Below are 72,089 nucleotides of genomic sequence, written 5' to 3'. Positions count from 1 at the left end.
GAAGGGTTCATCACCGAGATGTGGGATTCTTTGCTCACCACACTCAAGCGACAATGTCAACCCAAAGAAGACGATCGCTTGACACTATCCATACAACACGACAGCTTGAAATCCCCTGTTTGAATCGAGTTTAGCAGACCCGCAGAACTGACCCCTTCCAAAGTCATGGACAAGATACAACAGGTGCAACAATCCAATGACAAGTTTGACATCACCGATGGTAAAGCCACACTGAAAATGGCTCACGTCTCTCTTCCTCAAGGGACAGGACGCAAAAAGGTCTTATTGGTGGACGACCTTCGCAACACCAAAACAAGTCTCGTCCGAATTAACAACCCTCATGACCAGATGTGTTTAGTCCGTGCCATCGTGGTGGGACGAACCTATGCCAACAAGAACGACACGGTAGAATGGAAAAGAACCTGGAAAACTATTCAACAATCCGACCGAGCCAAACAACGAAATGAAGCAGAACTCCTGTTACAACAAGCCGGACTGTCCAAAGACACACCCTGTGGCATTCCTGAGATGCAAAAATTGCAAGATGCCCTAGCTCCACGCTACACCTTGAAAGTGCACCCTCAAGAAATGCGCGGGCCTCTGTTGTTTCGAGGCCAACATTTTAAGGACGGAAAATACATTCACCTTTATCATCACGATGAACATTTCGATACCATTACCAGTATCACTGGATTCCTGGGATATGTTTATTATTGTGAGAAATGTGACTATGGTTATAATAATCGAGAGCAACACAAACATTGTGGATGGAAATGCTCAGGATGTTTGGCCTCTCAACCCTGTCTGAGCGAAGAACCAGTGACTTGTTCAACTTGTCTGCGCACGTTTGTCAGCCCTACCTGTTACCAACAACATTTGAAGACGCAAGGTTCACAGAAGAAATGCGCTTGTCAACTGCTGAGATTGTGCCCCGCGTGTGGACAAGGCATACGTACCAATAGTGTCAAGGCACACGTATGTTCAGGAAAGAAAAAATGTCACATTTGTCACCACATCGTGGACTTGGAACACCAATGTTACGTGCAAAAATACCAACCCCCACCAGAGAAAGAGGACGGTCACAAGAAGAAAGGCAGTTTCATCTTTTTCGATTTCGAATGCATGCAAGAGACTGGCATTCACATTCCTAATTTCTGCGTGGCTCATCGAGCGTGCGAGAAGTGTATTCAAGAACCTATCTTCAGTTATTGCCCTCACTGCAGCAAAATTCCTGGAGGGCGTGAAAAAATCTTTCGAGGACCAAAGACGCTAGACGATTTTGCCAAATGGGTCTTAGACCCCATCGACAAGACATGGAGCAAAGAGGACATCGAACGTTACCGAGATTGTCATCGCCATGCCACAGTGATGGCTCACAATTTCTCCGGATACGATGGACAGTTTCTTTTGAGGTACTATACGGAACATGGCACCGAACGTCCTAAAGTCACTTTGAACGGAGCCAAAATCATTTTCATGCAAGTGGGACAAGTGCAGTTTAAAGATTCGATGAGTTACTTGGCCATGCCTTTGAGTCGAATGCCTAAAACGTTTGGAATGACAGAAATGGCTAAAGGGTACTTTCCACACTTTTTCAATACGGAAGCCAATCAACATGCCGTTCTACCCCATTTGCCTGAGGCTCACTATTACGACCCCGACAACATGCGTACCGAACAACGAGAAGATTTCTACGCTTGGTACCAGGCTCATGCCTCTGACCCCTTCGACTTTCAGGAAGAAATGTTAAAGTATTGTCGTTCCGACGTGGACATTTTACGACGTTGCTGTGGAAAATTTCGAGAACTGTTCATGGAACACGGAGGGGTCGATCCTTTGAAAGAAGCTTGCACCATTGCCAAAGCGTGTTCCTTAGTGTACCGCCAACGATTCATGCCTCAAAAGACCGTGGCTGTCATCAGTCCTCAAACGACCCACTATGTCAAACGTCAATACTCGGTCAAAGCCCTACGCTGGTTACATTACTTGTGCGACAAGGAAGGCAAATGGATTCAGCATGCCCGCAACGGAGGAGGCGAAAGGACCATCGGAACGTATTCGGTCGATGGCTGGGACTTAAAAAACCCCAAGATCGTGTATGAGTTTAACGGTTGCTTATTTCACGGATGTCCCGTCTGCTACCCTGACCGTGACACTAAAAATCAGTTTTTACAACGGACCATGGAAGACCTGTACCAGGACACTTGTCAGCGACGCTTGAAGTTAGAACAGCAAGGATACCAAGTAGTGGAAATGTGGGAACACAAATACGATCACCGTTTGAAAATCGATCCCGAGTTTAAACGTGTCGTGGAAAGTTACAAGCTGATGGACCCCCTGAACCCGAGGGATAGTTTGTACGGAGGAAGGACCAATGCCACCTGTTTGCTGTACCAAGCCGACGAAGAGAAAGGAGAAGAAATCAAATACTTGGATGTGTGTTCGCTGTATCCCTACGTGTGCAAATATTGTCACTTTCCTACAGGGCACCCGCGATTGCTGACGCAACACATCGACCCGGTCAACATTCGACAATACGAAGGCTTGATCAAGTGCAAAGTTTTGCCTCCCACGAACCTATACCATCCCGTCTTACCTCACCATTGTCAAGGCAAACTGATGTTTCCCTTGTGCCGTACTTGTGCCGAAACGTGCAACCAAGATCAGCCTTGTCAGCACACCCAGGAAGAACGGGCCTTGACGGGAACCTGGGTCAGCGTAGAATTGTTCAAAGCTATGGACATGGGATACCAACTGTTAGAAGTGTACGAAATTTGCCACTTTCCCAAGACACAACAATACCACAAGGGTGACCCTACTCAGAAAGGCATTTTCGCAGACTACGTGGATGCCTTTTTGAAACTGAAGCAAGAAGCCAGCGGCTATCCTTCCTGGTGTCACACTCCCGAAGACCAAATAAAATTCAAAGAGAAATACCGGGAACAAGAAGGCATCACTTTAGATTACATCGAGAAAAACGAAGGCAGGCGATCGTTTGCCAAAGTGATGTTAAATTGCTTGTGGGGTAAAATGGCACAACGACCGTGTTTACCCAAGACGGAATATTTGACAGAACCTTCCCGCTACTTCCAGATGATTCACGACAAAACCAAATACATGAAACACGTGGACGTCGTTCGAGAGGATTTAATCTTGGTCAATTACGAAGAAGATCTGGACTTTGTACAAGACGACCCTTTTGGAAATGTCATCATTGCGGCTTACGTGACAGCTCATGCTCGCTTAAAATTGTACGAAGCTTTAGAACTGTTAGGGGATCGCGTCCTGTACTTTGACACGGACAGTTGCATCTACATCGATCGACCGGGTCAGCAACACCCTAACATCGAAGGAGACCGTTTAGGAGCCTGGACAGACGAACATCCTGACGACAAGATTCTAAGTTTCGCGAGTGGCGGTCCTAAAAATTACGGCTACGAATACCGGGACCCACAAGGAGAAGTGCACACAGAGTGTAAAGTGAAAGGATTGACTCTGAATTATCGTACCAGTCGTGTGGTCAACTTTGGCGTATTGAAAGAAGCATTGCAGTCTGGAAAGGATGCAAACTTTAAAGTGACCACCTACCAGCCGAACAAGATTGTACGTTTACCCACTCACCACATCGTCAGTCGACCCTTGGAAAAAGTCTATCAAATCGTGTACCAGAAGCGAGTGCGACTTCCCAACCACTTTACTTTGCCGTACGGTCACATCAATATTGGTCAGCATATAAAAAAGGACAACGTCCAAGACCAACAGTTCATTGTCACTACTAAGACCAATTGAGAAAAAATGAATCCCTTCAAACAGCAAGTATAGAGCGTAAGACTCAAGTCCAACGAGAAACTCGGGTGTGATTCTTTGCCTCACTATCACATCACCAATGCAGTAACACATCTTAGTTATTTATGTACTAACGCCATGACAAACTACGTGCAGCTAGTGAAACTTCCAGACCACAAAACTTTACCTTATGGACATACTGATATCACCCAGTATAAAAAGGGACGACTTCCAAGAACGACACTTCATTGCGAGGACAAGCAACGAGAAAGATGAATCACTCTACGCAGATGAAAAAAGAGAAGGAACAAACATCACTGACCTCTTTCACTACCATACCGTCACAGCAAAGTGCGTCCAAGAAGGGAAAGGATTCAGTAGACCTACAGGAGTATTTTAGCATCCAAATGACTCAGACAGTGACCTCAAGAAAATTTAGAACGACAACTTACACCTACACGGTGAAATTTAGAGACTTCGCGTCTGACATTTCAGCCGAGGAAGTAGCAGGTTTCATTACGGACCTACTTGATTCACTGTTAGAGGAACTCAAATGTCATTGCCAAGTCAAAGATCGATGTCGTTTGAGCCTATCTATGTATGGCGACAGTTTGAACTCACCTGTATGTCTCGGATTTAGCACACCTGCAGAAATAACTTCGTCCAAACTTTTTAGGGCTATTGAAGACGTGCAGTCGATGAGAGGAAAATTTGACATCAACGAAGGAAAAGTAACCATTCATATGGTATACATTGTACCTCCATGGGAAGAAGACGATGACTGCACTTGATCTGCTTACTGATAAGTGTACCTAGCACGATGGATATAACAGCCGATTTATGAATGAAACGGATTAAGTGATGGGAAATATCTACGCTGGGACACAAGTGCTAGCTGACCAGATTTTTAACAACGTGTGAGACGAATAGAGAGAGAGAAACATGAACTTTGTCCTATTTGATTGCATGTTACTTGTTTTGTGTTAGCTTTTTCTTATAAATGAACATTAAATGTAAACAGGTTTACTAGAGCCAAGAACTAAATAACTAGTAAATAGGTTTGTTTGATGTAGAAATGTTTATGTATTAAATGGATAGTGCTTAGACCAAAGCACAGGCCAGAGAGCCCATGTATATACTTGAATAAATGTTTTGAACCCATACAATAGACTTTTCTTTTTTGAGCCATTATTCTCTCTGTGAGGTTTGTTTTAGAACATTTCTGTCGTCTTTTCTGTGTGTTTAAATGTGTATTTGTATGTTTGTCCCTATCTACCCTTTGTCCTTACAAATACATTAAAATCCCTATAAAATGTTTTGACCCTATAAACCTCATGACGTCACCCAAAGTTCAATTCCCATTGACATCCAGGTGACATTCCCATGTTCAATTTCCATTTACGACAAAGTGCAAACCCCATATTTTAACGTTAAAGTCCCATTGACGTTAAAGTACCGGTCCTGTTCAATTTCCATGTTCAATTCCCCTTGACGCTCTACAGTTCCATCCATGTTAAAATTTCCCATGTTAAATTCCCCTTGACGCCAGAGTGAATCGACTGTTTTTGCATGGTAAGTCCACTTGACGCTAGGGTGACCCCATATACTACTAATAACTGTTAGGGGTCGTGATAGTCACCTATGGCATTTCAGTCAAAGGTCTTCCACGCGCTCTGGACATGCTCATATACCTTTTTCCGTTATGAATGCGTAGCTGGATTGGCTGTAGAACGTATCTATTAGTGGAAGCTATGTTTCATCTACTGCTTGTTGTGCAAAAACAAGATATGTTGCCAGTCAGCTTTTTGAGGTTACTGTTCATAAACCAGAGGGTGTCAAACAAGCTGTAGTTGCCCAAGCGAGAACGTCATGCATTTTTCATGTTGCTTGAAATGGCGTTGATGTTCCCTGACGATGCTGTTGTCGTTGCCTCCATAATAAGTTTAATATCATAGCCGCTGAGGTTACAAATGACAACAAGGACCTTTTGTTTCTTTTGGGTAGATGCAGAGCGTAAGATTACAGACTTCGAGATGATGTGGCATGATATTTCTGGTAATATGGCAGTGGTCGCGCATGCAGATCATGTTAAAGTTTCTTGTTGGAGACGTGACAGTCTACCGCTTCCTGAAAATTTCTGAAATTCATACATTTTTCTTCAATCCTCACAATCCTCACCGGTTTTGAAAGCACCTATTTGATCTCTTCTAGCTCACGATGAAAGTGGTAATAGCCTCACTCTCCCAATATACTACTGTCCCCTTGAAAACTCCATCACTGCAAACGACCATATATCAAAAGTTACAGAACCATACAGCAGAAGCTAAAACGAAACCTGTCCAGCGAATTTTTTTTTGTGTGCTGTTATATACCACATCAGTCTTTAGCGTGACATTCCAATAGGTCGTTCAGACTGAAGACGTAGAGTCATCGGTTGTAGATGTGCTTGGAACTGTGGGTCTTGGTGTGCTTACATGACGGTCTATTTAGGTTCTTTATCCAAATGCAGTGACATTTATCTTCTGTCCCAGCGGCCACTTCATCTTTAACCTGCCGTCTCAATAGATCGATAACGTGTGTTCCGATCGTGCTTTCGATGCTAATACTCTGCGGGTAGAGGCCATTTTACAAACCAACGACATTAACCATGATAATTTAGTTAACCTTAATAGGAAATTCGATGACAGTATAGTCAAGCTGTCTGGAATTTTCCAGTAAGTAATGTACGAATTAGGAATCAAGCAATTCAAATCTTCTGTATTTCACCCTGAGAGCCAAGCAGCTTTAGAAAGGTTTCATCAGACTTTGAAAAATATGATTCGGTCTTATTGTTTTTTGCGGGTAGAGACTGGGATGAAGGCATTCATTTACTATTGACTGCTGTTAGGGAATCGGTTCAATAATCTTTAGGATTCAGTCACTTTGAATTGGTTTTTGGACGCACTGTGCGTGGACCATTAAAGTTGTTGAAAGAGAAACTTCTTTCTAATGAAGATACAAAAATTAATCTTCTCGATTATGTTTCCAATTTGATGTATACATAATCAAAGTCTTGTGACGTTGCAAGAGCGAATCTTCACTCTACTCAGTCAAAGATTAAATTAAGGTATGATAAAAACTCAAAAGGAAATTAGTTTTCAGCCTGGTGATAGAGTTCTGGCTCTCTTGCATATACCACAAAATCCTCTTCAGGCCAAGTATGATGGTCCTTGCATAGTTCAAGAGAAAGTAAATGATTTAAATTACATCATAAATACTCATGGGATGCGAAAACAAAAACAACTTTGCGACATAAGCACGTTAAAGGAGTATATTGAGAGAGATAGCCAGGTTAATCATACAATTAATTTAGTTGTACCTATCCCACTTAGTGAGGATTTAAGTGAGGAAATATCATCGGACTTTACTGATTTCGGAGCGACAAATCTTCGAAATTAAAAAATCATGAAAGATCTGAACAATAAACTTTCACAATTGCAACAAGAAAGGAATGAAGTTAAAAATGTATTAATTGAATATGAGCAATCATTTGCAGACGTTCCTACAAAAACAAACAACATTTTCCATGACGTTGAAATTGTAAATTCCACACCTGTGAAACAACATCCATATTGGATAAATCCTTTCCAACAGGAATACTTGAAAATAAATTCATTAATTGCTGGAGAATGATTTCATAGAGTCTAGTAAAAATGACTGGAGTTCACCATGTATGTTTGTTCCGAAACCAGTAAAACCTTTCCGCATGTACACTGATTATAGGAAGGTGAACAGTGTAACTAAACCAGATTCATTTCCTTTACCAAGAATCGATGACTGCATTGATATGATCGGAAATGACAAGTATGTCACCAAATTTGACCTGAAATGATTTTGGCAAATTCCACTGACAGAAAGAGCAAAGGAAAATTCGGCATTCGTGACTTCAGATGGACTTTATCAATATAAAGTGATGCCGTTTGGGATGAATGGTTTACCAAGTACTTTTCAACGTCTAATGAATATGATCACCTCTGGTCTAGACAATTATGATGCTTACATCAATGATGTCATCATCTACAACGACACCTGGAAAGAACATTTAGCTACAATTCGGAAATTCTTTCATAGACTCACTGATGCAAGTTTGACAATTCATTTTTCCAAAAGTGAGTTCTGCCGTGCTAGTGTAACATTTCTAGGACAAATCGTGGGACATGGACAAGTTAAACCAATAGATGCTAAGGTCAAGGCTATCTTTGAATTCCCTGTGCCTGTTAGCAAAAAGCAACTGATACCATTTTTAGATCTGGCTGAATACTATCGGAAATTTTTTAAAATTTTTTTTCCAAAATTACTGAACCTCTGACAAATTTATTAATTTATTGAGTAAGAAAAAAATAACAAGTTTCTCTAGACTGAAAAATGTCAGGAGGCTTGAAAGCCATACTTAAAGGCGCGCCAGTTCTTACATCTCCAAATTTCAGTAAATTATTTAAACTGTTTGCTGATACAAGTGATGTTCGGGTTGGAGTAGTATTGATTCAAGAAGACTAAAATGGTGTCAATCATCCAGTGTGCTATTTTTCTAAGAAATTAAATAAGCACCAAGGAAATTATTCAACGATTGGGAAGGAATGTTTGGCTTTGACATTGGCATAAGAACATGTTGAGGTTTACATTAGTTCAGCTCCTTCTTCGATTATTGTATTTAGTGGTCACAACCCCCTTACTTTCATCGCCAAGATGAAATATAAAAATCAAATACTGAGTAGAGTTAGTTGTTACAGGCCAATCAAGGGAAGAGATAATTTAATAGCAGATGAACTTTCCCGTGTATAAAATTGTATTATTTTATGTACAATTTGTATAATTCATAAGAGTTCTTCTTATGTTTGTTTTTTTAAAAACCTCATATATAATTAATTTATGGTAAAAAGATAGCTTTGTTATATCAATCTTTCTTTTCTTTATGGGGAGAGTGTTATGTATATTTGATTTAATTTATTTGTTTGTTAGTTTAAACATTTTTATTCCATTACATGATATTGTAATGCAACTTTACTGGATTTGAGATTGTACAGAAATTCAGTTCAGTTTTGTTTGACCTGACTGTTTTTCGTAAACAACTAATATAGAAACTTTGTATCTAATGCTGACCTAGCTTCTGACTTTGATCCAGAACAGTAAGAGTTGAAGTAAACAACTTTTTAAAATTGTTTTTATTCTTTCTCAGAGTTAGATTCATAAAGTGATATCGAGTCCATACTTGGAGTACATGACAAATAACATGTATCAATTAGGGTTTTCCAGTGGAGTGACACACATCCGGTCATATGTTTTGCGTCGTGGCTAGATTTATTATTGATGTATTGAAAAAGAATCGTCTTTACTCGCCTTAACCCTGGAGACGGCCAGGTGTTGTATTTGTGACCAGTTTTAGGGCTAATTATTTTATTTTTCTTTAAATTATTTGGATCCCAAGAGATTATTTTCCCCTGGAAATACTTGTGCTCTAAAAATAATTATTGGACAAGGACAGTTATCGAAATTTACACACTAAAGTAGGGTTTTTCTGCTAATGTTTTCTTGATTTCAGTCTTCCCATTATCAATCGGCCGCCAGATAAATTACGGTCTACTTGTCCAGCTATATTACATTCTAACTCATCCAGCTACATGACGGCCTACTCGTCTAGCTAACATAAGAGTCTACCTATACAGCTAAATTGCGGTCTACTCGTCCAGCTACATCAGGTCTAATCATCCAGCTACATCAAGGTCTAGTCGTTCAGCTAAATTAGTCCACTCGTCCAGCTATATGAAGGTCTACTCGTCTAACTAACATAAGGGTCTACCTATACAGCTAAATTGCGGTCTACTCGTCCAGCTACATCAGGTCTAATAATCCAGCATCATCAAGGTCTAGTAGTTCAGCTAAATTACAGTCTACTCGTCCAGTTTAAGTACGATCTACTCGTTCAGCTATATTACGGTCTATTCGTCCAGCCCAATTACGATCTGCTCGTCTTGTTAAATTACGGTCTACTCATTCAGCTAAATCACGGTCTACTCGTCCAGCTAAGTTAGGGTCTACTCGTCCAGCTATATTACGGTCTATTCGTCCAGCCTAATTACGATCTGCTCGTCTTGTTAAATTACGGTCTACTCGTCCAGCTAAATCACGGTCTACTCGTCCAGCTAAGTTAGGGTCTACTCGTCCAGCTATATTACGATCTACTCTTCTACCAAAGCTAACTATTTGTTCTGTTATTTCAAATATTGTTTCTGCAGTTGTATATTATTTAATCTTCTACTTTGCAGTTGTACGGTATTTAGTACTCTACGTTGCAGTTGTACGGTATTTAGTACTCTACGTTGCAGTTGTACGGTATTTAGTATTCTACTTTGCAGCTGCATGAGGCGGAAGGCTGTGAGTTCACACTGAATGTAGAGTTCTAAAAAAAAAGCAGAGGATGCCCAGAATTCGGTGTACCGAACATTACAGATCAGGTTGATTCACCGATAAAGCTGATTTCTTTAAACTACATTAACCAATAACTTTGATTAGTGTAATTTATTAAAAAGAAATACGATTTAGAGTATGTAAGCCACTGCGGGGTTCCCTATTTATTGTACTACTTCTCTATACCATTTTCGCTACGTAAGCGTCTCTGCTATCTAATGATTCACTATACAGTTTTGTATAGTATGGATCCAGATCACGATTAGTTTACCTATGGAGTCTCTATATTTGTTTCTTAGTATTTGAGTCCTAATCCTAATAAAGCATATGATAATCTAAAATACCTTCAAAGATCACTTCTAGGTGCAGTTCTTGTCATATGTTCACCTGTATTCCTTTGAGAGGCTACACTGTAAACAAAGCACCATACAATGGGTCACTTATTTCACTTCCGGATAATCACCAAGTCCTTATTACCCACTGTGCACTGTAGCAGAAATAGACACAAACAACCACACCACCATGCTCATATTTTAAAAAATAAAGAATTATCTTTAAATCAATGCCAAAAATTGTCTAAATCTAATCTTGTATCACAGCCGTGATGGGAGAGGAAAATATGCTCTAAAATAGACTGGGACTACATTCATGGGAGTAGTGAATGGGGGCTGTTACGCGTCAATGGAAATCTCAGTCAAAAAGGTCGTGGGCACGTTTAGCGTCAAGATTTTTACTGACCCCCTCGGCACGTTTAGCATCAAGGGAAATTGAACATGGGGAATATCGGGCCTGCATAGCGACAAGGGAAAGCTGGGTTATTGTATAAATGAAATACACTCCAGACCAGTTGATCTATGTTGTGGTGTTCCACAGAGGTCTGTTCTTGGACCTGTTCGTTATCATTTTATACACTCATTCGCTCTCAAGTGTCATAGATCATCATCCAGTGTCTCACCAATTGTACGCTGATGACACCCAAATATACAAATCTAGCCACCCAACTGAAGTTGATGCTACCATCCAAGGTGTAGAGAGGTGCATTTCTGATGTGAAATCATGGATGACATGTAACAAGCTGCAGATGAATGATGATAAACGTGAGGCCATTCTGATCACAACACAAAGACTTTCTCATTCACATCCTTTACCTCAAACAATAAATATCAGCAACACAAACATTAAATTCATAGAATCAGTACGAAACCTAGATGTTACTCTGGACAGTACTCTCACATTGCACCAATATGTCATGAACATCTGCAAGGCTGCATATCTTGAGCTGAGACGCATCAGCTCCATTCGCAAATATCTTTCAGTTGATGCCACTAAAACACTTGTGTGTTCATTAGTACTTTCAAGACTGGACTACTGTAACTCAATTCTGTCTGGTTCATCTCAAAATCAGCTCAGAAAATTCAAAAAGTTCAAGACACAGCTGCTCGGATCATACTTAGAGTACAACGATTAGAACACACCTCCCCGCTGCTCTGTACCCTACACTGGTTATCCATTCGATCCAGAATCAAACACAAAATTTGTTCTCCCTGCTACGTTTCACTGTCGGACTCTAGTCCAACATACATATCCGACCTCACCTATGTGTATACACCAGCAAGATACTTCGCTCCACTTCTGACAATCGTATTCTCATTATTCCCACTATGAAAACAAAGTCATATGGACAACGTTCTTTTGTATACCAGGGCCCAGCAACGTGGAATGAATTGCCCGTTGAACTTAGACACAAAGACACAGTGATCCAATTCAAGAGTGCTCTCAAAACTCATTTATTTCGACTGCAAGAACAAACTTAAAGACGTTTGTTTTTGTAATCATATCATTATATGTTTTTTATCTTATAGGTGTTGGGTAATGTTGTGAACGCTTAGAGCTTCTAAAGATTAGGCGCTATACAAAGTCCTCATTATTATTATTAGTATAAGGACAATAGGAATGGAACAGGTGAGGTGACGACACGGTACTGGAGATTGGTAACAATGCAACAAGGGGCTGACCTCAATTGGGCGGAATAATGGCAACAATGTTGCAAGTGGCTGACCTGAATACGCGCTACCCTAGGTATTTACAAATACAATAGAGGCATAGATATATATAACACATAGACATAGATTGATGAACATCAATCTATCACACAAACAACTATACAACCTACTTAAAAAATTAGGCAAAAAAGCAAATCTTTTCGAGGCAATGGAGTGGTCCTTAAAAAAGGGGCCTTCGGGTTTCTTCTAATTTCATACAAACCCCAAATATACTATTCACACACGGGAAGGAGAAAATGACAAACACAAAATCTACTATCCACACAACGTACACGAACGCATACAATCCCCAAATATACTATCCACACACGGGAGGAAGAAAAAACACACACACACACACACACACACACACACACACATACACACACACACACATACACAACCAAACATCACAGAGGGAAGAACAGAAAACAAACCCAAATTATACTATCCACACAGCAGGAAGGGAAAAAACAGAGACAATATCTACTATCTACACAACGTTCGCGAACGCATACACACTCTACTATCCACATAGAAGGGAAGGTGGAAAAATCCCAAAATATCTACTATCCACACAAACGTACGCGAACGCATACAAATACACAAATACACTCACACAAACAAACATACACACATATATCAGTAAAGGAGTGAGTGTTTATAGTCACACTATTCCACACTCATACCAACTGGCAATTTGAATAGTTTCTTTTCTAGAGTATTGGGGTAGCTCTGAAAAGGGCTGTTTTTGTGGACGGGGAGTTATGGCAATCTTTTACTGTCTGAGATTGCGTCCCCGTCTGGCGTCAGGCTTTCCCACAGGATAGGGTCTGCTTCTTCAGAAAGAGAAAGAGAACTCTTTCGTGTTTACGCGGCAGTCGACAAAAACTTTGTATGGTTCCTGCTGTTGTTGCTGCTGCTCTCTTCGCTTCTGAAATCTGTACTTCTCCGTCCATTTTTCTTTCTCCTTCTTGGTTTCCTCTCTGAAGACCTCTTCTATCAGGTCTTCGGCCACTTTCAGCATCCTGACATTCTCCACCTCTTCAGGTTTTGGTATCAGGCTTTGCCTGAGACGATGCAAATGCACGCAGGCTTCATTTAGTTTAGTTAAATTAGAAGGCATCTTAATAGGTGAACGTGTCAACAATGGGTGGCCAGATTGGAGACTGCCTTCCTTCATACGGTTCAAACGCGGACGTGATAGAAAACATCCCTACGATTTGTTGTTGGGTCTGAATATTATAGAGTTGATTTTAGGGTGAGGGATAGAGAGAAGTCAAAGAGCATATATAATGATAAAAATTGAAAACAAACGACAGACACGTGTTTTCAAAACACAACATTTTTTCATCAAACAACAAACAAACATCAGGTAACCATAAAACATTTTTTTTCTTCTTCAAACAAACAAACAAACAATTTTTCAAACAAATAAACTATTTCTGGCAAGGTTGACAACGTTGTGAATTGAAGTGAGATTTCCATTGATGGAAGTCATTGGGCAATTGATGTTCTCTAAGTTTCCTAGCTAAAATCAAAAGATAGCCATAATGGTCACAAAACCATCGATCTACTTTGTCATCGTTACTAGAAGAATGACGATTAAAATAAGTCATTAAATGTTCTGAAGAATATGCAAGAATGTGTTGAAAATACACACAATATTGTCCACACACCAAGGAATTTGTGCCTTGTAATTTCACATTATTTAATCGTGTCGTCTGGGCATTTCGTCTCATAAAGTCGATGATGTCGTCTTCCTAAGGTGGCAATCCATACGAATCAAAATACTCCACACAACCCTCTGTAGGAAAGTAGACGGCTACCCAGTGGATTCCTGGGAGATGACTGTCGTCCGTGTTGATGACATAAGCTTGATGGTCTTTAGCACACACCACTGGATTCCAAGAAGCAGTGTATGAACTGTGGTTCAAAGGCTAATACAGGTCCCAGGTATGCTTTGTTTTGTTTTGTTTTTCTTGATGCTTGTTTACACAGAAAGTAAGTCGTAAGTCATCAGTTCAATCCTGACTCTTTGCTCGAAAATCTCTGACAAGTAACCGTTTCTTCGCTTAGCTTCCGCACTCTGAGCCAAGAGAGCTTCGATGTGATGGATCTCAAGAGCCATCAATGGAGGAGATGAATGACCACGCAAGTCTTTATACGACTGATGCAACACGGCTTCTTACAAGATAAGACTCCTAGCGTCCTCCAGATACTCGTCCAATTTTTGTTCTTGGCTCATCATCAGACATTTATCGTGTTGAATTTGACTGGGATGATCGTTTTGACATCCATAGCAATTATTCTTGATTAATTTTTTCTGCCAGGTGTTTCGCAAAACAGGCGACTAAACTTTGTTCTTGTTCTAGCCATCTGGACCTCATAAACACGTCCTCTTCGTCTGTCTTGGGCTTCGGCTTCCACGGTATCCTCCCATTCCATGTCCAAGGATTCTTCACCATTCAAAGATGAATAAGTGTTTTCGATAATTTCTAATAATTTAGAAGGACTTTTCTCAAACTGTTGATTTCTGTCGTATTGTTCATTCGGCATAGGAGATGACGTTCACTGTGTTGTTTATGGATATAGGCTTTGCAAAAGTTCCACACGAATTGGGCCGGATTTTATCGGGTAGAAATATCCCTCGTCGCTGCCTTGGTCTGGAACGAAAACAAAGGCCACAAAGTGTAACCGTCTGCATCATCCTCGTACGTAATGCCGTGACTGCTGTTGGTTCTTAACTGTCCCGTGGCTTCCTACAGCTACAAGTACGATCTCAAGTAATTCTTCTTCTCGTCACTAAGGTCAGGTTCGAAAGGAGGCCTCGTACACAAGGTTTTGCCATCTCGACTGACTTAGATCTTGGACGCATTGTAGTGCTGAAACTCAAAAGGATTTTCCTTGAAGGCTCCATTGAAGGCTGTATTTTTGACGATACCAATGATCAAACGTCCTTGGAACAGATGATCTTTGATCATCCATTGATGTCCAGCAGGAATGGTAAAAAAATTCACTTCCACGCGTCATATCGGGTACTTGGCGGTCGTTCTGCTCAAAGCATGACTGATGTCGTTTCCCACTTTAGGTAACGCTTCCACACGTCTGGCTTCAGGAACGTCTGGTTTGTAATAGGCAGGCTCGGCTCAGCTATAAAATGCTAAACGGCACTGCTACGATTCAGTCTCAGGCGGACATCCATTTCGTTCAGTAAATACGTCTCTTGCAACCACATATCTAAATGCAAACGATCCCTCAGTTCTAAATTTGTGTTGGGTCCTTTGATTTTGTTTCGATACCTGTTGAATCTGTTTATCTGTAACAAAATCTGTATCGTTGAATTTGCCTGCTGTGTCAGGTTTCCATACCACACAAGCATCCATATGAGTGTTCCTGGCTTCTTTTCCGTGCGTCAAGAGATTTTCCAGGTACGCTCAGTAAGGGTAAGTGTCCATGCTATTACTGACCAGTTTCTTATTCAAGTACAAACACACTCCACTGAACAAGCAATGCATGGAATTCTTGACGGGGGCTACTTTATCTTTGTCCTTTATATCGGAAACCCTCGTGTCGATCACTTTCACTTTCAAGTACAAGTAACTGCTATTCAGGTCAATGTAATCTTCGGGCTGTCCTTTGATTTCAAACTCGATGGAAGCTGATCCTGAGTCCTTGACAGAGGAGACGGGATGAAATTCGACCCATTGATATTCTTGCAAAGTCATCATGGTGGGTGGTAGGACAAACATATCCAGTTCCGACTTGGACCAGGCGCAAGACTCTCGGTGCATCATTTTTTCTTTCTTTAGAGAATCGTTTTCGAAAATGGAGTTTCACCGTGACTTTCCCTTTGGAGAATGGAATATTTTGTCCCAGATCTCCTTTTATAGTAATGTTGACAGTGTCAAAATACGAGTACCTGACGGGTAAATAGTGATGATGCACAAATTCTCGGTGAACGTGATAGGTGTTTCCACCTTCATGGTCACTGGTCGTGGTTGAATCCACTTTGAAAGTAATGACACGTAGTAACGGTACGGAGGTGTTTCCCACTACGTTCTACTTCACGACATCGGAATACACAAAGATCAAATTGAGTCTTTGGTTCAGTTCTACAGGTGAATCAAAAGCCTTGTAAAAAAAATCCATGTTGCTGTTGATTTTCGGGCTTATATTCTGTGCTACCATCTGTGGATGTCCACCCAAAATGTCAAACAAACTACCATTAAACATGATGGACAACGTATCGGTATCCTGAAATTTCATTAGTACGCGACGAGTCACTTTATGGTACTTAATCTTAATACTTTTTTGACTCTGTTCAGGGCTTTGCCATACGCTACCTCGAACCCGTCAGCAATTGTGTCCACCGAATGTTTACCGCTAAAATAATAGCCTGACGAAATTTTCAATGTGTAGATACTGAATAATGAATTGCTTGCTTACTTTGTGTCACCGGGAAACCCAATTTTATTCATCTCTTCTTGCAATTGGGCGTTCAGGATTTCGACCTGGAGAGTGTTTTGAGTTTCAGTGATGCTTTTGATTTGTGTAGGGTAAATCGTTTCCACCAAAGCCACTTCCCAATGGGCTTCGTGATCTAATTAGATGGCCTGAGGTAATTTGGCCGTGTAACAACACAAAGTATTGTTGGGAAACACCTCCATGGAATTGTCACCTGGTAACGTTAAGTAAAATTGGTTGTTGTTGTTGTTCCTAATTCCACAGTTCTGCTGCTTTGCGAGGTGTCACACGAAGTCAGAGGAGTGTCTAAAAGAGGATTGCTGTTGTGGTTATTGTTGGAGTGGTGACTGACGTTGGGCACAAGACTCTCGCTGTTCCCGTTTGAGGAGAATTTCAGGGAAGGATTGGGGAGAAGGTAACCGATGCAACTGCTCAGTAAAATGGTCCACAATTGTTTGTCTCCATATTGCAAACTCAAACTGGCAAATGCGGCACCGATGACCCAATACACCACAAAGATTTGGCAGAAAAAGACGATATGCGTTTTAGGCACACGTTCTCCCCACCACACCACGAAGGGTTGCTTTTGTAGATCTTGCAAAGAAGAACTTCGTGAACGACTGGTCACTGCGGTATTAGCGGTTAAGGCTGTGTGGAAGGCATGATGGTCACTTCTTTTTATAGTCGATAACTTGCAAAGCGTCGATCCAAGAATCAAAACTGGGAAGATATCCTTTCCAACGCATTATGACTTCTTTGACATGGTGTTTTCCCACTTTACGGTTCTTCGTTCGAGAATGCTTTCGATGTCGTACACTTCGTCTTCTTTTTTTGGTCATGCGTTATAACTCGGGCAAGTAAAACGTTTCTTTTAACACATGCCCGTTCATGTCTTCCAATTTATAGACGGTAGGATGACGGCCATGCACTCGTCCGGTGACAGGAAACAATTCCGTGGTACAGTTGGGTAAGTAATTTCTTTGGAAAAGCTTGGTTAAAATATTCGGTGCCTTTGTCGGTTTGCCATCGAAGAGGATGACGATCACTTTGTTTCAACACTAGTTTGAGGGCTCGCACTACCACTAGGCCGCCCGAGCGGTCGTATTATCACTGGACAACAAATTTTTACAAAAGTCATGTTACTGAAATAAAATTAGTCAATTCTTATCAATTTTTATGTGCTGAACACGAATATGACAGTCAAATTGCAAAATTGGCTCTAGTTTTTTTGTAATCTGCAAGAAATTAATGTTTACATAACGAAATGCATTCCAATAGTAAAAGGTTAGCTGTAATAGCCTACCTATAAAAAATCAAGTCATTGACTACATCTTAGATTTCTTCGCCTGTCTCTTGTACAGCTGTTCGGGAGCATCTCTGAGGAGTGTCCAGCAGTAGTCAGCCAGCATTGTAGTGGACCATTTTCCCTGGTATCTTTGTTCCATTGTTGCGATATCTTGATGAAAACGTTCGCCGTGTTCATCACTAACAATACCACAGTTGCTAGGAAAGAAATCCAAATGGGAATGAAGGAAGTGAATCTTTAGAGACATATTGCAGCCAAGTTTCTTATACTTCATCAACATGTCTTCTACTAGTTCCTTATAGTTTTCTGCCCTAACATTTCCGAGGAAGTTTGTAGAAACTAGGCGAAAAGCATTCCATGCTTGTTTCGCGTCACCTTACAGCAAGTTGTTGAACCGGTCATCTTTGAAAAGCTCTCGAATCTGAGGACCCACAAAAACTCCCTCTTTAATCTTTGCTTCGCTGAGTCGAGGGAATGTTTCATGCAGGTATCGGAATGCTGGCAAAGTCCGGTCAATGGCTTTCACGAAGTTCTTCATCAAACCTAGTTTGATGTGAAGGGGTGGTAGCAAGATTTTCTGAGCCTCAACCAGAGCTGGGTGTTGGATATTCTTCTCTCCAATGGCTACATTCTGCCTGTGAGTCCATTCCTTCCTCATGTAGTGCATTTCCCTTGCTCGGCTATCCCACTCGCATAAGAAACACATGTATTTTGTATATCCTTGCTGCAGTCCCATTAAAAGGGCAACTACCTTCAAATCACCACAGAGGTGCCAGCTGTACTTGTTATACTCAATGGAATTCAGTAGCTGCCTTAAGTTATCGTATGTCTCTTTCATGTGGACAGCATACGCTACTGGAATAGATGGAAGAATGTTTCCATTGTGCAAAAGCACAGCCTTGAGACTCAGTTTCGAAGAGTCCACAAATAGTCTCCATTCTTGTGGGTCATGAGTGATTTTTAAAGCATTCATGAGGCCCTCAATATCGGAACAGAATATCAGATTACTTTCCTTTCTGAAGAAAGGCTCCAATTGCTGGTGGCGCTTTTGATATGCAGTAATTGTGACATCTTCTTCTAGAAGATTCCATTGTTGGAGTCTTGATCCTAGCAATTCTGCCTTGTTCTTTGATAAGTCCAAATCACGAATCAGGTCATTTAGTTCTTCCTGTGTTATTCTGTGTGGGGTTGATGATGCACCACAGTGAAAATCTGGATCACTGCATGCTGATGGACCAGGAGAAGAACAGGTCGACTCACCTTTGTCTTCGTCAGATGAATCAAGAGAATATTCTGCTGGAGGTTCTGGAATAGGAAGTCCCTCACCATGTGGAACTGGTCTCAATGCAGACGGAATGTTTGGGTAGACTATTCTCGACTTCTTTCGCTTCGTTATTCCGCCGGAAAGAGGAGGAACCAAGCAGAAGTAACAGTCATTTAGGTGGTTGCTTGGCTCTCTCCACACCATTGGGACTGCAAACGGCATTGATGACCTTTTGCAATTCAACCACTGTGAAAGCTGTGTTGTACATGTAGCACAGCATATATGCGGAGCCCAAGGCTTGTCTTGGTCACCAACCTTGCATCCGAAGTAAAGATGATATGCCTTCTTCACTTGAGAATTGATACTTTTCTTCTGGTTGGCAAATGTCACTTCCCCACAAATATAGCAAAAATTGTCCGCGGTATTAACACACTTTCGAGGCATTACTGTTCTTTATTGTACGTAAATGGATAAAATAATAAGTTTTATGTAACAGTAGCTTGAACTGTCTCGCACAACGTCTAAAATATTTTAAATGCTGAACCTATCTGATTGGGCTTTATATAGTACACTGCTTACGTCAGCTTCAGCAGCCGCCTGGCATTAGTATAATAGGCCTACACATGTATAGTACACTGCTGACGTCAACTTACTTCAGCAGCCGCATGGCATTAGTATTGCATTACATCAGAAAATGATGCAATCAACTGTGGATGATGTGAGCATGATGGTATTATGCAATGTTACATCATTATTCCGGATGTTGCTGCAGTCCTACTGGAGAAATTTACACAGTGAAACATAGAAAATGAGGTATATGAATATCTTCAAAACGAGAGCCAATACAAATTTTTCACGGTTATATTCGTGTTCGGCACACCAAAATACTACAGATTAGGGCCTTTTCAAGTCAGTAATGATTTCACTGTTGACCAGTGTTATAAGAGTTTCGGTCAACTATTCTTAAGCTGAATGGTTCATTAGAATGTGATATCAGCTTCCTACAATACCGGACTCTGTCAAATTACCTAATTACAAATATTGCCATACATAAGCATATTCAAGATGAATATAACATTTGAGATATTTTAAGTGCAAAAAGCTAAATATGTGCATAACAGATCAACTACATGTACAATGAGATCCTGCATGATGTGAGCTTCTGTAACCAAACATTCGAACATATATGGACATTTGCTCATGTGTGTTATGTAACCATGTTAAGATCAGTAGTACTAAGTTAATTCGAATGATATGTAACCATGTTAAGATCAGTTGTACCATGTTAATTCGAATGATATATATCCATGTTAAGATCAGTTGTACCAAGTTAATTTGAATGACAGGTTTACCATATTAAGATCAGTTGTACCAAGTTAATTCGAATGATATGTAACCATGTTAAGATCAGTTGTACCAAGTTCATTTGAATGATATCTAACCATGCTAAGATCAGTTGTAATAAGTTAATTCGAATGATATGCAACCATGATAAGATCAGTTGTACCAAGTTAATTCGAATGATAGTTAAGATCAGTAGTGCTTTGAAAGATATTTCTCTGAAAGAATTACGAAAATTTCCACCATGGCAACTTGTACAAGGTGTAGGAATAATTACATGCTATTAATAATGAGTCTCTACTGAACAGAATCTATAATATGCATAAAATGTAATGACATTTTTAAAATAATTTTAAAAAATATTCACTTTTTGAATATTAAATTTTGTAACTATTTTCATAGTTCTATTTTTAAGGAAAATATACACAACACATTCAAAATTTCTTGTATCTAGCTTTAATAATAAACTTGGGATACCGGTTTGAATCTTTATGGATAAGACACTGACATGACTCCGATCACAATTATATTTCCTTTATAGTCTCTATATTTGTTTCTTAGTGATGAAATTTTTACTGTGTCCAAATCCGAATAAATCAAGTTTTACTGTAAAATAACTTCATGGATGAACTCACGTTAAAATTTTTGTCTTGGTTGTCAGACATTTTTTGAAAGGTTAAACTGTAAACAATGTACCGTACAATGTGTCACATATTTCACTTCCGGATCAGCATCAACATCTCATAACTCACGGTGCATTGTTGCATAAATGCCCATAGAAAACCATGCCACAATGCTCATATTCGAAAAAATTAAATAATTACGTTTAAATCAGTACCAAGAACGCCAAGATCTAGCTCTTATATCACCACCAAAATGAGAGAAGAAATAAAATGCTCTAAAATTAGACTGGGACTGCATTCGTGGGTTCTTAACAGGAAGTACTAATTGTGATCTGAATCCGTGACCTACCTCGAACAGCTTGGCGGATACATAATTATGTATGTTGAGAGTCAAACAAATATAGTTCTACACACTTGACCCATATACTTGAATGTACAGATGACCTGATAAAGTAATCTTTCTCTTGAATGTAATTTGACTCACGTAAAATTGACTAAGCTCACTGTAACATTTTCATAATGAAACTCTTCAGTTTTTGGAGGTAAGTAGTTCTTATATGTAGTTCGCAAACCCAAGTCTTGGTTTTGAAAAGGACCGCAACGCTTCGAAGTTAGGTCATTTCCACGTGTCCACTCAGTAAGTCGGATTGCAGTAAAGATTTCACATATTAGTATGCACACTCTAACACACACACACACACACGAATTAATATATATATATATATATATATATATACACGTTTTAGGTGCGTTGTGGGCAGTCATCCCGAAAGTGGGTTTACGGGAAGGACATGATATAGTTTACATTTCAAATCAAAATACATATACATAGGTTGTATTTCTTACATAGTAATTATGTATATGTTGAAAATAAGTATATACACTTATGTTATAGTCCTATTCATGTTTTCGGTTCGTGGGCAGATATATATATTTCATGGGCAGTTTTGACCTTTAGGTTGAAGATGACAAAGTAACTGCCCAAAAATACGTTCACGAAGAACAAACATATAGCATTCTGCCCGTGAATACGGTCACGGGAACAATATATAGCGTACTGCCCACGAATACGTTCACAAGTAACAAATATATAGCATGACTTTCCGGTGTGCGCGCGCAAAATGGTTGTCAAGACACGACGATAAACATTAATCTGTTAAAGCATCCTTTGCAATGGCCAGCGTACATATAGCGGACGTGAGGTTCGTTTTTCACAGCTTGTTTGAAATAAATGGATGATTATATATCCAGTGTAACAACTTGTCTTGACAGCTTATGGATGCTAATGTTTGACATTTATTGTGAAGATGATTGTTCACTGCTTGTTGATGAATTCGTAGCTTCTGTTAATCGATGCTATAGCTCAATTTAACTGTCATACACTGATATGTTTAAGTCTGCTTGCACAGTTAACTATGCAGAGTTATGGAAATATAACAAATTGGTTTTAATAACTTTCAGAGTTTGTTTTACTATTACTCAATATTTGTTTCAAGTACTATAAAGGCTGTGATAGGTTGGGTGGCTTAGATTACAAATCAGGCCCTTCTCACTTGGGGGGTGGGGGGTGGGGGTGGGTACTGCCCATTATGAATATTACTGGTCCTAGATGTCCAACCTGATATTTATGACATATAGGTTCAACATCTTACTGCCAGCAGAAATGGTGTTCTGTAGTATTTTTCCCAGTCAATAGTTTATGGATATATTATGTCATGTACTATGCTTGTTTAATTCTCTCATCTCAGTTCTGACGTTACCATTGAATGCTATAATGTTCCCAGACATCCGGTATTCTTGGTTATTAAAATTATATATATACACAGATAACTGAAGGTGAGTTCTCATTATTCCCTAACAATTGTAATTAGTGGGGCTGTAGCAATTGATGGTCTGAGAATTCAAGTTAACTGGTTCAAAACTTGGGTAAACAACAAACTGTTTTCTTCCTTTGACAGGCATCATAAAGTTTTGCATCTTTGTCTCTCTGATGACTGTGGTACACAAGTTACAGACTTTGCCTTAGAATGAGCCTGATTTTTGATACTTGTTACTGAATGGGGTGGGGTAGGGAAGTAACAAAATTATTAAAGGTGGAATGTATGCAAACCATGCTGGAAATAGATATGTGCCAGCAACTGCAACATGTAAGCTTCAATCAATTTGGAAACTATAAGCTTTATCCTGTAAATATTAACAGTTCGCACCCTGTATAAAAGGTGATTTTGTGTTTGATTAACTGGAACTGTTAATTTATTATGTTAAGGAATTTATTGTTTTAACCCTAGTAAATGTAATATAATTAGGTCAAAAGTTCCAGTTTGTTTATTGTTTCCAGAGTTGATTATTGTAACTGGAAGAACCTGTTTCTAAGTGTTAAATGAAACGAAAGAGATATTGTTTACTCAAGTGATATAAAATAAAAGTTTAAAATGAACTGAAAGAAATATTGTTTATTCAAGTGATACAAAATAGATGCAAAAGTGTATATTCATTAAGAAGTGTATTGTCAATTGCAAATAAATGAAGATTTATCTTATTTTGTTCTTTACTTGTGTACAAAATTATACCTGGATTGGGCAATAATTACTTGGACTCCATTTGGAAAAGAAAAATCTATATGTCCTAAATACCTAATGTTCATATCATAATGCTCTTTTAATGGATGATTATGCTTTTCAGCTGACGTTACCATATTGCCAAGTGAACTAATAGTATGGCCTTCGGTGTGGCCCACTAATCACATTTGTAAATGAATTATGCATACAATAGAGAAATAGCTCTTAAAATATCTTATGAGTTGAACAATGTGTGTACAGAAATAAACATGAAGCAAATCTTTGAACTTGTATGCCACACATGCAAGTGAATTGGTGGTTTTCATATGTAACTTGTGTACTCTTATGGCTTTTGTCTATATTACTTTTAGCCATTTCTATTCACACACCAGAACACAACCTTTTTTGTCTGATTCAGGTACTAATGCAAAACTTATTTCAGCTGTAACTGAAGTATACAGAATTTTTCCTGACGTTGAGGCCTACTGTGTAGACAGTATAGCTGTAAGTCATCAAATCAAATGGAAGACAACAGTGTGCAGTTGAAGAAAATGATATATACCCAGTACCATTTAGAGTTATCTTAAAGAAAAGTCACAATGCACACTGATACAAGTAGTTTTAGAAAATGCATTTGTTCCACATACATTTTAACTTAACCCAAAAGTTCAGTCTCTTGCCTAAAATTCAATCAGATGTATGCATTTATTCCATAAAACACAAAGATATAATGAACCAAATCATTTTCATTATTGAGTTAGGTAGTAGGCTATGTTAAAGAGTGCAATCACTTTATCGATTTTTTTTTCCATTACATTTTTATTTATTATAAAATGACATTTCTTAGTGGAGTGCTAGCAACTGTAACTTGAGGAATATTTTGTACATGCTGGCCTAAGTGTCATGAATATACTGTGCTACATTTTGCTTTATTAGGTATAATACTATCATGAGACTTGCTTGATTAAATCCTGAATTTGTCAGTTACACTTACAAGTCCACTGGTAGAATTTAAAATCTGTGACAGTTTGGGAACTTTTTTTGCAGTAACTGCAAATCACTTTGCCTTCACAGTCAATGAATTCAAGCCATTGATAATTGTCAAACCATTGTGACTGAAAATGTGATTGTCTCTTAGTTGTGTCCTATTTGATAATTTTGCTGCCACAGAGTCTGGATTGTGTCTCTGAAGAAATAGTTCATCTAGACTCTGTTGCAGTATTACATTTTATATGTTCAATTTAATGAATTTTCTTTCTTTGAATCATTCTTATGTCATAACTTGCGAAAATAGTTTAGTTAACAATATTTATTCAAACAGAAAAGATAACCTCACTTGACAAATCATCCTACTAAAGTGATCATGGCATACACTTTTATCTTTGAAATTCAAATATTGCCCACTCGTTAATTAACATAACTAATATTGCACATTGAAGGTGATCATATGTATCATCAGTTTTAAAAAAATAAAGACATAATACTATCATTTAATCACTGCATACAGGAAACAGACACTTGTGTCTGTAAAATGCCTTTCATTGGATTACTTTGGTTTATTAAAACCAAACAGCAATCCACTCAGGATTTTCTAGGATAGATACAGAGAATATATTATGGTCATTCAGAACGCTATCAATACATCAGACCAGATTGTTTTTATTATTTTTTAGGCAAAATAACTTAGTAAGTCAGATGGCAAACATGAGGATGGTGATAGGTTATGTGGAATTTGCATTGAATCATCTGATCCCAGAAGATTTGATACAATGTCACTGGCTGTGGTAATCATCAAGTGCAGTTGCACGGCACCATAAGACTTATCAAGATACCATAAGCTAGAAAGATGAAGAAAAAGAAAAACGATGACCCAAAGACAAATCCTGCAAACTGTGTGCAAAAATGATTCCACAGATTATAGATGAAAACTTTACTATATTTAGCTTCAAGATATTAATAAATTCGGATTACTTCCTCCAGTCTGCTACAGTAATTCATGCCCATTGCACTCATAAATTGATTATAGTCCTTGCAGTATTTTGTGTGGGCCACAATATTTTAATTGATGCAGCTGATGCTCCATTCTTCAGTTCAGTGTTGATTCAAACATAGCAATGTCCCTTTGGGATGTGTGCATAAATAAAGAATGCCTGTCCCTTCATTACCACACTTGTTGAATTTATCGTGTCTCTCTGAAAACTGTACCATGTGAGAAAGAATTTTATAAACAAACTGGACATAAGTATTGCTAGACATATACTCAGACCTGAGACTTCATAAAAGACTGCTTACTTGTGAGGCATTATTAGTGCTAGGGCTTGAGGTAATAACTTGCTATATGTTTGGTAAGGCAAAATAAGGGGCCTTATGACTTAAATTGAAACTGTGAAAAAACAAAAGGTTCAAATGCAATAAACTTTTGTTTTACCTCATTTGTTATATTACAGTGCCATGAAAGGTCATTTCTTTTATCTTTTTAATCCCTTGCCAATTTTAAGTCATCATCACTAACCACCATTTTTCAGGACATCATAGACTTTACATGGCAGCCAACATATTTATTGGAAGAAATCAACACACATAACGCTACTGGCAAGCTTTCTCATATACACACATTGGTTGGACTAGAGAGAGTTGATTAGTGATGTGTATGCCTAGACCATTCTATAATCCAGGGCCCCATGATTGAATACAGCTTAAAGAAATTAACCCTAATTCAATTTCCTTGTTGCATTTAAATCATAACACCCACCATGCAAAGTGACACATGTCTCAAGATTTTCAAATTTGTATATGTTTTGCAACTTTTAATTCTGAGTTGATGCATGTGGATGTGGAAATTCAGTTACTGAATACTTAGCTACTTATATAAGGAGCTCTCACACTGGTAAAAGCATGCAATTGGGATTGTATTTGCAAGAGGGCAATTAATTGTTCAAAATACTGTTTTAGCTAACTACATATGCGAAGGGTTGATGTATAAAAAAGAGGATCAAGAAATCCTAGCTGGTAAAGATAATTGTATCCAACTTGACAGAAAGTGAGAAGACCTTTTAATTTTGTACAGCAGTTTCATTAAGGAACCAACTATAATACCATTAGAAGTTTATGAGCAGCAAAAACCACATTTAGGACCAACTAGACATCAAAACCATATGCATAGTTCCATTTACGGCCAACCAGACATCAAATAGGTCATCTAGTGAAAGCACAATGTCAAAATGACCAGCCATCTAGGAGAAGTAGCAAGGAAGGGGTTTTCCAGATGCCCATTAAAACAGCCATATTGGAGGTTAGATTGGCACTATTTTCATTTACGTCCAACTAGACATAAGAAGTCTTTCACTGATATGACGATTCATTCAGGAGAAGTAGTTATACCAAGATTTTCAGGATGGCCACATTGGTGGCCTTATAGGATGTCTGTACAGCACCATAATTCTCATTCAGGACCTGCTAGACATCAACATAAGTATTTTGTACACATGTTGACACGCTGACACAATTATCCATTCAGAAGTAGCGATAAAAAGTTTCTTAATATGGCTACTGTGGCAACCACATTGTATGTGTGAGTGGCACCATCTTGTTTTTTCTTCCAGATATTTTCACACAAATATCATATTTAAAGATAACATGAATTCATACAAGATCTTGTCAGTTTATTTCATAACAGATTTTTCCCTCATATTAATATAATCTTTTGAAAACATTTATACATTATAGTTCTAGAAATTTTTCATGCTCTCAGAAACTATTAAAATCACAGCAGAAAGTGTTATGTTATATCTTTATTCAGCACTGAAAAATATTTATGAACTCTTAAAGTTTTTTCCCCTATATTAACTTAACTTAATTTAATGAAGATTTTCAGACTATAACCTTTCCATTGGATTTATTTTTTCAAACATGGCGTAAAAAGTATGTTATAGTAACCAATTTTTACATTGCCTTCACCATTGCAGAAATCTCTATAATCAATTTCCTAGTAAAGAAAAGCCAAGAAAATAAATGGACAGTTAATATTCACTTCAGGATCACAGACCTGAGGCAAATATGTCATTGTTAAATCAAACATTTTTATTGTGTTTCCTTAGACCTAAATATATATATATACTTGCTGTTACTCTAAACGAAGGCTGGTGATCCAGTTGATAACCTTTTGGGGGTTTTAAGGATGTCTTTAAAATTAAGGCCTTAAAAATGTTGAGATCTTATATTAAAAATGACAATTTGAGCCTTGCAGATTCATGTCCACAGGTGCCCAAATAAAAAAAAAAGGGGGGGGGTGCAAGGGGCAAGCTTGTTGGTGTGTTATAAAATAACTGACTTATCATCGGTGTGCTGACAGGTGATGTGTAATTAAATCACTGTTGTAATATTAATAATGAGTGAGTCTGCACAAAGGAATTTCATACAGCTAAACTAGCTCAACAACTAGAGGCAATTAAGAAATATATCCACATTCGTGATTCTGTCAAATGGCAGATACAACAGCATCAGGAAGCTCAAGTGGCATTTACAGAAGGTAAAGAGCCGCTATACTTGTTATCTTTTTAGGGATGTGCTTGGATTTTGCCCTCAAGCTGGAGCAGTCATAGGATATATAATAAATCGCCACGGTCGGAATTTATCCCCAAGCTGGGGTAATCGATGGGTAAAGTCTTATCCACAGTCAGGGTTTTATTCAAGCTTCAGGTGCAAGTTTTTGTGCATCTCCATGCCCTTGCATAAAACACAGTTACACGTTTTTTTATATAGATATTTTTCAGTTGTAGACAGGAATAATAAGTATTTGCGAGTGTTTGAAATGAATGGGTTCATTATGAATTGAGTGGCACTACATTTCAAAAGCAAAATTGGATTGAAATGCAAGAACTGTAGTACGGAATTAGTGTTGGTTCTGGATCGTAGAATGGAATTGTGTGTGTGTGATTGGATTTTTAACGTAGCTTGAATAATTTTTCAGTCATATTGCTATGATGTCTGCAGTGTGGCAGTTTATAGTGATGTATAGCACTGGGGCATCATGCTGCAAACGTGTAGTATGATGTTGCACCCAGTCACATTATTCTGACACCAGGCCGATCAGTCCTAACACTAACCTCTTAATGCTGAGCGTCTAGCGAGGTAGCTGTTAATACCATTTTTGTAAGTCTTTGGTATGACTTGGCTGGGGTTTGAACCCATGACCTCCCGCTTCTGAGGCGGACGCTCTAACCACTAGGACACCGGAGTGGTCAGAATGGAATTGTAACAATTACAATGGAAGCAATTTGTATTATGCTTGTTGGGGCATTCCTCACTGATGGCTGTCAGTGACATCATCATGGGAATGTGTAACAGCCACATTTTGTAAGAACAAGGTGTAGTTGGTGAACAATACAGACACTTTTCTGCCATTTCCACTGGCATCATCTCATATGATGTTATTTAAAAAAACTTCCTACAACATACTCACAACATATAAAACCTATATGCAAATCTGATGAAAGCTGCTTGTGTTTCTGAAACACATATTCCATACTGGTGGCAAGAATGTCCAAATCTACATTACAAAAATGAAAACATTACCATCCATCTAGGAGTTGCAAATGTATGAAATCCTCTTGTTGGGTAGTTTTACTAACAGGCTTTACAGCAGGGCCTTCCATTAGATTTAAATGTGGCAGGTAAGTTGACAAAGTAGGGTGGGGGGTTGGGGGGACCTACCCCAATGGGGATAATTCATTTTTTTTTAAAGTAGCATGGTGTAAAGTAAAAGTAGATGGGCTGATAAGGAATCCACTGAATTTACAGACTAAAGGTTCAGACATTTGTTTTTAAGAGAAAAATGAAAGAAGGAAACAATACAACAGATATTTTAATATGACTTTAATGTTTATTTTCTAGATTTAATTAAGATTATGAATCAGAATCAGTCTCCAACTCCACTGTAAAGTTTATCTATTACTTCTTCTGCTCAGGCACCTGCAAATTAAAACAAAATTGTAATGCTTAAATAAAGTCATATCATCTCAGCACTAGTTACATATGCAGAAGTCATGTTAATCAGCATTATAAAAATGTATGAAATTTTCTTCACTGCACTTGTGCTTCCCTTACTATCGTTAAGCCATGATACAAGATAACTTTGCACTTACTTGTCATTTCTGGCAAGTGGATGGTGCAATCAATTTGCACAAAGATGAATTTATTTCATCCAAATATTTCATGTGAATAAAAATTCCAAATGGAGGCACTTGTCCGATCAGACAAGATATATGCATATTGTAGTTAGCTGGACTCTAGCTCTGATAGTCCTGGGCAATAGGATAAGCTGATTTTGTTATCAGTTTAGAAATGCATCCGCTTTGCAAATACTATGCTTTAAAAGACGAAACTGAATCCAATATTGATGAAATAAGAGTCATTTGGATTACCTTGTTTTTTATCATTCTGCGTTGGTTGGGTGCATATTTGAGGGTCTCTGATATGGTCTCTTCCATTCCATTTGCCTTTGCTTTGCCATTAGTTTTCAAGCAGGCTTCTGCATGAGTAATACAATGTTTTAAAATAAGTTTCACAACAAAGGATGCATTGCATTTTTCTAAATGCCAGCAATAATCAATGGAATATTTTTAAAACATGTACTTTGAAATGTGTCTCAAGTTACTTTATCAATTCATTTAAAAATCTCTGGCAAGTCACATGAAAAACACAATTTAAATCAAGCCATACTTACTTATCAAAGACTTTCTCATTCACATCCTTTACCTCACACAATAAATATCAGCAACACCAACATTAAATTCACACAATCAGTACAAAACCTAGGTGTTACTCTGGACAGTACTCTCACATTGCACCAACATGTCATGAACATATGCAAGGCTGCGTATCTTGAGCTGAGACGCATCAGCTCCATTCTCAGATATCTTTCAGTTGATGCCACTAAAACACTTGTGTGTTCATTACTGCTTTCAAGACTGGACTATGGTAACTCAATTCTGTCTGGTTCATCTTAATATCTACTGCAGAGACTTCAAAAAGTTCAAAACATAGCTGCTTGGATCATACTTAGAGTACCACAATCAGAGCACACCTCCCCGCTGCTCTGTACCCAACACTGGCTATCCATTCGATCCAGAATCAAACACAACATTAGTTCTCTGTGCTACGTTTCACTGACAGACTCTAGTCCAACATACCTATCCGACCTCACCTATGTGTACACACAAGCAAGATACTTACACTCCTCTTCCGACAATCATATACTCATTATTCTCACCATGAAAACAAAGTCACATGGACAGCATTCTTTTGCATACCAGGGCCCAGCAACATGGAATGAATTGCCCACTGAACTTAGACACAAAGACGCAGTGATCCCATTCAAGAGTGCTCTCAAAACTACTTATTCTGACTACAAAAACAAACTTAATGACTTAATAATGTTAACTACCTTAAATATTGTCAGCATGTTTTTTATGTTTTCTAATTTCATGGTGTTTGTATTTGTAATCATATCATTGTGTATGTTTTTATGTTGTCTAATGTTGCAAAGCGCTTAGAGCTTCTAAAGATTAGGCGCTATACAAAGTCCTCATTATTATTATTATTATATTTAGCTTGGATGAATATTTTTTAAATCAGTGGCCATAACTAAAAAATGGGATTTTGTTTTATGATCATAAAAGTATGTTGGACACCATCCATGATGTACAATGCTGTCTGACATTTCTATGCACCTAAGGTTTCCATCTCAAATATTAAAGCAAAATGCATACCGAATTTGACAGATTGATGAAAATAAAAAAAAGCAATGCTTACCATTTGAAAAGAGGCAATTGTCACTAGAATATTCTATTCAAAATGATATTAATTTTGGACACAGGGGATACCACCCCCATGTTTTCCTGACTCGTGATATGTCGGCCTATTCTGTGCACAGCTTTAAAAGATGTAATGTTTATCCATCGAGCTATAGAAATGAAATACATTTACTGTAGACTGTTTCTGTCAGCAGTTAAGTTGAGTAATTAGGTCAGGTTTATAGCTAGTTTACAAAATTCAATGTAGAATGCCAATAAATGACAAGATGTATTTTTGCAAACTAAAGTGATCTTGAAAAAAGATTAGTAAAGTTTAACATTTTATAAAAAATAAGCTATTATGTGGAAAAGAAACAACAATGAAATAGGATGCAATGTGTTTACGTCTAGTTTTGGAAGGTACCGTCTCTAAGGTACCGTCATAATTGTACCGTAGTTTAATGGGTGGAAAGGCCATTGAAAGGTAAGGGCAGTGCGGAGACCATCGAGTATGTTCCAGAATAGCTGAATCTTTGTAGATACATAGATCCATTCGTAACTTCAGTCCGCAAGCGAAACACTGTACTTCGTATCCCAATCCTGACTCGGGTCCAAAGTAGACAAATCCTGTTCTAGCTAAAACATACGAAGAAGGTAATCCTTCCCTATCCATAGGCTATTTTTGAAACATGTCCAATCGACGGGCACAATCACAATAGTCAGGTAAGAAGACTGGAAAATGGTAGGTTTTGAACTTGGAGTTCTCACTGGATTTCTCACTCCATTCTTGCTGCGGCGAAGTCATCCTTCTGGTGGGTGGCTATCCTCTTACAACCAATGTTTTATACCGACATGTCCATACGGCAAAGTAAAGTGGGTGGGAAGCCGCACTCGCTTCTGCTACACGATTTGATAGACTTTTTCCAAGGGTCGACTGACGATGTGGTGTGTGGGTAAACGTACAATCTTGTTGGGTTGATAGGTGGTCACTATCTCTAGACTGCAAGGCTTCTTTCAATATGCCAAAGTTGACCACTCGACTGGTACGATAATTCAGAGTAAGTCCTTTCACTTTACACTTCGTGTGCACTTCTCCTTGTTTGGCTCAGTATTCGTAGCCGTAATTTTTGGGACCACCACTAACGAAACTTAGAATCTTGTCATCGGGGTGCTTGTCTGTCCAGGCTCCTAAACGGTCTCCTTCGATGTCAGGGTGCTGTTGACTCGGGTGATCGATATAAATGCAACTGTCCATGTCAAAGTACAAGACACGTTCCCCTAACAGTTCTAAAGCTTCGTACAATTTTAAGCGAGCATGAGCTGTCATGTAAGCTGCAATGATGACATTTCCAAAGGGGTCATCTTCTACAAAGTTCAGATCTTCTTCGTAATTCACCAAGATCAAATCCTCACGAACGACGTCCACGTGTTTCATGAATTTGGCTTTGTCGTGAATCATCTGAAAGTAGCGGGAAGGTTCGGTCAAATACTCCGTCTTGGGTAAACACGGTCATTGTGCCATTTTACCCCACAAGCAATTTAACATCACTTTGGCAAACGATCGCCTGCCTTTGTTTTTCTCAATGTGATCTGAAGTAATGCCTTCTTGTGCCCAGAATTTCTCTCTGAATGTCTTTTGGTCTTCGGGAGTGTGACACCAGGACAGATAGCCACTGGCTTCTTGCTCAGTTTCAAAAAGGCATCCACGTAGTCTGCGAAAATGCCTTTCTGCGTGGGGTCACCCTTGTGGAATTATTGTGTCTTGGGAAAGTGGCAAATTTCGTACACTTCTAACAGTTGGTATCCCATGTTCAGAGCTTTGAACAATTCTACGCTGACCCATGTCCCAGTCAAGGCCCGTTCTTCCTGGGTGTGATGACAAGGTTGATCTTGGTTGCACGTTTCAGCACAAGTACGGCACAAAGGAAACATAAGTTTGCTTTGGCAATGGCGAGGTAAGACGGGATGGTATAGGTTCATGGGAGGCAAAACTTTGCACTTGATCAAGCCTTCGTATTGTCGAATGTTTTTTAGGTCGATGTGTTCGGTGAACAATTGTGGGTGCCCTGCAGGAAAGCAACAATATTTGCACACGTAGGGATACAGTGAACACACGTCCAAGTATATGATTTCTTCTCCTTTCTCTTCGTCAGCTTGGTACAGCAAACAGGTGGCATTGGTCCTTCCTCCGTACAAACTATTACTTGGGTTCAGGGGGTCCATGAACTGGTAACTTTCCATGAGGCGTTTAAACTCGGGATCGGTGTTCAAACGGTGATTGTATTTGTGTTCCCACATTTCCACCACTTGGTATCCTTCCTGTTCTAACTTTAGGCGTGGCTGACAAATGGCCTGGTACAAGTCTTCCATGGTTCGTTGTAAGAACTGATTTTTAGTGCCGCGGTCAGGGTAACAGACGGGACATCCGTGAAATAAGCAACCGTTAAACTCGTACATGATCTTGGGGTTTTCTAAGTCCCAGCCATTGACCGAATGCATTCCGATGATCTTTCGCCCTGTCCGTTGCGGGCATGCTGAATCCATTTGTCTTCCTTGTCGCACAAGTAATGCAACCAGCATGGGGCTTTGACCGAGTATTGACGTTTGACATAGTTGGTCGTTTGAGGACTGATGACAGCCACAGTGTTTTCAAGCATGAATCGTTGTCGGTAGACTAAGGAACACGCTTTGGCAATGGTGCAAGCCTCTTTTAAATGATCAACCCCTCCGTGTTCCATGAACAGTTCTCGAAATTTTCCACAGCATCGCCGTAAAATGTCCATGTCGGAACGACGATACTTTAGCATTTCTTCCTGAAAGTCGAAAGGGTCGGAGGCGTGAGCCTGGTACCAAGCGTAGAAAGTTTCTCGTTCGGTACGCATGTTGTCAGGGTTGTAATAGTGAGCCTGAGGCAAATGGGGTAGAACGGCGTGTTGATTGGCTTCTGTATTGAAAAAGTGTGGAAAGTACCCTTTAGCCATTTCTGTCATTCCAAACATTTTAGGCATTCGACTCAAAGGCATGGCTAAGTAGCTCATCGAATCTTTAAACTGCACTTGTCCCACTTGCATGAAAATGATTTTGGCTCCGTTCAAAGTGATTTTAGGACGCTCGATGCCACGTTCCGTATAACATCTCAAAAGAAACTGTCCATCATATCCGGAGAAATTGTGAGCCATCACCGTGGCATGACAATGACAATCTCCATAATAATGTTCGATGTCCTCTTGGCTCCATGTCTTGTCGATGGGGTCTAAGACCCATTGTGTGAAATCGGCTAGTGTGTTCGGTCCTTGAAAGATTTTTTCACGCCCTCCAGGAATCTTACTGCAGTGAGGGCAATAACTCAAGATAGGTTCTTGAATCACTTCTCGCACGCTCGATGAGCCACGCAGAAATTAGGAATGTGAATACTGATCTCTTGCATGCATTCGAAATCGAAAAAGATGAAATTGCTTTTCTTCTTCTTGTGACCATCCTCTTTCTCTGGTTGGGATTGGTATTTTTGTATGTAGCATTGGTGTTCCAAGTCCACAATGCAGTGACAAATGTGACATTTTTTCTTTCCTGAACATACGTGTGCCTTGGTACTGTTGATACATAGACCTTGTCCACACATTGGGCACAATCTCAGGAGTTGACAAGCACATTTCTTCTGTGAACCTTGCATCTTCAGATGTTGTTGGTAACAGGCAGGGCTGACAAATGTGCGCAGACAAGCAGGACAATGCACTGGTTCTTGCCCTTCGCTCAGACAGGGTTGAGAGGCCAAACATCCTGAGCATTTCGATCCACAATGTTTGTGTTGCTCTCGATTATTATAACCATCATAAGTCACATTTCTCACAGTAATATTTGTATCCCAGGAATCCAGTGATAGTGGTAATGGTATCGAAATGGTCATCGTGATGATAGAGGTGAATGTATTTTCCATCCTTAAAGTCTTTCCCTCGAAACAACAGAGACCCGCGCACTTCTTGAGGGTGCACTTTCAAGGTGTATCGTGGAGCTAGGGCATCTTGCAATTTTTGCATCTCAGGAATGCCACAGGATGTGTCTTTGGACAGGCATGCTTGTTGTAACAGAAGTTCTGCTTCATTTCGTTGTTTGGCTCGGTTCGATTTTCGAATGTTCTCCCAGGCTCTTTTTCATTCTACCGTGTCGTTCTTGTCGGCATAGGTTCATCCCACCACGATGGCTCGGGCTAAACACATGTGGTCTTGAAAATTGTTAATTTGGACAAGACTTGTTTTGGTAATGCGAAGGTTGTTGACCAATAAGGTCTTTCTGCATTGTCCGGTCCCTTGAGGAGGAGAGACGTGGGTCATGTCCAGTGTGGCTTTTCCATCGGTGATGTCAAACTGGTCATTAGATTGTTGCACGTGTTGAATCTTGTCCATGACTTTGGAAGTGGTCAATTCTGCAGGGCTGCTAAACTCGATCCAAACAGGGGATTTCAAGCCGTCATGTTGTATGGAAAGTCTCAAGCGATCATCTTCTTTGGGTTGACATTGTCGCTTGAGTGTGGTGAGCAAAGAATCCCACATGTCGGTGATGAACCCTTTTGCTTTCTCTAACAGTACTTCAGACTTGAAATCTTTAAACTTCACTGTGTATTTGTAAGCCGTAGTTCTAAATTTTCTAGAGGGACGCTTTTCCGTCTCTCGAATGTCATAGTACTTTTCAGGGTTGACTAAGGGTGGTAAACTTTGTTTAGAGGGTTTGGATTCTGGTTCACTCATGTCCTCTTCAAAATCACTGGCATGAATTTGTGCCAAGACTTCAGCCCTAGTACGAGGCGATAGATCACGTTTCTGCCTCTTACTTTCTTCTTCTTTCTTCTCAAATGAATTGGATCATTTCATCTCGATAGCAAAAAGTCAAATGACTAAAGTTTAAACACCATGGATTAATTTATAGTCATAGCAGACCAGCGTATATAAAGGGTATGTGTCTTGTCCTTTCACTATTCATTTCACTCTCAAACTGAGCACAACAATGGAAGAGACTACCAAGATTGAACGTTTCATCAGAGCTTTGCGAGGGGTCATTAGAAAATTCTCTTCAGACCAGCCGAGGGACTACTCTCCTTCCTTTCAAGATAAAAGTCAAGATACTTGCTATATCTGTCAGAAGAAAGGGCATTGGTCTTCAGAGTGTCCAGACCGTCAAAAAAGAAAAAAAAGGGGTTAGAAGAGACAAAAGTCAAGATACCTGTTATTATTGTCAAGAAAAAGGACATTGGTCACCAGACTGCCCAAAAAAGAAACAAGAGGAGTCAGAAGAAGAGAGGGATTCTTCAGAGGAAGAGGAAGAAGAAGAGGAAGAAAACAGACAGGTGAAGAAAAAGAAACAGGAGAAGAAAAGAAGGGAAGAAAGTGAGGAGGAAGAGGAGGAAAAGACTATGACGGTGAAGAAATTAAAAAAACAGAGAGTGAACAATGAGACAGAATAAGTCTATGAACTTTTTAAAGTGCTCTGTTGTGAATTGTGAATTGTAAATATTTATAAAAGAATAAATTAATTATAAAAGGTAAGTGTCTTTGGGTTTTGATTTTAAAATAAGAACCTACACTCACGCACACTCATACACAGACAGGTACTATTGGGTAAAATGTTTTTTTTTAGTTATTGGCAATTGAAAGCCTATCTCTTTTCGAGAGACGTGGATGGCCCTGAAAAGGGCCTTTTTTGGTGTAAGGGGTGAGTTTAAACAATCAACTTTAACTGTCTTAAGCCTTTGCCATGGCCAAGGCCTACTTCTGGACTGCGTACTGTTGATGATGATTTCGTTGAAATCACTAAGGATGGTGCAGTAGGCGTAGTCACAGGGTTGGAGTGTTTAGCTTGGGAAGGTCGTATTCTCTTCGGCCGTAATAAAGAAGTCTGATACATCTGTTTCAGACTTCTTAACTAAAATGTCTAACAGTACCGTGACCGTTTGATTTTGACACCCTTGTTTCTTTGCTGCTGCGTCTTCTTCTTCTTGTTTTTTTCTTACCTCTTCTTCTTGCTGCTGTTGCTGTAGGAGAAAAGCTTGTTCCGCTTCCTTTTGCTGTTGTATAAATTTCTCCAATTCTTCTTTCTGTCTCTGTCTAAAATTTTCCATGTGCAGTAATGAAGGAGAAGGTGACGAAGGTTCAGGAACAAATTCTTGCAAGGTAAAAAAATCCACAAAATCCCAATTCACCTCTTCTGAAAGTAAGTCTGGGTTCCCTTGGGCAGTCTCCACCATCAGTGCACCCAAACTGATCGTTTTCTGAGTTTCCGTCATGTTGAAAAACTGTCGCTTAGATTGACTACGCACAGGCGCTAGCGAATCTATATAGACTATGTGACGTCACAGACTGCTCTCTTCGGATTGGACGTGGGCTGACTGAATTTTGTAACGCGTGTTTGGATTGGTCAACAAACTCAATCCGTTTCAATCCTTCCTCCCCCTATAAATAAGTACAGTTCACTGCATTCCTTCACCTGTTACTCAGCACCCCAACATGTGGACCGATGTACAATCTTCAACACTTGTGTCTTCGATGATGTTCCGGACGGACATATCAATGTATGTCCGATCCAACTGGACAGTTATCCACAGGACAGACACCAGCTTGTGGATGCGAAGAATCTTATGTGGAGCATCAAGGATGCCTCAAAAGAGTCTTAATCTATGGTCCTGCAGTCAGGCACAGCCTAAGGTCAAGAAGAAGATGTCACAGATGCCCTTTATGTTAAGGGTATATTAACATAAAACCAAAGGCCCTTTTCAGGGCCATTCCTATCTCTCGAAAAGATCTTGACTTTCAATTGCCTACCCCTTTTTTTATTTTTTTGTTTAAAAAAATAATAAAAAAATAGAGACCCCTCCCTGTTTCAATTTTCGCCTGTTCCATTTTCATAGACCCATCAGGTCGGGACCTTATTAAAATAGGGTCCCGACCCTGTTCCATTTCCCCTAGTCCCAAGACAGTCCCACGATTTATTCCCCATGTTCAATTTCCCTTGTCCCTAGAGTGAATAGTTTTTTTTCTTTCTCCCATGTTAAATTCCCCTTGTCCCTAGAATGGATATTTTTTTTTTTCTCCCATGTTAAATTACATAGTCCCCAGAGTGGATATACCCTTTTTAACATGGAAGTTCCCTAGTCCCTAGACCGTCCCTATTCACTACTACCATTGTCATTACCAGCCTGAAACCAAATTTAATGCCATTTGTATAAATTCATTTCAAATAAATATTACGATATAGTTGAAGTGTAAAGTCAAGCAAGTATTCTGTTTGCAGATTTTACATTTTAGATATTATAGTAAAGTCATATTTTCTCTTGTTTAGTAAACTTTATTGCAACTGGTTCCAAAATAGTAAATCTTATTTAATGTTCATTCACCAGAATAGGTATTAATACAATCCCGAATTAACTGTATGGTACTAAAATATACCCTGATCTTGTGTGAGATTGTAATATACAGAACTATACCTCAAGACAACAATAATATATTGAATTTATATTGTATCAAGACTGTCATGGTTATGAACTCCAACTTTATTCAGGTTTTTTCATAATAAATGATCATCTTGTGCTATGGTTGAAAAGAAATCAAAGTTCAGTTTAACTCCATTCTCTCCACATTTGTAAGTTGTTAAGAGGCATACTCATCCTCAGTGTTATAGTAAAATGTAATCTTATTTGGATCAATCTTGGTGGTGTAATATATGAATGGAGAAAGAATATTATCATCCAGATTAAAATGTTTTATTCAGACTCTACTAAAATTTTTAGTTGGATATGGGTTACGGAGCCTGATGTGTACGAACAAAGCAATGTGTACCATGACCTTTTTAATTTAACATTTTAAACTCCTGCAGAAGAAAGAGATTTTTTAGATCCATTAATCTGTATTAACAAAAACATTTCTTCAGTATGATTTTCAATTACTTAGTATTGACAAAACTCATATTTTAAAGTTGTTGTTTTTTTGTGTTTGGTTTGGCCTTTTATGGTAAACCAACACAAGTAAGTTATTTAGTGCCAAGGCACTTTAAGTATAGTGCCTTGCCCAAGGACACACCATGGTAGCTAACCCAGGTTGGTCTGATGGTAGAATTTGAACCTACCTTATTTCACAGGTCCAGAAAGCTAACCACTGAGCCACTACAGCTCCCCATCTTATAGTGGAATGCTGGTATACTTTATGATCAAGAAGGATGGGTTGGGGTATGCATGTTGCATCTGAAAAAAGTGATGGAATTTTTGTTTACATAATATTTTAGTCATACAATATGAATCATTTTCTATAGATTTAAGATGTATCAGATCAAGTTAAGAAAAATCATATATTCTGTTTCCTGGGAATGTACTAAAATTCACTGTTATTGTTTGATTTTTTGGTAGTAAGCTTACTTGGTATTTTTTTCTTTTTAACTTGAATACCTAATTTGTTAACATCCTATTCTAAATCTTCAGAGTTCTGTCTATTAAGTGACAACTGTTGATACATGTAGGGAAGTTTTTGTTTATATCTTTTGATTTTTGTGATTCTGGAAGTTGCAGTATTTGTTGTTGTATTATAACCATTTCAGTAATTTAATGAATGCAGAGTATACTGCTCTATAAATGAAATTTAAGTGAAAATAATGTAAAAGTATGTTTCACTGCAAATATAAATTGTTTAAAATAATATATCATTTATCATATGACTATTCAATTGTGGTAACTAGTATTCCATCCAATATCTATATATTAAAATATGTCTTTTCATACAGCTGGTGATCATTTAGATACAAGTCCAATTGAACATAATCAAATTATCAATGCAGGTGTTTTTATTAGTAGTAGTATTGCAAGTATAAGTGTTAGTATTAAGATTTCATATACAGGTATGATAAGTGTATCATAATGTTTAAATGATGCTCCTTGTTACAACATAAAATATGTTCATTGAAACAAATGGTTCACTGGTAAATTGGCAGCAAAGGTCTTCACTGAATTATGTTGCATAAACTATTTTACAATAAAACATATATGATGCATCTCAATTATGATGAATGTGAGGAGGAGGATTAATAATAATGCAATTTAAGTTATCTTCATAACATAAGTTCTAGCAGATGTGTAATTTTTATGTGGTTCATCATCAGTTTGAAACTGGTCTGTGATTTCTGGATCTGGACATACCTGGTCCCCTGCTGTTGTGCTGCTATGGTCTTTACAGTTCATTAGGATATCAGTTACACTTGGTTTACATTTAGAACCCCATGGGATGGAATGCCCAGTTTGAAACTGAGAGAATGGTTAATTATCCATAATATAACTCCTGCAGTTATTATTAGGTTTGATATCAAGGTCTTTCTTTAAAAGCTTTTCAACTCAGGTTCTGTTCTACCATACAGATAAATAAAGTCAAATTCAAGGCTTTCAGATTTGTCCAGTTTGTTTCATGTGTTGCGGCAGACAGACTGTATATTGCCACTGTACCATATAAATATCAGTGCTTAGTCTGCTCTCAGTTGCTGTGGTTTGATTAGTTACAAGTGTCATCACATGTGACTAATTATTGACCAATGTAATGAAACTTGTATAATTAGAAGGCTGTATTTAAAAACTCTAAAGATCTTAAAAAGAAAATTGGATCGGGGTAAGTAAAACCTTTTACTTTGACCATTTGGCTAGAAAATAATTTTCAATAAGTTTAAATTGGATAATAGTAATATAATAATTAATTACACAAATCAGAATAAAAGCTATTTGCATATCCCCTTACAGCTGTTGCTTTTTCATAGTACTAAGTAGAATAAAGTATAGTTAAGACAGATAGCTTTAAGCTAGAATTAAACTCAAATAAATTGCAAGAAATCAAAACAAACCCAGGATTAAAACTAAAGAAATATCCCGTCATATATACCTTACATCAAATAAAGAAACTCAAGATGGATAACAACAAAATTAATGTCACATCATCAAATAGTTATCTCAGCTGCCTGGTCAACCTAAAGGCAGATAAACTAAGGCAAACTTACTCCGAAGCAGTCTCATCCCCCCTAAGAGAAAAACGACAGATACAGTTCTTAACGCCAATTTTCAACTCGACCCCAACTGACTCGATGAGTAGACTCTACCTGTCACCAAGCGTAAACGAGAATGTGGACAATCTACCGAGTAACCGCAAAACTACATCCGACATGAGTACCCAAACTGAGGAACAATACTCAACAAGCACAAAAACAACCCAGACCACGCTGGTTAAAAACACTAGCAGCCAGGGGACTCAAACTGAGAACCTACTAGATGAAACAGAACGCCCTCACCCTACCACAAATAAAGCAGTCACACACGACTCAACAAAAGGTAAGAATAATAGGAAAACCAAATCCCAAATACCAGTTAGAAAGAATAAGGAACACACTAACTGTCAGAATACAAGACCCAGCAAGCCGGTTATGGACAACGAAACAAAGTCAGCTAAAGAGACAAACACCAGGGAAAAAAAGACCAGTCTGCAAAATATCCAAAACAAGAAACACCCCGCTGAACTGACTCTCTTCGTCAAGGGAGTAAATTCCAAAATAACGAAGTTAGCCTTTAAAACCATAGCATGGCAATTGAACAAACATCACCAAGGAGAATTCACGCTTAAAAGCACTAGAGACGACTTGCTGATAATCAAATGCACCACTGAACAACAGATTGCCAAATATATGGAAATTGAAAGAATAGACCAAATAAATGTTCAGGTCACTAGACACAACAGAACAAAACAACACATAGACCCAAACCCCCCAAAAACACACAACAAAGGAGTCATATACGTATCAACTCAAAATAAAACCAATGAAATAGTAGACTACATAAGGAGTAAAGGACAGGAAGTAGAGAAAGCAATCCGCCTAAAAACAAGAAGGGGAAAGGATAGCACTGCAGTGGTACTCTTTTTTAAGGGCGCCACCCCAGAAACTATCAAAATAGCCGAAAAACTCGAGGCTAAAAAAATTTTTGCTTTCAAAAACAAACCACGGTTCTGTGGCAACTGCAAAAATTGGGGGCATTACTCTAAGAGTTGCGGAAACCTATTCCGGTGCAATCAATGTGGTCTTCACCACCCAGACCGGAAAACATGTAGCGCCACCAATCAGCACTGCGCTAACTGTAGTGGTAACCACAAACCAAACCACGCAGAATGCCCCAGGGCTCTTAGAGAAGCCCTAATAGTCGAATATATGATCTCCCATGGGGTAAACTATAAGCAGGCCAAAACAAAAATCAGGATACCAAAAACAAAATAAATAGGTAGCACCCTCACTGGTAGGAAACACGCATAAAACGAAAACAACAGTAAATTAAACAAACTATTAAGACTTTTTGCACTAGAGATGGATTCCAGAGCAGAAATCAAAATATGGCAATGGAATGCACGCGGCCTTAGGGCCCACGCTGACCAACTAAATAACAAAATACTTGAACAGGAAAGAAAACCAGATGTTATATGCATACAGGAAACCCACCTAAATGATACCTCACGTATCCCAAACATCATAGGCTACAACACCAAATACCTAAAGCATCGATCCCCCACAGCAAGAGGAGGGGGGTTAGCAACCTTTGTTAGAGATGGAATTACATCAGAAATGCATAAATTAACAGATAGTAGACCGCCCAATGACTTCGAAATACAGATAGTCAAAATAACCGCTCAAACTAAGCAGGTACTAATCGTTAACCTCTATGAAACAAATGAGCAGCGCAATTTAAGTGCAGACGAAACAATCAAAATGATTAAAGACTGTGGAGAATGGGTGGTAATATGCGGGGACTTCAATGCACACAATGAACTATGGGGGAGTCAAAAGACGGACATTAAAAGAAAAATTGTAGAAAAATGGGCAAAAAAATGCAACTTAGTTTTTCTAAACAACGGAATGCACACCCGGATAGATGACAGAACAGGCCACACATCAGCAATAGACCTATCTCTATGCACACCAAGATTAACAGGCATTTCTGATTGGCAAGTTGATGAAAGCGACCCTATGGGAAGTGACCATTACCTTATAAATATAGAAATACAAATTAGAATACCTCAAAATAAAGCGTCCTTCACACCAAGATGGAAATACGAACAGGCCAACTGGATTAGGTTCAAACAGATAGGTGACTCAATCGACCCAGAAACCATATATCACCGGGACATTGACACCTTTAATGACAAATTAATAGAAACCATTAACACAATGGCCCAAGAAACAATTCCTAAAACTAAAGGAGTAGCACCCAAACCCACGGTGCCCTGGTGGAATAATGAATGTAAAATAGCAATTAAAGAGAAAAAAAGAGCTCTAAACAAATTCAAAAGAACTAAAAATAATAGGGACTTTAACTACTACAAGGAAAAGGAAAAACTGCCAAACAAACTATTATGATAGCTAAACAAAACTCATGGAGAGAATTCTGCTCAAAACTAGATATTAACACAAAATCGAAGGAGGTGTGGCAAAGAATTAAAAAAATGAGAGGCAAAACTAAATCAATAACCCCCAACATACCTGGACAAAACAACAAACATAAGGCAGAATTATTCGCAAACTATTTCGCCAATGTGTAGCAATACCAACTTAGAGGATAAGTTTAAAAATCATAAAAGGCAATTTGAGGAAAGCAACTCTGACAACATAAAGGAAGCAGGAAATAATGACGGCCCACTAAACCTTCCGTTTACAGAAGCCGAATGGAGAAAGGCCCTCGCCGGCAAAAAGACCACATCCCCCGGGGAGGATACTTTGGGGTATGAAATGTACAAGAACCTACCCAAAAAACTTGTCACAATTGCACTTAACCTCATTAATAAAATATGGGAAACCGGTACCATACCTATAAGATGGAAAAAGGCAGTAGTGGTCCCGATTCTTAAGCCTGGAAAACCCTCAAGCGATATAAAATCATACAGGCCCATATCACTAACAGACAATATATGTAAAATAATGGAAACTATGGTAAACAACAGGCTGAAATACCATTTAGAAAGCAAAGGACTACTAGCTAATACACAGAGCGGGTTTCGCAACTACCGAAGCACAATAGACCAACTCATGAGACTAGAAACCGCTGTCAAATTAGCATCTAGAGAAAAATTTTAAAAATCCAGATATGTTACAGCCATCTTCTTAGACATGGAAAAAGCATATGATCTAATGTGGACTAAGGGACTGATAAGTAAACTTAAACCATACGGAATAACTGGCAATATATACAAATTTATTGCTAACTTCCTAACCGATAGAAAGATACAAGTCAGACTAGGACAAGACTACTCCGAACGATACAAACTGGAAAATGGCACGCCACAATGAAGCGTAATCAGCCCAACTTTATTTAATATAATGATAAACGACCTGGAAACAGCGGTAAAACCCAACCACCTTGACTTATCCCAATTCGCCGATGACAGCGCCGTATGGAAAACTGGCAACCCAGCCAGCAGAGAAATGACCAAGCACTTACAAAAAGGACTAAACGATATAGGAAATTGGACAGATAAATGGGGATTTAAATTGTCACCTCTAAAAACAGTAGGCATAGTTTTCAATCCGGGAGGTGGCCACCCCCCACCCACTCCAAACTTAACCCTAAAGGGGGTACCCATCAAATTTGAAAAACAAGCGACACTCCTAGGTATGGTATTCGACCACGAACTCACGTGGGCAGCTCATATCCAAGAACTCGTAACGAAGTGCAAACGAGACATCAACCTCCACAGAAACCTCAGAGGGGTGAATTGGGGGTTTGATCAAAAAACACTCGTTACCCTATATAGAGCACTTATAAGAGCAAAATTGGACTACGGTTGCCAGGTATATGGAGCGGCGAACGCCACGTTACTAAAGAAACTAGACACAGTCCAATCAAAAGCGCTAAGGGTATGCACCGGCGTCCTAAATGGTACCCCCACACAAGATATCTTAATAATAGTAGGAGAACCCCCGCTAGACCTAAGGCGGAAGGAATTGATGCTGCGATACTCGACTCGAAATCAATACACCAACCCAACCACCTCACGCTACAAGCCCTCTTAGCATGCGACAAACCATTCGATACAAAAGGAAAAAATAAAAAAATACCTAGTGGGAAAATAATTATAGAATTAAAAAGGAAATTTCAAATCGCAAATATCAACCCAGAAAAAATAAGGTACTACCCAGACCCCCCGTGGACCTGTCCCACACCACAAATAGATCTTAGCTTACGTAAACTAGGACAAAAACAAAATGACCCGATAGGACTAAGAGCATCAATACTAACGTACATTGACAACAAATACGAGACATACACGCAAATCTTCGCAGATGGATCAAAAACCAAAAATCCAAATAAAACTGCAGCAGGGATAGTGATCCCAAAATTAGATGTCGCCGTTGGAAAAAGACTCCCAGACCAATGCGCTATATACATGGTAGAATTCATGGCAATACTAATGGCATTAACATACGTCAAAACATACCCCACAACTAAGGCAGTCATTCTAAGCGACTCTTACAGTGTACTACAATCGTTAGCAACAGACCAATCCAAGAGCAGACCTAATATGATTAATCATGCAAGATCGCTACTTAAAGAGATTGAAAAAAACAACAAACACGTTGAATTCGTATGGATACCCTCTCACATCCATAATCCCAGGCAATGACAAAGCAGATGCAGAAGCAAAAAACGCCACAAACGAACCAAAAGCCCAAAATATAGCATACAGCGTCACTGAAATCAATAACATGGGACAAGATCAATGACATGTGGCAAGAGCTATGGGAAAAATCGGATGCAAACAGTCTAATACACACGATGATGAAAAAAGTAAGTAGAAAAGTCGAAAGTCCGACCTTCAAAAATCCACACGATATAACAATAATAAATAGAATAAGAACAGGTAAAACACTATTGGCAGGATGCGCAGGGAAACACATAAAAAGGGGACCAACCGAAAACTGCCCCTACTGCCCAACTCCAGAAACAATCGCACACTTAATAAATATATGCCCCAAATACAACCAGGAAAGGGCCGAACTAAAATCTCAACAGGAACAAATAGGAGAACGGTGGACATACCCGGAGTTACTTGTGGCAAAAAACAATAACATAGGAATGACCTATAATAACATCATGACATTCATTAACAAAATAGGCAAAAGGGGACAAATCTAAACCGAATGAAGGGTTGGGTATAAAGAGAGACCATGTAAAGAAATTAAAACCAATAAACCTAAAAGATCGAACCAAAAAAGAAAAAAACCAATCAAAATATTACAAATCACTGTTTGGGAATTGTGATGGCCGGCTCGGGCTAGTGGGTTCACAGACTGACACCGCCGCTCATAATCCGAACAATAAAAACCAGATAAGGACGAATATTACAAAATCACTGTTTTGGAATTATAATGGCATGCTAGGCCCCGTAGGTTCAAAAAAAAAAAAAAAAAAAAAAAAAAGGAAAAAAAAAAACAAAAAAACAAAAAACAAAAAAAAAAATATTAAAAAGTAAATCAAAGACCAGTCAAAATATTACAAATCACTGTTTGGGAATTGTGACGGCCGGCTCGGTATCGTGGGTTCACAGACTGGCACAGCCGATCATAACCCGAACAATAAAAACCAGATAAGGACAAAATATTACAAAATCACTGTTTCGGAATTATAACGGCATGCTAGATCAAAAAAAATTATAACGGCAGGATCAAAAAAAAATAAAAAAAATATAAAAAAATAAAAATAAAAAAAATATACATTAAAATAAATCACAAATAGCTAAGCTAAACAAAAATAACAGGTAAATAGCCAAGTGGTCAAAGCGAAGGGAAACAAAGGCAATCAAACCACCTCCCTCGAAGAAAACATCTCACGGCGAACATGGCAGTATCAAAAGGACGAGAAGACCAAAATAGAAACGGACACGGGATAAGGCAGAAAGAGCTGAAATAAAGAAGAGCAGGAAAAGGCACAGGATGAAGTTAAACGTCCTAAGGCAGTAAAAGAAGAAAGAACAGGACACTTGCAGACCTTGGGGAATGAAGGCAGAAACAATGAAAAGAGTATGCCTCAAATAATCAAACCACCCCCACCCCCCAGTATGAAAAGAATTGCCTTCCCGAAATCAAACAAAAGAAATAAGGCCACCCCCCCCCCACATCTACTTATAAGTGTGAATGAGAAAGTGAGCGTGAATGTGTGTTGTCGGGATATGTGGGAAAAGCAGAAAAACGAACAAAAATGTCTATAGCCATCACACAAATATAGCATACACACTCCCTACCCACCTTTTTTTTCTTTTCTTTTCTTTTTTTTTTTTCTTTTTTACAAACAAATTTTACCACATAGGGCTTTCATTCTGACCCACGAAAGCCCTCTTTTGACCAACAACTTACTGGCCCTGAAACACACTGATTGGTTTAAAGCCACACGTACGAAATACTTAACCAAATTGAGATCTCCAAAACAAAATAAAGGGCTACTAAAAGCCTACTAGATGTGAAAAAATTTTCGGAAAATTCAAGTACGCAAAGTACACAAAATTTAATAGACCTTACAAAAGATAGGAAAATTCACAACTCAGGAATATCTGAAGCGTATGTGACAATCACATGTTTGGCAAGATAGTACAGGAATAGCCCAATAAATATAGGGAACTGGGCATTGATTGCAACGAAAATTTCATAATACTGCTGCTGGTGTGCTTCGGTTACTGCCTGAAATGAGAGAGGAAGGAGATGCAGGATGCAGAAACAGACCACCAACGGAGTACAACGATGGAGAAGGTTGCAGCGATGAGAGCCTGGGCGGGACCTTTTGGGGCACCTGGGCTTCGGCTTGCTTGCTTGGGGGCATTGTATAAGTTAATCGCTAAATTCAAAAAGTACACAAACGTGTACAAACTAAACAGTCGCACATACCGAAAGGTGCACGTGACTTTAATCCAATGAATGAATGAAATGTGTGCTAGAGGGTAGGGTTAGCAGTTATACTCCCAATTATGTTTGTGATGAGCAAAAGCAGCTGCACAAATTTGAGCTTTTAGTTTGGTTCTGGTAGGGTCAAAGGATGCAGGTACATTTTACATTCATTTTTTACTAGAAATAGCTATTTTCAATATTTTTCTGTGACAAGGCAACTAAAAGAATCAGTATGTGCCTTATGCATGAATAAAGTTCACTAGTACTATAACAAATTAGCATACTTTTCATCACCCCTCTACCATCAAGATTTTTTTATATTTACCTCTGTAGCAGACACAAATAAAAGTCGGCAGCTCATTTGCAGACTAAGTTACGCATATGATCTCCAATGCTCATCTAACTGTGACAGGCAGTCACCAACAAGCCAACCTATTTCCATGCCTAACTCAAAGTAAATCTGAACCACATTATAGATTTAGCTTATGTGTAAATTTATAAATGCTAGGCTTGTGATAATTAGGTTCATGCCTTCTACCTTAAAAATTAGAGGGATGTCAAAATACGAAACTATCCAGTGAGACCTATGATGTTAATTTTAATCCCTATGGGATTTGTGACATAAAAAACCCAAATGCTTTATGTATTAAAAGGTAACTAATGGGGGCAGGATCTGCAGTGAATCAATGGTTAGTATGCTAGACTCCTGATAAAAATGTTTGTGTTAAAATCCTGTTATCAAGTCAACCAGGTTACCTACTGCAATGTACCCTTGCCTTACTCCAATTCCCTCAGTACTCAGTAAACAACTAGTGTTGCTGTACATAACAAAACCAGTCCATATTGATTTTACATATTTTACTAAATCCTGACAAAAATAATTCTCTAAATAAAGAATGATTAATATGTGATGGTCTCACATGTAATCAAACTCTTCCAAGCTTTTAATGATATGAACCGATTTATCAATGTTTATCAAATTTGCATGAAAAACTATTTCTTATTTGTCATCAAATATGTTCAATGTTTTGATCATATAAGCATTTCTGCTACATTAGATCAAAATAATCTTTTTGTCAGAAATAGAGCCCTTATAGTATTTGCAAGGTCAACCAATCAGATGCAGAATTTGAGTTTAATATGAATGAATATTTTTTTTACAAAATTGCTCTTTTGCTATATCTTGATGAGATAAATCTATTCACCAAGTCTGATGAAATTAATGAGAAATAGTTTTAAGAGCAGTAGCAAGAATGGCTAGTGAGATGTAGAACCACCACATTATATGCATAGATTTTGCTTATAGCCTCAGACATACAAGCAAATAATTAAACAAGTCAGATCTAAATTGGATCATAAACACTGTTGTGCAAATCATAAGAAACTCTGCCAATCAGGTGCAAGGTCACTTCACTACCATACCTTTATCACACTCATAATAAGCATCATTGTGAAACTTGACTCTATAAGCCCAATGGCCAAGCATGATCAAACTTGAATCAGCAGTAGTGGTTATAACCTCATGTATTTGTATGCATCTTCACTTCTTCAATCTAGATCTCATTTATATAAGCATGTATTCTACGTTTAGTAAAAACTGCACTACATGTATAAATATTGCATGCGGTGGTAACATACTCAGATGAAAGATCACCTTATTATTATTAATGGTTAACACTCATCAAACTTCAAGGACAACTTAATGATTTTAGCCTATATTGTGGAAGTATGGCTTTTAGGCTGGTTAAAAAACTCAACTAATCTTATACATGATCACATGTATATACTTGGATTTTGCTCATTATTAGATTTATCCAAGATGTTGATTTAAGCCCAAAACCAAGTTTTATATAAACAAATTGATCAGAACTATGGACTCCAAAGTAGCTAATTTCTTACTGTTGAAAGACAGAAGGGGATGTGAAATAAATAACACACTCTGGACCATTACATAAACCCACTTAGCCTTTTGACCAGTTGAGATAAAATATCAACAATAATGTTAAATAAGATTGATAAATTATGTTTTCTCACATTACCTCTAGCCCTTTTCAACATGGATGGTATTTTTCTTCCACATATGTCAGCTCTTAATTAGTGGCCCTTTCCCATCATGAATCTTGTAGGTGAAACTCTCAGAATTAGGCTTTTTAATTTATATCTGTAGAAGAAAAAAACTATTGGTCTGCATATATCAATGTCACCATTTCTGTATTAGATTAAAATACCATATGTGTGTGTGTGTGTGTGTGTGTGTGTGTGTGTTAATTTTAGAATTTAAGCAAACTTGTCTCCATGTGTTTATTTTAAAACTGATGATGATAACACATAACAGGTTCAATGGATAAAATGTTATTTCTTACTTCTTACAACTGCTCATTATATCTGAATTTACATTCAATGTTTGTTTTAATTAACATATTTGGGATATTGGGCAAATTATTTATTTTGTAGTTTATCATTATATCATTTACCAGTCTTTTATCATTCAAATATGTAATATAGTACCATTATACTGACTTCATATTCTATATGATATCCCAGCAATACATATTAAGCAGATAAGTGCAAATAAAAATGTTCAGAATGTAAAATTTACTCCAAGCTCAAAGAAGATCAGCAAAAGATAATATCCAACAAATTACCAAACAAAAAGCGAAGTTAACGCAGTTACCTTTATTATGACGTCTCCAACACCAACGGTACTGTACAGCTACGTCTTCTGAGTTTTACCGTCATCTTGTCTTTCAAACCAGAATTAATTTCTTGAGCTCTTACAAAATGAAGAAACTTTTAAATACTATAATTTAAGCAGCTTCTTTACATGCCATCAGATAAATTATGGCACAGTGTTATGACTGTCAGCAAAACGCAACTTCACATTTGGACGGCGCGCTGTGTGGGCATAGCCGACACAGCAACTGACATGAATTCTCTATTAGCAGACAATGATTCGGAATAAATCCTTCGCAAATCTAACATTCTCGATTTTTCATAGTTCCACTTTTCATTGTTGCATCTGTTTGATTGTACAATTGCTAATGATGTTCAATGAATCAACTTCAATTCATCTGCTGTCTGAAATCCCGGTTCAGTTGGTATTTTCTTCCGCGCATGATGCCGTGTAAATAAAAGATACGGTCGACATTCAAAGTGGTTTAGGTTAATTTATTATTGTTCTTTATTAAGGTCATTTGCAGAAAGTGTTTCGCTAGGGTGAGAAAAAAAAATATAACAAAAAGAAAACTTTCTTTTCCAACGCTAATACTGTATATATTTCAATTTGTGATTGATGCTATAAATAAATAAAAATGATAATAAAGCATTTTAGCCCGTGGCTTCGGCACGGCACTCGTTTTTGTGGGTTTTTTAAAATGTTGTTAGTGTTGTTTTGGGGTTGTTTTTTGTGTGTGTACCACACTAAAAAACATACCAGGTATTAGGCCTAACGTAGGAAAAGAAATTATCCTCTATTTATTACTATTCTTACTGTCAAATGACGCAAAAGTGATCAAATTGCTATTAAGATTTTGTTTTGTATAACACTTACCGCTCGTTTTCCTCGAGATAAAGCAGCCACTTCAAAATGATTATAAAATCTGTGACAGATGAAAAACGTGGTTTAAATAATTCGTAATCGCCTGCCTTAAAATACTGTAGGAATTTGCTAATGTATTTCATGGCCCTTGTTTGAATAGATACCAACGATCATGTATATCGACCAAATTTTGTATATTCCTGCCCACAATCATGTATTTTGTATTAAACCGTATATTACACGAGCGCTCTGTGGCAAACTCGGGGGGGGGGGGGGGGGTCTCTATTATACCCAGAGGCGTAGCTATGATATTTTGCGCCCGGGGACGAACTATAAAATTGGCGCCCCAGCCCCCTCCCCGTTTAATCACATTTTTGAATATTACCCTTGTTTACTTATTATAATGTAACGTTGTAAGCCTCATTTTGGCGCCCCTGTACCTTGGCGCCCGGGGACATATGTACTCCCCTTCCCCCCCCCCCCACCCCGCTACGCCTCTGATTATACCTGCTGTATCAGTTGAGAAATATATTGAACAGATCAGGCCCCAATACTCTCGCTCTGAAAAACATTAAAATAATTATATGCAGAATATCGGTAGGTCTCCCTCTTGCCGAAAATGTCAGCACCATATATATTTTGCAAGTAATGTAATGGGTATAATAACACACACACACACACACACACACACACTTTTTTGGGAGTGGGGGGGGGGCAACGGACAGATGCCCCCATTTCCCAAAAAAAATAAAAAGTATTTTATATTTGTGTATTTCCCCCTCAGATGTGTTCTACGTTTTATTAAAACAAAATTTTATATAAAAAATTTAGTTTTTAGAATTTTTGATGGGGTATTTATGTTTCCATAGTGTTATCTAAAGGGTTGTTCGTCCGAGTCTGGTTTCCCTCACCTTGCTCGAAGTTCATTCCCTTGAAATGTTTTGTAACCTTTGCTATATGTCGCCTAGGTCTCAGTGTTTGCTATATGTAATGGTGTTATATTGTGTGTATGCTATATTTTCTTTATGTTTGAGACAGCAAGTATAGATCAAATATCTTTCCCAGTTGTATTTCTTCCTTTATGATGTTATATTGTATCTTTTAATTTGTTTTATGGTTTTCTAATTTTGACGATGGAATGGTGTACTATTTAGACTTTGTTTAAAAAAAATAATTTCCTATTTTATTATTCGAGTGATAATATGTGTCGTTCCTCATAATAGTCTTTAAAGATGTTGATAGGTAGGTTACGCTCGATCCAAGGTTCACGCTTCTTTATTCTCTATGTGTTTTTCCTGGGTCGCGTTAGGCCTCCTTTATTTAGTTTATCTGATTATGCTTTATTGAAAGATCCAAACGTATTTATGAGACCACATTATTCTATAGTGGTCAACCATGCAGTGCGGGAGAAGTTAGTAGGGTTTTAAACTAAGTGTTATACAGTATGTATTTGTGTCTTTATTTTGTCTGTTTATGTTCTACATTGGGTGTTTTCAAAGACTCATGATGGGCCTATGCACTTCACTGAGCCCTGTGACTTAGCCCCATGATGTCATCGCCATTTACTTCCCCCTTATATTTTCCCTGTATCCCTTCCTATATATGTCTTTAGAATTTTCTTTCAGAGAAAGAAGAAAAAAAATTAAATTACAAAATTCTTTTATTTTTTTCTTTCTTCCTTTCTTCCCTTTTCTCTTTTAAAAAAAAAGTTATATGGGTTTCTTTGAAATATTTGAAATAGAATTTGAAATTTTCTTTGAAATATGGCTGTTGTGGGGTGCGAGGAGGGGGTATGGGTATGGCATCAGCTCGCAATTGCGCTACGCGACCCTTCGGTCTGTAATACCTATTCCTCCCTCCCCCTCTCTCCCCCAATTCCAACATCAATTGCGTTATATCAACCTGACGGTAAGTATCTATTCGTCGTAAGACGTACTGAGTTCTTGTTGTGGTTAATATTCTTATTTTTACCACGTATCTTATTTAAAAATCTTTATCACCTGTCCACAGGATATCATCGTAGTTACTATATAGTCTATACATTTTAGAACGATTTTGTTTTCGTAGTCTAAATCTATGAATAAAATGTTATTTTTGTTATACTTATATTTTTTGCAAATTTTCATTATTAACTTTATCCTATTATGTTTAGATTTATCACATTGGACAATCGTATGTAGTTTGGTGAAGTTCGCTGTTTTACATAAAGGGCATTTCGGCATTATCCTCAGCATACGATGTTTGATTGTTTCTTCGCCTGTTAGCCAGGTGTTGTGCAGGTATTTAAAAATTATACTTTGTGTTTTGACAGATCTTATTTTCCCCAATTTTTCCAATTTTTTGTCCAATTTACCCCCTCAGTTGTCCTGCTCTACTCTACATTTTATATTTTTGGTTACCTCCTCCCTAATCCAAGCGTGACTTTTACTTATTAAATTTTGCATAAATCTGTTTTGTCTCTATATTTTAAAATTAGTTCTCATATGTTTGCGTGGCACTTCGATTTTTTTATATTAATTTGTTATTTTTGTATATCTCTGGTCGGTTTCTCAAGGTGAAGCCGAACCAGTAGATGTACGGTGCTTCTCACGCTGTAGCCGGGTCTGAGTGCATTTTTTTTTTAATCTATTGATTATGTTAGTTAATTATAGTAGTAGAGGGCTCGGCAACCCCAAGCCCCCTCTACTTTTGGCCCTATATAATGTCTCTTTTTTTACATGATGCATTTTATGATTCCATATATAATCTATTATTTCGTTGTCTGTTTTGTTTAAAATTGTATTATCCATATCTATGGATTTAATTATGTAGTTAATATTTGAGTATAAATAAGTCTTGGCCACTTGGGCCCGCTCCATGATAGGTAATGGCGCCATGGCCAGATTTTCACATTTTCTCTTATTTTATTGATAATATGTTCATAATTTTCTACAGCTTCTTTTTTTTATTACCAAAGTAAACCCCTAGAGCCTTTACAGTGTCTCTCAGTAAGTGTGTGTGTGTGTGTGTGGGGGCGATAATCCAGGGTGGTTGCCCCTCCAGTTAACTATTTTTAAGATTTCGTGCTTGTTGTGGTTTATTTTGGAACCCGACGCTTATAGCATTTCCCCTCTCTTATAAAGATGTTGCAATCATATGCATGTTAGAGCATTTTTTAATTCATTTTTTAGGTTTGGTATTTGTATGCCTTGTATAATCAGGGGCGGATTAAGGCTCACTGGTGCCCTAAGCACTGACAAATCTTGGCGCGCCCCTCTTTTCCACGTACACCTGAGAAGATAACCCTAGGGTGTACCATGATCAAGAAACAGAACATCATGATCAATTTGCACTAGTTGTATCAGTTTTTTTTACAAATCTTCATTCTTTTTTCTTTCTTTCTTTTCACCCTTTTCTCAACTTTGTGGTGCCCCCTTTGGCCCTGGTGTCCTATGCACGTGCTTAGTCTGCTTAATGGTTAATACGCCCCTGCTTGCACATCTGGGTTGTTTCTTATCGTGTGACGTAGGATTTATATTGCCATTACGTATTCTAGCATTGATAGTGGACATCCTTGTATCACTGATCGTTGTATTTCAAATTCTTTCGTGCATTTCCCGTTTAATTATCCCAGTGTGTAGGATTTTGGTCCATTTTGGAAATTGGGTCCGAAACCAAATTTTTTAAAAACATTCTTTATACAGTTTTGTTCAAATCAGTCGAAAGCTTTCTCCTGGTCGAAGAGTACCATAGCACTCATCATACCAGTTTCATTTATGTAGTTAATTATAGTTTTAATGTTTAAAATATTGTTTTGTATATCCCTCCCCCACAAGTTTGATTTACATTAATTATCTTGTTTATCCTACCCTTTACTGTATTTGTTAAAATCCTACTTAAAATCTTATAGTCCGTGTTTAAAAGTGATATAGGCCTCCAGTTTTTAATCTCGTCTCTATTCCCTTTCCCTTTGTATATAATTGTGATAACTCCCTCCCTCATAGATTTAGTCATTTTATTTTTACTTAAAACTATATTATTATACAAAGCGTTTAAGATCGGCGTCAGTTCACCGTGGAACTTTTGGTAGAATTCCACGATGAGTCCATCTTTCCCTGGTGACTTTTGTGAGTGTTGATATAATTTTTGTGATTTCTTCATCTGAGATGACATCATCACATTGGTCTCTATGTACTGCTGATGTCATCTCACAGTCGACATTTTTTAAGTAGCTGTCGATTGTGCTGAAGTATATGTTCTGTGTGGTGTGTGGTGTATAGTTCTTTATAATATTTGGAAATATTATTTAGGATATCTTCTTTTACAGTATGGGTTACATTGTTTATTTTGATATTGTTTAAAATTGTATCACCCCCTTTTCTAAATTCTTCTCGCTTATATACGTTTTTTGCCTCGTTGTAGATCTCTGTAAATTTTCCCGCCCTTATTATTCTCCCCTGATTTTCGTCTTCTTCAACGATTTTAATTTTGTCTGTCAATCGTTTTTTTTTTTCTTTCTCCATCGTCGTTTGTTGTTTTGCTTAGTTCTAATTTGAGTTCGTGTTTGTCTTTTTTTTCTGGGGTTTTTCCGCCCTCTATTTGAGTACTGAATATTTATTCCTTTTATTTTGTTTTTTAAAACATCCCAATCAATTATTATATTAATATTTTCTTCATTTTTGACGGTTTCAATTTCTTTTTTTAATTATTATTTCGACATATTCTTTGTCATTTAAAATCTTATTATTTAGTTTCCATAGTCCTGACCCACATTTTTCTATTTTTTTCATTTTTAGGTCAATAGTGAGCATGAAATGGTCTGATAGCTTTTGGTTGGTTATTGCAGTATTAATATATATTAATGGATCATAAAAATTTCCGTAAAATTTATCAATCCTGCTAGACTGGTTTAATTTATAGTTACCCAGTTGAAATCTCCCCCTATGATTAGATTTTCCATCGAATATTGTTGTAGGTAGGTGTATAAGTTTTCTTTAAAATTAGTTTCTTATTTCTATTAGCTGGCATGTACACATTTATAATATGCCAATTAAACATTTTAACACGTAGCAACCGTCCCTTAAAAAATTCCCCCCTCCTCAAACCTTTCCCAGCTTTTTAAAAATATTATTGTTGCAACCAACTCTAATATCATTATTTGCAAAATTGTTGCATATCTTTATTGCGTTAAGTTTGTCTTCTACTAAAATTTCGAACTCTGGCTTAATTCTATAGTGTGTTTCTTGTATCATTATTACACCAAAGTTTGTTTCTTTGGCTACTTTGTCTGCTTTCGCTTTGTCTATCCCATTGCTGTTGATAGTAGCGATCCGGAAATTTGTTTCTTCCATTTTTGCTTTACTCCCAGGTGCCGCATCACTTTTATATAGAATTTAATTGTATATATTTCAGTTAAAGTTATTATATTCCATTTGTTTTTGTACACACACACCCGCACGCTCGACAAAGAGCGCTTGAGTAATATACAGTTTGATACATCCTACATGGTAGTGGGCAGGAATACATATATAGGTCGTTATCCTTCTCGACCGAAGTAGTAACATTGTTCCAATGCTAACACTCGACGTCCTCGATTTGTGCTTCATCGTATTTGCAGTCTATACACTTAAAGTTACAATGGAAAAGTGTACATGAACATATTTATACCATAGACAGAGCCTTGAAGTACTACTTTTTTCGGTCTAAAACTGTCCCAAAAAAAAAAGAAAAAAAACCCAGCATGTAATAGTTCATTTCGATACAGTTGCACAGAGCATTTGACGTTCATTTTGATGTCAATATATATTGATATCGATTAAGTGCGATTTGTTTTCAAAGCTGCTTTATTGCTGGTAGTGCTTCTGTTTTCAAGTTCGATATATAATATACCCATGGAGCAGTAGTAATACAGAAATCAGAACAACAACCATCATCATCATCATCGGGAGTATTATTATCGTATATGTTGGTCACATCGATGATCATTAATAAAAAGCGGTTGAAATATGAACAATATTCCATCTCTTCAAATAGCAAATAACTAAGCAAAGTGTGTGTGTGTGTGTGTGTGTGTAATTTTTAACGTAGCTTTAAAAAAAAATGCAATCATATCGCTACCATGTCTGCATTGTGACAGTTTATAATGATGTCTAGCAATGTGGCATCATGCCACAAACATACAGCATTTTGTCCCACCCAGTCACATTATCCTCACACCAATATCTTAATGATGGGCGCCAAAAGAGGCAGCTGCTAGTACCATTTTTATGTCTTTAGTGTGATTCGGCAGGGGTTTGAATCCGCGACCTCTCGCATCCAAGGCGGACGCTCTGTACAGACACTGCACCACCTGAGCGATCGCTTAGCAAAGAATGTACGATACTGTTTCCTGTTGTTCATAACAACTCGACCTGGAGACCCACCTGACGGAAAATGAAAGCGCATTATAACGTTATAATATACGAATCCGAAATTTTTTTTGATTATTATAATTTTCAAGAAAGTTAGTGCCTTTTAGCATTTGACAAAGTGTGCTTGCAGTTGCATACTAAGGGGAGGGGGAGTTTACAACATACTTCGATGCTGACTACTGATTTGAAGCATAAAATTAAAACTAAACAACAGCATAACATGTTTATATATCTTATTAAATACGTCTTCATTTGTCTTTCCGTGCGCCAAAATGCCTTCCTACACGAACATGTTCCATATAGGTAAATAAGTTGTACCAATCGTAAACAACCACCGATTTCGACATATATGATATCAATTTATAGGTTTCTCATCAGTTTAAATCGATCTGTGCAAAAAAAAAAAAAAAAAAAATAATTTAAAAAAATGTGTGAAAATGAATAATAAAAAAGTTGCTATTTGCGACTCATTGTCGCTTGCGACTTTACCGATCTTCGTATCCTTGATGCTTCCATCCTTCCCGTTTAGGGATGGTAGCACCTACTTGGATGCTAATACTATAGATTTGAAGCATATAATTAAAGCTGTACAACAGTAAATAATATGTTTATGTATCTTCTTATTAAGTACGTCTTCATAATGTATGTTCGTGCGCCCAATGCCTTCCTCTACGAACGGTTTCGATATACACGAATAAGTCATACCAATAGTAAATAAACACCGATTTTGACAAATTTCATATTAATATATAGGTTTCTCATCTGTCTAACTCGATCTGTGCCAACAGACATGTGTGAACATGCAGAATACAAAAAAGTGTACTTTTTACTGAATATTGGGTTCGACTTTACTGATCTTCATATCCTTGCTACGTTCATATACCGTTCCCGTTCTGCGATGGTAGCACATACGTCCATGCTAATACTATAGATCTGAAGCATAGAATTAAAGCTGTACATAATTATAAAATATGTGTATGTATCTTATTAAGCACGTCTTTATCTGTCTTTCCGTGTGCCTACATCTGACCTATACGAAAGTTTTCCATATGGGCGAATAAGTCATACCAATCGCAAAGAACGATTTTGACACGTTTGATATCAGTTGATAAATTTTATCAGTCTAAATAGATCTGTGCCAATATAAATGGGTGAAAATGCAAAATAGAAAAGTTGGTATTTTTCACTCAGTATCGCTTGCAACGTTACCGATCATCGTATCCTTGCTATGTCCATCTGCCATTCCCGTTTTGCGATCGTATCACATTTTTTCGATGCTAATTCTATAAACCTGACACATATAATAAAAGCTGTTCAACGGTAAATAATGTGTATGCGTCTTATGAAGTACGTCTTCATTTGTACGTCCTTGCGTTTAGTGCTTTCCTAACCGAATATTTTCCATATAGGCGAATAAGTCATACCAATCGCAAACAACCAACGATGTTGACAAGTTTGATATCAATTGATACGTTTCTCATGATTCTAAGTCGATCTCTGCCAATAGACATGTGTGAAAATGCAAAATAAAAAAGATTGTTCTTTTTACTGAATATCGGGTGCGACATTACCGATCTTCATATCCTTGGTACGTGAAACTACCATTGCCGTTTTGCGATTGTACCACATATTTCGATACTAATACTACAAATTTGAAGAATATAATTAAAGCTGTACAACAGTAAATAATATGTGTGTGTATCTTATTAAGTACGTCTTCATTTGTCTGTCTTTTCTCCTAATGTCTTCTATACGATCGTTTAACAAACAGGTGAATAAGTCATTACAATAGTAATAAACACCGATTTAGCAAAATTTGATATCAATTGTTAGGTTTCTCGTCAGTCTAAATCGATATGTGCCAACAGAAATGTGTGAAAATGAAAATAAAATAGTTTGTATTTTTGACTCGATATCGGTTGCGACTTATACGTGCCTCTACCATTGCAGTTTGCCACGGTACCACATATTTCAATTTTAATATTATAGATCTCAAACATATAAGGAAAGCTATACAACAATATATAATATGTGTATGCATCTTATAAAGTACATCTTTGTGTGTCTGTATGTCCGCTCAATGTCTTCCTCAATGAGCGTTTTCCATATAGGCAAATAAGTTATAACATTAGTAATTTTTTAAAAACGCGATTTAGACGAATTTGATATCAATTGATAGGTTTCTCATCAGTCTAAATTGATCTGTGAAATATATAAATGTGTGAAAATGCAAGTAAAAAAGTTGATATTTTTTACTTGGTGTCGCTTGCGATATTACGGATCATCAACGGATCATCATATTCTATATTCTACCTACGTGCCTCTACCCTTGCCGCTTTGAGATGGTACCATATAATTCGATGATAATCATTTGAATGTTAGTGCTCCTAGATCTTTACAACACGAACGTTTATCTTAGAGTCGAATAAGTCATACCAATCGTAAGCACACACAGATTTTGACAAATCTGGTATTATTTGGTAGGTTTCTCATCAGTCTAAATTGATCTATGCCTACAGAAATGTGTGAAAATGCAACCTAGAAAAGTTTATATATTTTACCCAGTATCCTTTGCGACTTTACCATTACCAATCTTCATATCCTTGTTACGTGCCTCTAGTATTGCTGTTTTGCGATGGTATCACATACCTCGATGCTGATACTAGTGATATGAAGCATATACTTAAGCAATAAAACAGTAAAAAATTATGTGTATGTATCTTATTAAGTACATCTTCATTTCTCTGTCCGTGCGCCTATATCCTTGCAACATGATCGTTTTCTATAAGGCTAAATATGTCATGTTAATCGTAAAAAAAGCTACAAAGATTTGGACCTATTTGATATCCAGTCATTGGTTTCTCATTAGTCTAAAACGACCCGTGTCAATATAAATGTGTGAAAATGCTACCTTGAAAGTTGCCTTTTTTGTCTCGGTATTGCTTGCGACTTACCGATCTTCATATCTTTGCTACCCGCTTCTACCCTTGCCGTTTTTTGATGGTTTGTATATAACCAAATAAGTCATGCCAATTGTAAAGAACCACCGATGTTAACACATTTGATATTAGTTTATAGGTTTCTCATCCTCCAAATCTTTCTGTTTTTAAGAAACGTTTTTCTAATTCAACTAACGGGTCATCACGCTAAAATTACGCTACTGACAAATGTCACCTTAATATCCTACATACTAAACTTAGACAAGCAGGTAGTCTCCTGAAATCCGACCTTTACATGGTGAATTTAGTTAACTCTTTCACGTGTGCATGTGCTTATGATAATGAAGAAGTTGAACACTTTGTCTATTGCCCCTTACCTAATGCCAAAGATCCCAGCTCTTTCGCTCTACCTTTCAATACACTTCTTGGTTAAGTCTAGATTTATCATTGAAAAGTGACGTGACTACTCACCTACAATAAGATGTCTTTCTGCTTGTGTGATGACCCGTTAGTTAAATTAGAGAAACGTTTCTTAAAAATAGAAAGATTTGGAGGATTTCGGATATCATCAGGCAGAGAGTTCTAAAGACGAATCGTATATGGTAAAAGGTCGTGTGAAAATATAAAGTTTGGTTGAGATTGGTGTGATACTTTGAGAGTAACGTAGACGATAATTAGATGCCTCATATCTCCTTTGTGGAAGAAGTTCGTTTAAATAGTTAGGTACTTGAGTATTTATAATCGAATACATAATGCATAATCTCTTCCTTTTCCTTCGTTGTGCAAACCAAGCAGTTTCCGCATAAAGAGACTATCTAGAAGAATTAATGGGTATAGATCTGGAACGATCCGTGCATCTTCCATCTGATTTTCCCCCCTTTATTCTGATCTTTCCGAATCTTCAATAGAACAATTATCCCAGACTCCAGAAGTATATTCTAAGGTTGGACTTATGAATAGTGTATATAATTTAGCTGAAGTCAACAATTAGTCTGCATTTAGACGGTAGTGTTTTATCTCCTTTCTTATACATCGGTATGTCATACGCTAGCTTGCACTGTGTTAGGAACACGCTGGCTGGGAGTGATTTATTTAAATGTATTTGCAATGGAACATACATTTCTTCAACTATACTTGTACAAGTTTATTACTTATTGGATTGGTTCCAGCGGTTTTGTTTAGGTCAAGACTAGTTACTACATCTATAATTTCTTGTTTATATATAATGATGGCAGAAATAAAAGTTTCATTTCTAACTTCAAAATGCGGTAACTGTTTATCATAATTTTTTAAACGTGTAACATATCAAACTTCCGAGTTCAACAGGTCGCACTTCTCCTGATCACTTGTTGCAAATTTAGATGATCATTTCGTACGTTTCAGTGGAGGTAATAGGTTCCATGTCTTTTTAGAATGTACTTGTTATCTCATTATTTTCCAAGAAGGTCGAGGATTTGATCCGATGGCAGGGGTTGAACCTGCATCCTTTCGGTCGCAGGTCTGAGACGCTAACCACTGAGCCAATGTTGCTCCTCTTAAGATTAATATACCCATATGATATTTTCCAGTATCATACGTAACTATATGATACGTTTAATAACACCCAGTAACTCAGCAAATGCCGGCATGACGACATATGAATTGAAGGTGTAATGACGAATGCAATTTAAAGTCAATTATGTAACCTATTTTTATGCTTTTTATTGAATATCATTTCTGTCATGTGATACACATAACATAATCTTACATTTAAGTTTATTTAAAATGAAATTTATGAAATTCGTTAAATAGTTTCAATCTTTTGCGACTCTCGTGAAAAGATCCTTCATTGCTGTTCATGTAATTTTACATGTCATTATATTTCTTTATTGATTTGCACTTTGGTTACAAAAGAGACAACTTTTGCAATTTAAAACTTATTTCATCTATACTACACTAGTATAGCTCATGAAATGAAGGCAGTTTACTTGGCCTCTAATTCATCTATAGGGAATGATACCTGCGGGAGACTGCTCTATCTGACCAGTGTGTAACTATGGAAACGGTAATTTAGTGACCTCTTCTCCAGCCTCGAGCTTTAGGTTAAGACTGAAATTCGCTGTCTTATGTAATGTTCTGTATCTGTAGTTTAAAGCTGGGAGAATTATACAAAGAGAATAGCAAGTAAACCCTTCTGTAAATGGAGCAAACTCGCACTTTTACACTGTAAAACTAATTTATCTTACAATCATTTATGAATAATTAAAAATTACTGAGTAGTAACTAAGAATACATAAATTCTTTAGATGGAGACCCAAATTTCATTTTTTAAATTATCGTATTTTTTATGTTTACTTTCCAGATACATTTTTAAAAAAATTCTCAAGAAAATATGAAATCTGACAAAGGATAACGAAAGTCTTATTATTTTGATTTTTTGTAAAGAGCAAAGAAAGAAAACTATTAATGACATAAGCTTTCATCATGACATATACACACTAGCCTCCACAGAAGTACCTTTATGACAGTACGGTTAAAATAGAAATAAATATGCATATACAGTTGTAAACTTTCCCGATTTATGACTAAACATTTATACTGTGATAGGGTATTCTTAGTAAGTAAAATGTGTATTATACAATGAATTAATAGGAGGTATTCGATGAATGGACTGCACGCATTTCAGGTGCAGTGGCTACTCAAGATTATTTACTGATGCACAAACTAGTTATAGTTGTCATACTGGTTGTCATTCCAGGGATACTGACAGTCAGTGATTTCCACCTTGTAAAATCTTTCCTCTAGGGCGGACAATAATAATAGTTTCTGAAGCTGATTTTATTAGCAATGGTTTGCAAAATAACAACAAATATCCTTGTGTTTTATCAACTCATTATGGTTCCGCTGCTTTGGTAGAACAAAAAGGAATGTTCTTTATTGTTTTATGAATTTTATGCCCTGTGACAATGGCCAACATTTTGTAGGTCACGATCACTTTGGCATAAACTTATTTTATGCATGGCAGTTGGAAACTACGAAAATCTTCTTAGAGGCGAGCTGTATAATCGGCAGTTACATTGTTATTCTGAAAGAGTTCTGATAACTAAATAAATAAGTAAATAAATAAAAACACCATCTTTTATCATTAAAAGTTGCCAAGTGTTGTTTATACATTGTACGTGGCGTAATTCGTAAGTGTACTCGGCATATTTTCAACTCGGTAACGCCTGGTAACGGTCATACTTTTACCTAAATATGTGGGTCCTTTGAGAGCATCGTAAATGTATGGAGGAAAAGAAATAATTGTATTTTATGCTCATCTCAAAAGATTTGTTTGTATTTCTGCGAAATAGTCATGCCTAACCAGATAATAGCACAGACCCCCCCCCCCCATTGTAACTACAAAGCCTTGAGCAAGTGCGAAGTTACCAGTTAATTTTATTGTTTGTTTCTATTTTTCAAGTTGTCTTCGTGTGTGCGCGCGTAAATTGAAAGCTTGTTATTACCAGTCAATATCGTCAATCATATTTGCTCCATTATTCCATGCAGATAAGAAAGGAACTAATTTTGTGTTGAATTTGTGCCCCCCCCCCCCCACATCCCACCCCGACCCGGCACGGTACAATAAACAAACACTTGATTGAAAATAAAATAAAAGAAACTAACCTTGCATTGTTATAATGTATTCCTTCTTTTTTCATCATGCGAAATTTACAGAACAAAATATATCAACGAACTCCGTAAATGTAGCGGATGCCGGCATGCGTATGCATCCTTACTGTGTGTGTATCGCTAATGTCAGATAAAAAAAATATCGCAAAAGAGACGAAAATATCACCAGATTGCTTGAAGGCGCCTGCCATTCACGCATGATAAGTTTCAAGGTGCAAACGGACCAAGATTATATTGTATCCAGGTTAACTATACGACGATATCTCGCAAATAAAAAAAAAAAATCATTATTTTAAAGAACATACAATGTGAGTGCAAATGATAATCTTTCGCAGGTATGAGTTACGAAAGTATCATGGGGGGGGGGGGCACCAGACAGATGACCCCCACCACATAAAAAATAAAGTGTTTTCATGTACTCTTGTATACCCCAAGATGTGTGTGCTTGTTTAAAGTTTAAAAAAGGAATTTTGATCAAACTTTTAGTTTATAATTAGTCCTAGTGTTTTCTAAAGGGTAGTAGTCTGAAACATGGGTCTTATTCCCATTTTCAGATTTCATATCCTTGATTTTTAGTGATCTTTGTCAAGAATTTTCTATGTTCCGTGTATGCTATGTGTATCAATGCTATGGTGTGTGTATGCTATATAGTCTGTGTGTAGGGACAGCAATACTATGTCAAATTTGTCTCTGTTGTCTTAATATATATTTTTCTATGGACTTTTCAAATTTATTTGTTTGTCCTGGTATAAATTTAGTTGCTTTTGAATTAATTTGCAATTTAGAATTCCGGCGAGATGAACGGTATACTACCATTTGAAATTAAAATAAAACCTTTTGTTTTATGTGATTGACTATGGTGTGGTGTTTCTCACATTAAAGTCTATTTTCAAAATGAGGTAGGCTGTATTCGAGTCAGGGTCCGCACTTTCTTTCTTTATTTATTTGTGTTTCTCCCGATTCGAGTTAGGCCTCCTCTCTAGTATTTAATTTATAATGTAAAAGAAGTAAATATCCAACCCAAAACCCCTTAGGAAGCTTTATACATTTACTGGTTTGGTTTTAGCATGAAAAACATAAGTGACATCTACAAAAATAATAAACTGGTAAAAAGACTAGAAACAACAAGGACCTTTAGAAGTATAAAGGAACTTTTATGTAAATATAGGGAAAATGAGGAACTTTGGGGAATTGAAACTAAGGAAACATATAATTGGATAAGGGAAAATTTAACCTCTAAAATTAAAAATAAAGTAGAGGAGGAAATATCTCGGTTAATTGGGACAGACCTTAGAGGTACTGGACCAACATCGGCTCTCCAAAAATACAAAGCTTGATATTCAAATATCTACACGACATATGCATACATGTAAATTATCTCATGTGCAAATGTGCGAACTTCACAAAATATCATGCGATGGCACAGTGCGAGTTTAGGAAACAAGACAGGATACAATTAATTATGGAGATATCCAAGAAATAAAAATACAGAAGAAACCAAGTTTTATATCAAGACGGCAACTTTAACAAAACTTTAATAGGAAAAATAACAGATAACATAACTAAAACCATGATGGCGTGTGACCAAGTCATAAACATAAAAAAAATGAATAGGCAAATTTTTTTGTAATCCTTTCAAATTAATTAGAAAAAAGAACTTCTAGGAAGATTTGTGAATGGGAGGGACGGGGCTGCAAAGGGTGAAAAGAAGGGGAGGGAGATGGGGCAATGGATAATCTCCCCTTAAAGGGGACCATCACAAAGTGAACCCTTGCCCTCATACCCCCACCCCGGATTGGAATCTGCTGTAGCCGCCACCCTTTTAGATTCTTATAAATTTTCCTAAACAGCTTCAGTTTCTTTTTATTATCCATTACAATTAAAATTAAATAATTAAATAGACTTTAATTATATTACGTAAACTATCACAAATCCTAATTATCGGCACAGAGAAACTATATGGGAAAAGAACGAGATAATGACGTCATGGGGCTATGAAAGAGTCGGGAAAAACACCTCATATAGGAAACTTTACATACATACACGAAAACAAAGGATCTAATAAGTCTCTCTTCTAATTCTATTTGCTCAAAATGTGCAGCTGTCGCACTGCACGGTAAATCCCCACTGTGTGTGTGTATGTGTGTGTGTGTGTGTGTGTGTGTGTGTGTGTGGGAAGAACAACCATTTTTAGAGATTTTGGCAGAAATCCAATAAATAATTTGAGACGGCCTAACTCTAGGTGGGAGAAATACAAGCAAATAAAAAAGTGTATGGACTCCAACTCGAGTACAGCGGATTTCAATTTACAAATCCAATATGTGAATAATGACACAATATATTTGCACACAGAACACATTAAGTTTTTTTTTTCTTAATTAAATTATAATACACCGTTACTTAGCCAAAATTCAAAAATATATTAAATAAATAAAAATAAACCTTTTCTTGATCCGATTATAAGGTCCTAAGATTACTGGGGAGATTTGGGAAAAAATAAAGGCTATCCCAACATGGAAGCAAAATATAGCATACACAAACTATAGCATATATATATATAGCACACACGGGATATAGGCGACCTCTAGCCAAGGTCAACCAAGAGTATAGGGAAGGGATTTCAAGTCAGGTGATGGAAAGATGGAAACCTATTCGGAAAAACAACCCTATAGATAAAACTAGGTTTTAAAAGAAATACCCCGTTAAAAAGGAGAATTAAATTTTTTTGACCTAAATTCTTTTGCATAATATAAAACATACAACACATGGGGGGGGGGGATAAATACACATAAAACACTATAATTTTTTGGAAAAGTGGGGTGGGGGGTCTGTCTGGTGCCGGCCCCCCCCCCAGTACTTCGTCTTGTGGGGATAAATGTACGTCATTTCCTGCTGGCGTCCTCTATAGGTGGAAAATCGTATCTAAGTAACAGTGATGTATACTTTTATTTCGAGAAATTAAATTATTTTTTCTGTACACTTTATAGGTTTTTTTTGGTTCTTTTTGTTCAAGTATAACTACTTTTAATCATGTTATGCAAATCTGATGTATAAAGAAAAATGTTGGTGCATGGCCGGTAACTTTTATACGTCATGGCAACGGAAAATAAATTCCGCGCATGCGCATTTTGTGTGGGAGCACCAAAAAAAAACCCCACACAAAAACAAGCAATTTACTAAAACAAGCCATTACGTGAGAACTTGGCCTGAAAAGAGCAAATATAGGTACTATAAAATATTGCTAGTCTCGGATTTGACAAGCCTTAGTTTTTTATGCTGATGAAACATTTTTCAGTAGAATTTTTTTTCCTACAGTTTAAATGCCTAATTTTACTGTTTATAATCATACATGTTCAAATGTGCTGGTCACATATAACAATATCGTCGAAATATTAACTGATACCATGCTGGATTTATATAGAATGTCTAAATAATCATAAAACTAAAGGTGTAATTGATTATAACCAATATATATTTTTTGCAATAACAAGATAATGAGATCCGAACATTGACCAAACAGTACTTAGAGAAATTCAATATCGATTAGTTCATCCTCAACCTCCAACTGATATACTTTATTGCAAGGGGTAAATGGTACCGTATTGAAAGACGTGTTAGGATAAAAGATACCGTTGTTAAAGAATATCCTGACCGACTGAGATCTTAACATCGTACATCATAGCTGCAAACAGTGCAAGCCAATATACACATTTGCATTATGCTCACGCAAGAAATATTGTATCAACCAAATGGGTTTCTTGACCGAGCGATGTCAAGCCCTTGCGCGAATCCCGCTACGAGTCATAGGTTTCCCCGATTCAAAGGAATCCTGTACAACTACTTCTGCAAACTGGAAAGTCCAACGCGTCCAATCTATCAGTAATGTTACTCTAATTAATACATGACCACAAATCCCAACTTCCCAATTGTATGTCAATGTCACAACTGCAAAGCTTCTCTTCGTTAACTTTCCGTAACTTACCGCCAGTATTTCACGCCGTGAAACTATACAACTCAACAACCTAATACAGGGAACCGTTTTTACTACGCCACCTTAGGCCTTTTAAATCATGATTTTTAGCTTCATTTCGCCTGTAACTTTGTAACATATTTACCACCACAGCAACAATAAATGGCGCCCGCCGACGGCGGAACAGTCCTTTTCTGTTGATTCCATTGTATAATTTACCAATCTCCAGTCATAAACACTGCACCTGGAGTCACACGATCAATTCACGCAATTAGATTTGAATAGGGACTACTGAGTGACAGGGATACTCATGCGGCTCTTACCTGAATTCACCAAAAGTAAACCATGTCATCTTGAAACTCACTTACACTTCACTCCGTAACGTTTGCCCCTAGTAATTGGCTAATTATTTTGGTCTAAAGACTATAATCCCAGCACCGACTTCCCATATTCAAGCAAGTATATAAGGAATCCTTAAAATGGAGAGCGGTAAACAAATGCGCATACTCCAAAATATATTACAATATTATACATACCTTGGAATTTTATTAACTATTTTTGTTTACATATTTTCATTGTACTCGTGGATGGGTAATGTGATTTTGCGTTCTGCCTTGCTTATAAAATGTATTGTCTTTGGTCAACAAAAGTTGATTTAGAGAGGATAAGAAAAGAAGTTTTGTTAAACGATGATGGAATTAAATAAACACTGGGGACAATATCGTACGTTGCACATAAATCGCAGAGATTAATTGAGATTTTGCTTAACGGTCAATCAGTCCGCACTCGAAGTAGGGAAATAAGCGAATAGTGCAAAAGCCGACCATTGTCTGATAATCGACGTACATCTGCCACAGCCATATATTGTAAAAATCCCATTACTACAGGTAAAAAAGAATTAACTACAACTGCTTCTTTGGGGCGTCATGTGTGACCAGTGTATATTATTAGTACTGTGTTAGAAAAATATTGCGACAAACCAAAGTAAAGAAAACAGTCACTTTTATCAATCAGTCCATATCGTTTTACAAATTATACTGAATAACTGACTTCAGTAGAACTCAGAAGAATGTATTCCTGTAAGCACATCACGATTGCGGTGTTTGTACATTTATATAAAGTGGGATCATTTTACAAGCAAAGTATACATTTAAAAATTAACACTACAAATGAGACAACGCTTAAGTACATACGGATTATAATCGTGAGATGGCAAAGAATGGTTCATATGTTGAGAGGTAACCAATACACCAACAAAATAAGAGTTTGTAAGAACATCTTATTTCCTTCTTAGATATACTTAGCCATAATGCAAATTGTTTCCTAATATGAAACATGTAAACATATTCCGACCATGCTGGAAACAAAAATAGTAAATTTAATTTAGTTCAGCGTAAACTGTAAGTTAGTTCTTTCCTTTTGGCATGGTGTCTGAATAAAAAAGTATATTTCTCAAATTTGCTAACCACTACACTGTCATTATGTAATTAGATACCTAATTGATGTACCATGGTTGTATACATATATCTATAAATATATATAGTTTTGTGGACATGTACGGTTGAATAATACCATCCCGTGTTTGTGTAGGGAAATGCGTACATCACAATCGCACTCGTAAATTTGAATCAATACCATCTCATGAATGGTTAGGGGCCGTCCATTTAGTATGTACGCATAGAGGGGTGGGGGGGGGTAACCCAAATGCATAGGCTTGAGCATGGAGGTATACTGATAATATATGTACGCATTTAAGGGGGGGGGGCGCTGAAACCTCGAAAATAAGTTGTATAATACGTAACCTGTTCGACTTGGTTCAGTAGGCTTTTGCATTTTAGCGGACATAAGACAAACTTGTCCCACCCAGTCACACTATCCTGACACCAGGCCGACTAATCCGAACACTAACCTCTTAATGATCGGCACCAAAAGAGGCAGCTGCTAGTACCATTTTTATGTCTTTAGTACGATTCGGCCGGGGTTTGAATACGCGACCCCTCGCATCCGAGGCGGACGCTCTATAGACACATTGCACCATCGGAGAAGTCGCTTAGTAAAGAATGTACGATACTGGTTCCTGTTTTTCATGACAACTCGACCTGGAGACCTACCTGATGGAAAATGAAGGCGCATTATAAGGTTATAATATACGAGTCCATAAATACATAAATATTTTTAAATTATAATTTTCGAGCAATTAGTGTCTCTTAGCATTTAACAAAGTCTGCTTGCAGTAGCGTACTAAGGGGAGGGGGGTTACAACATACTTCGATGCTAATACTACTGATTTCAAGCATAAAATTAAAGCTAAACAACAGCATATAACATGTTTACATATATTATTAAGTACGTCTTCATTTGTCTTTCCGTGCGCCAAATACCTTCCAACACAAAGATTTTCCATATAGGTAAATTAGTTGTACCAATCTTAAACAACCATATATTTCGACATATATAATATCAATGTATAGGTTCCTCATCAGTTTAAATCGATCTGTGCCAAAAAAAGTCGAGAAAATTAATAATAAAAAAGTTGGTATTTATGACTCATTATTGCTTGCGACTTTACCGATCTTCATATCCTTGATATGTGCATCTACCCTTCCCGTTTTGCGATAGTAGCACATACTTGGATGCTAATACTATAGATTTGAAGCATATAATTTAAGATGTACAACATTAAATAATATGTGTATGTATCTTATTAAGTACGGTTTCATATGTCTGTTTGTGCACCCGATGCCTTCCTATCCGAACGGTTTCCATATAGGTGAATAATTTATACCAATAGTAAACAAACACAGCTTTTGACAAATTTCATATTAATATATAGGTTCTCATCTGCCTAAATCGATTTGTGCCAATAGACGTGTGTGAAAATACAAAATAAAAAAGTTCCACTTTTTACGGAATATCGGGTGCGACTTTACCGATCTTCATATGCTTGCTACTTTAATACACCCTTCCCGTTTTGTGATTGTAGCACATACTTCGATGCTAATATTAGAGATCTGAAGTATAGAATTAAAACTATACAATAATATAAAATGTGTGT

At 37.5% G+C, this 72,089-nt stretch overlaps 1 long non-coding RNA gene across 1 annotated transcript; it reads right to left on the bottom strand.

The window, feature by feature from the left end:
* Window positions 1-29,690: 29,690 nt before the first annotated feature.
* On the bottom strand, window positions 29,691-51,638 carry LOC149788511 (uncharacterized). The gene is made up of 5 exons (XR_016424407.1): window positions 51,222-51,638; window positions 50,587-50,708; window positions 39,734-39,848; window positions 30,254-30,360; window positions 29,691-29,801 (listed from the first exon to the last, which is right to left on the bottom strand). It is a non-coding gene; the product is annotated as an uncharacterized LOC149788511 (long non-coding RNA).
* Window positions 51,639-72,089: the final 20,451 nt, after the last annotated feature.

The sequence above is a fragment of the Sinohyriopsis cumingii genome, chromosome 11 (genome assembly GCF_028554795.1).
Source record: "Sinohyriopsis cumingii isolate HCF-2022 chromosome 11, ASM2855479v2, whole genome shotgun sequence".
Lineage (NCBI taxonomy): Eukaryota > Metazoa > Mollusca > Bivalvia > Unionida > Unionidae > Sinohyriopsis > Sinohyriopsis cumingii.
Note: the sequence above shows the minus strand (reverse complement) of the source record. Positions and strands in the feature narration are given on the sequence as shown.